Genomic DNA, 71,148 nt, shown 5'->3' with positions numbered 1-71,148 from the left:
CCGGTGAAGAGGGGAATTCGTCATCTTCAACGGCATTCGAAAGCATGAGATTATCCATAGGGCAAGCGTAGTTATGGCAGTTGTCTATAAGCACGTTCCTCTCTTGTTGATTAGCAATAGAACGGCTAGCTTCTTCCTTTCTTTTTTTGTCACAACTTCACATGGACATGCCAAAATAAATTATCCAATTATTATTCTAGTCCCAGGAAAGTTCTTATATCTTGAACAAATTCAACTTTTCCCCCCCACAATCTTTCTGAAAGTTTGTTGCGGAGCTCGGTAAAAAAAAGCCTCTGTTCAAGCCGCCATCTTGGCCTCCCGCCTTAAGTGGACACTTCTGATGACGTATCATGACGTCTGACATACACTTTCAGGGCAAGGGAGGAAGGAATGATTTTTAAATGGACCACCCTTGGCCGGAAATGTGTCTCGTTCATGCCGCGATGATTGAGTTTTCAACCACCGGTAGCATATTGGTGCTTTATATGCACTACAGTCAATAATAAGTGCATGTCTACTTATATAATTGTTAATATACGCCTACTGTATGATAGCTAGCATATTAATTAGCTAACTAACGTTAGCCTGCCTAGCTTGAACTTCCGAAGAAGGAAAATATTTTATTTCTACAATTTCCAAAAGATAACAACAACAAAAAACATGGAGACGTTTGTGCCACCATGTGCATTAGTAGCACAATTTCGAACTTATTTGCATTCGTTTTTCCTTACAGTTGTATGGTGACTTCTCCATTGATGTTGTTTTTACGTTTTCGGGGACTTTTCTTAGTGGATGTACAATCGTCACAAATGTAATTATGGGGAGTTCAGGCCCGAAGTGAACATAATCGTACACTCGCAAAGCAAACTAAAAATTTGAGGACTGAGGGGCTTACGTTGCAAACTTCCCTTGCTTGGCTAATCATTTGGACCGCCCTCCAAGATGGTGAAGGGGATCCCCCAAAGGCATAAGGCAAGGGTAAGTGGGCGAGGGTGTGTCTTTCACATTTTTGGACCGCAGCCACAGACCAAAGACTGATACCACTACATGTTCTAATTAGCCATCTGCGTCTCTGAACATCTGTTTGTGTAATCGGAAGACTAATTCCACAAACCTGTTGTCACTAAAAAAAACTGTCGGCTGCAACTGTGTTAAAACTAGTTAACAGTAAGTGGATATTTAGCATTTGTGAAATTATTTTGATGTGATATGAAAGTAAAGGGCTTTATGTTTTTAGAACTGTACCGCAATTGAGAATACATTCACGTTTAGATGGTATTTATTAATTTTGGCTGACAAAGCCCAATCGCCTCGAAGCAGAACACATAAGGTCCTTGGACTATAAGGAGTAACATTAGGCTCATGTAGTCCATTATTGGGTTAGCCTGTGGAGGCTGCTGAGGGGAGGTCGGCTCATAATAATGGCTGGAATATAGCAAATGGAATGGCACCAACATGCGTTAGGTGTTTTGATACCATTCCACTCTAGCCATTTCCACGAGCCCGTCCTCCCCAATTAAGGTGCAACCAACCTCCTGTGGCTAGCCTTGAGGTAGGCCTAGTCCCAATTGTGATGACGCCCTCCATTGCCTGTGCAGCATAGTCACGCACGTTTACATAGAACGTCCCTTGTATGTCACGAATGTTGAATAAAAATGGAACTTACTCTGACCATTGTCCTTGGGGTTGGTCCTTCAACTGGTTGAAATTTAGAACAAAATAACGACAGGAAATAATTATTCAACCGACTTCAAAACGCAGGACTCTGTGTGGCAATCAAGAATTTGTTTGGTCATGACCCAGAGAAAGTGCACAAGACGGAAGTCATACCTGTCTTGCAAGTCTTGCAGGTGTTTACATGGTTTTGCACATGTGCCAGGTGATAAACTTTAATGGCAGTACCAGCGCTCTAAAAAGTCAGCAAAATAATACTTTCCTGTGGATATTATATATATATATATTTTGTTTTATTACTTCTACCCCTTTTTCTCCCCAATATTCGTGACAGCCAATTGGTAGTCAGTCTTGTCCCATCGCTGCAACTCCCCTACGGACTAGGGAGAGGCGAAGGTCGAGAGTCATGCGTCCTCCGAAACACGACCCTGCCAAGCCGCACTGCTTCTTGACACGCTGCTCGCTTAACCTGGAAGCCATCCACACCAATGTGTCGTAAGAAAAAACATTCAACTGGAGACTGAGGTCATCTTGCAGGCGTCAGGCCCGCCACAAGGAGTCGCTAGAGCTCGATGGGACACGGAAATCCCCACCGGCCAAACCCTCCCCTAACCCAGACGATGCTGGGATAATTGTGCACCGCCTCATTGGTCTACCAGTTACGGTCGGCTTTGACACAGCCTGGGATCGAACCCAGGGCTGTAGTTAGACTACTGCGCCACTCGGGAGGCCCTCCTATGAATATTTTGTCTCCAATTTCGACCATCTGAAGGACCAACCGCAAAGACAACTGGTCGAGTAAGGTCAAATGCAATTGTATTCAACATTCTGGATAAGAATTTTTTGCAGTGCTTTGTTTCAGATAGTAACGTTATACCAATAATTGTCAATCCTTATCCCAGTCTGCTGTTCCCACATGCTTCAAGAGGGCCACCATTGTTCCTGTTCCCAAGAAAGCTAAGGTAACTGAACTAAATGACTATCGGCCCGTAGCACTCACTTCCGTCATCATGAAGTGCTTTGAGAGACTAGTCAAGGACCATATCACCTCCACCCTACCTGACACCCTAGACCCACTCCAATTTGCTTACCGGCCCAATAGGTCCACAGACGACGCAATCGCAACCACACTGCACACTGCCCTAACCCATCTGGACAAGAGGAATACCTATGTGAGAATGCTGTTCATCGACTACAGCTCAGCATTTAACACCATAGTACCCTCCAAACTCGTCATCAAGCTCGACCCCGCCCTGTGCAACTGGGTACTGGACTTCCTGACGGGCCGCCCCCAGGTGGTGAGGGTAGGTAACAACATCTCCACCCCGCTGATCCTCAACACCGGGGCCCCACAAGGGTGCGTTCTGAGCCCTCTCCTGTACTCCCTGTTCAACCACGACTGCGTGGCCATGCACGCCTCCAACTCAATCATCAAGTTTGCGGACTACACTACAGTGGTAGGCTTGATTACCAACAACGACGAGACGGCCTACAGGGAGGAGGTGAGGGCCCTCGGAGTGTGGTGTCAGGAAAATAACCTCACACTCAACGTCAACAAAACAAAGGAGATGATTGTGGACTTCAGGAAACAGCAGAGGGAGCACCGTCCACATCGACGGGACAGTAGTGGAGAGGGTAGTAAGTTTTAAGTTTCTCGGCGTACACATCACGGACAAACTGAATTGGTCCACCCACACAGACAGAGTTGTGAAGACAACCTCAGGAGGCTGAAGAAATTCGGCTTGTCACCAAAAGCACTCACAAACTTCTACAGATGCACAATCGAGAGCATCCTGTCGGGCTGTATCACCGCCTGGTACGGCAACTGCTCCACCCACAACCGTAAGGCTCTCCAGAGGGTAGTGAGGTCTGCACAATGCATCACCGGGGGCAAACTACCTGCCCTCCAGGACACCTACACCACCCGATGTCACAGGAAGGCTATAAAGATCATCAAGGACAACAACCACCCGAGCCACTGCCTGTTCACCCCGCTATCATCCAGAAGGCGAGGTCAGTACAGGTGCATCAAAGCAGGGTCCAAGAGACTGAAAAACAGCTTCTATCTCAAGGCCATCAGACTGTTAAACAGCCACCACTAACATTTAGTGGCCGCTGCCAACATACTGACTCAACTCCAGCCACTTTAATAATGGGAATTGATGGAAATTTATGTAAAAATGTATCACTAGCCACTTTAAACAATGCCACTTAATAGAATATAATGTTTACATAACCTACATTACTCATCTCATATGTATATACTGTACTCTATATCATCTACTGCATCTTGCCATCGTTATGTAACACATGTATCACTAGCCACTTTAAACTATGCCACTTTATGTTTATATACCCTACATTACTCATCTCATATGTATATACTGTACTCTATACCATCTACTGCATCTTGCCTATGCCGTTCTGTACCATCACTCATTCATATATCTTTATGTACATATTCTTTATCCCTTTACACTTGTGTGTATAAGGTAGTAGTTGTGGAATTGTTAGGTTAGATTACTCGTGGGTTATTACTGCATTGTCGGAACTAGAAGCACAAGCATTTCGCTACACTCGCATTAACATCTGCTAACCATGTGTATGTGACAAATAAAATTTGTTTTGATATCACAGTCAGATCCGAGTGGCGCAGCGGTCTAAGGCACTGCATCTCGGCGTATAATTGGCCCAGCGTCGTCCGCGTTTGGCCGGTGTAGGGCGTCATTGTAAATAATAATTTGTTCTTAACTGACTTGCCAAGTTAAATAAAGGTTAAATAAAATGTTTTAACGACAACGAACATTGGACTTGGACTGAAGTCTAATGACACACACGATGCTAACAAAAAAAATGATATACTGGTACACTAAACAGCTAGCTAGGTACCTAGCTAGATAGGGAGACACTATGCTAGCTAAGCAAGTTAGTTAGCTAACGGTATGGATAGCTAACTAGTAATGTTAGTCGTTTGCTAACAACGACAAGTTACAACACATCGAGCCTCCCACAGTAACATAACTAACAACTATCTACATTACAAGTGGCCTGCGTTCAACAACGCTGAATAAAACTAGTAGCTAACCTGGCCTACCACTATTAAATAGTAATTTGTAAATATTTCTCACGTTGCTAACTAGCGAAACGGCGGTAGGTTTGATGACAACAAAGGAGTTGGAGGTTGATGTGTTGTCGTTAGCGCGCACCGGCTTAGCATGTTGTCTTAAACACATTATTAGCATGTATGGCCAACAATTTGTATATTCTGTTACGATATATTTGCCAAGTTTACCTTTATAGACTGCGCTCCCGGGGTTGCAGGGTTGCTATCGCAAGGTCTGGGTGGGAGAACTGTAGCCATGTTCAGCGGCTACTAGCTAGCTAGTTTCAGAGATGCACACTAGGAGAATAATGTTACCGACTGGAAACAGGCACGGAACACATTTCCACAAACAAATGTTCCTCGAGTAATGTCCAACTCTAACCACTGATAATGCAACGGGTTGGTTGTTTAGCAACAAAACCGAAGCGTGCGCAACTATGGGGCGAAGCAGACGTGATTGGTTTACATTGTTGACAACATGTTAACTGTATTTCGTCTTCAACGTTTACTAAAAACATAAATATTTGCACAATTAGCACTTGTCTCTCGTTGGTTAGCTAGCTAACATTAGTGCATTTTAGCATTCACCAGAAATCAGTCATAACACCTCAACAAGACATGATGCAAGAACAAGATTAAACTAGCTGAAAGGAGTCACTTGAAATTACCCACATGAAAGTTATTGTCATTTGGTAGCTGTCTGGCCATCCAGAATTACAACAACTCACGGACCTCTTCCCCCGAAGCTTGCGCATCGTTTTTGTGACATTGTCAGCTAACACATCTACAGTCGTGGCCAAAAGTTTTGAGAATGACACAAATATTAATTTCCACAAAGTTTGCTGCTTCCGTGTCTTTAGATATTTTTGTCAGATGTTACTATGGAATACTGAAGTATAATTACAAGCATTTCATAAGTGTCAAAGGCTTTTATTGACAATTACATGAAGTTGATGCAAAGAGTCAATATTGGCAGTGTTGACCCTTCTTTTTCAAGACCTCTGCAATCCGCTCTGGCATGCTGTCAATTAACTTCTGGGCCACATCCTGACTGATGGCAGCCCATTCTTGCATAATCAATGCTTGTTGTTTGTCAGAATTTGTGGGTTTTTGTTTGTCCACCCGCCTCTCTTCTCAATGGGATTAAGGTCTGGGGAGTTTCCTGGCCATGGACCCAAAATATCAATGTTTTGTTCCCCGAGCCACATGCTGGAAAAAGGCATTGTTTATCACCAAACTGTTCCTGGGTAGTTGGGAGAAGTTGCTCTCAGAGGATGTGTTGGTACCATTCTTTATTCATGGCTGTGTTCTTGGGCAAAATTGTGAGTAAGCACACTCCCTTGGCTGAGGAGCAACCCCACACATGAATGGTCTCAGGATGCTTTACTGTTGGCATGACACAGGACTGATGGTAGTGCTCACCTTGTCTTCTCCGGACAAGCTTTTTTCTTGATGTCCCAAACAATCGGAAAGGGGATTCATCAGAGAAAATGACTTTACCCCAGTCCTCAGCAGTCCAATCCCTGTACCTTTTGCAGAATATCAGTCTGTCCCTGATGTTTTTCCTGGAGAGAAGTGGCTTCTTTGCTGCCCTTCCTGACACCAGGCCATCCTCCAAAAACCTTCGCCTCACTGTGCGTGCAGATGCACTCACACCTGCCTGCTGCCATTCCTGAGCAAGCTCTGTACTGGTGGTGCCCCGATCCCGCAGCTGAATCAACTTTAGGAGACGGTCCTGGCGCTTGCTGGACATTCTTGGGCACCCTGAAGCCTTCTTCACAACAATTGAACCGCTCTCCTTTAAGTTCTTGATGATGTGATAAATGGTTTATTTAGGTGCAATCTTACTGGCAGCAATATCCTTGCCTGTGAAGCCCTTTTTGTGCAAAGCAATGATGACGGCACGTGTTTCCTTGCAGGTAACCATGGTTGACAGAGGAAGAACAATGATTCCAAGCATGATTCCACCCTCCTTTTGAAGCTTCCAGTCTGTTATTCAAACTCAATCAGCATGACAGAGTGATCTCCAGCCTTGTCCTCATCAACACTCACACCTGTGTTAACGAGAGAATCACTGACATGTCAACTGGTCCTTTTGTGGCAGGGCTGAAATGCAGTGGAAAAGTTTTTGGGGGATTCAGTTCATTTGCATGGCAAAGAGGGACTTTGCAATTAATTGCAATTCATCTGATCACTCTTCATAACATTCTGGAGTATATGCAAATTGCCATTATACAAACTGAGGCAGCAGACTTTGTGAAAATTTATATTTGTGTCATTCTCAAAACTTTTGGCCACGACTGTACATGGATGGGGATACATTTGTAAATACATTTTTGAAACCAAACCAATCAAATCCAAAATAAATGTTTTGATCTCGTAAATAGATACATTGATGTTAAAGCAGGTGCAGCGAAATGCTTGTTTCTAGCATCTGTAATGATCAAGTGCTTTGAAAGGCTGGTTATGGCGCACACCTCTATCACCCCAGACACCCTAGACTTTGGGTCTCCAAAAGGTCAATCGCGAGCTACCAGTAGCATTATAAACTCAGCAAAAAAAGAAACGTTCTCTCACTGTCAACTGTGTTTATTTTCAGCAAACTTAACATGTGTAAATATTTGTATGAACATAAGATTCAACAACTGAGAAATAAACTGAACAAGTTCCACAGACATGTGACTAACAGAAATGGAATAATGTGTCCCTGAACAAAGGGGGATCAAAATCAAAAGTAACAGTCAGAATCTGGCGGGGCCACCAGCTGCATTAAGTACTGCAGTGCATCTCCTCCTCATGGACTGCACCAGATTTGCCAGTTCTTGCTGTAAGATGTTACCCCACTCTTCCACCAAGGCACCTGCAAGTTCCCGCACATTTCTTTGGGGAATGGCCCTGGCCCTAGCCCTCATCCTCCGATCCAACAGGTCCCAGACGTGCTCAATGGGATTGAGATCCGGGCTCTTCGCTGGCCATGGCAGAACACTGACATTCCTGTCTTGCAGGAAATCATGCACAGAATGAGCAGTATGGCTGGTGGCATTGTCATGCTGGAGGGTCATGTCAGGATGAGCCTGCAGGAAGGGTACCACATGAGGGAGGAGGATGTCTTCCCTGTAATGCACAGGGTTGAGATTGCCTGCAATGACAACAAGCTCAGTCCGATGATGCTGTGACACACCGCCCCAGACCATGACGGACCCTCCACCTCCAAATCGATCCCGCTCCAGAGTACATGCCTCGGTGTAACGCTCATTCCTTCGACGGTATACGCGAATCCGACCATCACCCCTGGTGAGACAAAACCGCGACTCGTCAGTGAAGAGCACTTTTTGACAGTCATGTCTGGTCCAGCGACGGTGGGTTTGTGCCCATAGGCAACGTTGTTGCCGGTGATGTCTGGTGAGGACCTGCCTTACAACAACTACAAGCCCTCAGTCCAGCCTCTCTCAGCCTATTGTGGACAGTCTGAGCACTGATGGAGGGATTGTGCGTTCCTGGTGTAACTCGGGCAGTTGTTGTTGCCATCCTGTACCTGTCCCGCAGGTGTGATGTTTGGATGTACCGATCCTGTGCGTGTTGTTACACGTGGTCTGCCACTGCGAGGACGATCAGCTGTCCATCCTGTCTCCCTGTTTTAGACGTCTCACAGTGCGGACATTGCAATTTATTGCCCTGGCCACATCTGCGATCCTCATGCCTTAGGCACGTTCACGCAGGGACCCTGGGCATCTTGCTTTTGATGTTTTTCCAGAGTCAGTAGAAAGGCCCTTTTAGTGTCCTAAGTTTTTATAACTGTAACTGACCTTAATTGCCTACCGTCTGTAAGCTGTTAGTGTCTTAACAACCGTTCCACAGGTGCATGTTCATTAATTGTTTATGGTTAATTGAACAAGCATGGGAACCAGTGTTTAAACCCTTTACAATGAAGATCTGTGAAGTTATTTGGATTTTTACAAATTATCTTTGAAAGACAGGGTCCTGAAAAAGGGGCGTTTCTTTTTTTGCTGAGTTTATATTCTACCATGGTAACACACAATTATGATAAATGGTACCAAAAAATATCATATAGTACCATCTTTATTAATTGTTCATTACCATAGTACAATGGCAGTATATTGCATTAAATCAATAAACCCCCCAACGTCAAAAGAGGTTGGTTGGTATTATATTGATTAATTTATATACCAGTTTGGGTATATTTTTTGATAAAGTCAGAGGCAGGCTACGATTGTTGGTCATAGTTTGTATCAAAGAAAAAGGAAATAGTTGCTGTGAAAAAGGGGTAAAACTTTCTGTATTAATAGTACAATTTTTTGCTCATGTTTTGGTTCCCTGTGTTGCCAACCTGAAATGTGAGAGTATGTGAGATTATATGGGGTATCCTAATCATTTACAGTATTTATCGTCAAGGGGTGTTGTGCTCGTCTCAGCACGCAGTGGGAGCCGCTCGCACTCTACAGCTTCACGAGCTAGCCTGCCTAGTAGTCAGAGAATGAGAGAGCCAAGCCAACAGAAAACTGAAGAGAGAAGCACTAGATAAACAAAATATTTTAAACGTTATAATCACGGTGAGCAAGAGTTATTAAGCATAGGATATGAAACACCAAGTTACGCAGAGTGTAATGATATTTTATAATTTTGTAAGGTTTCGATTTTTTATTGTTAAAAGTCCGTTTGCGAACATTGGCTAAAGTTAGCTCTAGTCAAGCTAGCCTTTCATAGTCTTTTAAAAGCATTTTTTTATGAGATATGATAATTAATACATTTTTACAAATGTTTTAGTATGTTGCTATTTAGAATTATAAGTGTAGCCAAGTCAGTTGATTGAGAGACAACTGAAAACTGTATTGAAGAGAGAAGCACCAGAAACTTTTTTCATTTTCAAGTTTTCTTAATTCTTCTCACCATGCCCAATCCAGGTACCAAGGTTGAAGAGAGTAGACTACCCTACTAGACCATGTGTGTTGTGGTTTTTCACTATGAGCTAAAAGGGTTTAAGAGGGTACTGTTGCAGAGCGAGTAGTCAATGTTGCATCATGCGAGTACCATAAATTACTACATTTTTGGTCTCTTTACCCGAAAAATGGTGGGACACAGACCATCATAATACATTGTAAACGAATACCATGCTTTCACTACATGCTGCTAGTTTTTTTTTTTTACATTGTACTACCATGGTTGATTTTAGTAGCATGGTAGCAAGTACAATGAAAAAGTAATTTTTTTGTCACTACCATGGCAGAAAAATACCATGGCATTTTTTCATTGTACTACCATGGCACATTTTTTGTAAGGGATTTACATTATCCCACCTCTGCTTATCTCCCTCCTCTCTCTCTCCCACCCTCTCAATTCATTTCAAAGGGCTTTGTTGGCACGGGAAACAAATGTTTACATTGCCAAAGCAAGTGAAATAGATAAACAAAAGTGAAAAACAGTAAACATTACACTCACAAAAGTTCCAAAGGAACATTTCAAATGTCATATTATGGCTATACACCATGTTGTAACATTGTGCAAATAGTTACAGTGAAAAAGGGAAAATAAATAAACATAAATATTTAAAATGGTGTTTGTTCTTCACTGGTTGCCCTTTTCTTGTGGCAACAGGTCACAAATCTTGCTGCTGTGATGGCATACTGGTATTTCACCCAATATATAAGAGTTTATCAAAATTGGATTTGTTTTCAAATTCTTTGTGGGTCTGTGTAATCTGAGGGAAATTTGGGTCTCTAATATGGTCTTACATTTGGCAGGTTAGCAAGTGCAGCTCAGTTTCCATCTCATTTTTTCTTCTCTTGAGAGCCATGTCTGCCTACGGCGGCCTCTATGCTCACTGAGTCTGTACATAGTCAGAGCTTTCCTTAATTTGTGGTCAGTCACAGTGGTCAGGTATTTATACTCTCTGTATAGGGCCAAATAGCATTCTAATTTGCCCAGTTTTTTTGTTAATTATTTCCAATGTGTCAAGTAATTAACTTTTTGTGTAATCATGATTTGGTTGGGCCTAATTGTGTTGCTGTTCTGTTTGTGAACAGAGCCCCAGGACCAGCTTGCTTAGGGGACTCTTCTCCAGGTTCATCTCTCTGTAGGTGATGACTTTGGTTACGGAAGGTTTGGGAATTGCTTCCTTTTAGGTGGTTGTAGAATTGAATGGCTCTTTTCTGGATTTTGATCATTAGCGGGTATCTGCTTAATTCTGCTCTGCATGTATTATTTGGTGTTTTACATTACATGCAGAATTCTGCAAAAATATCCTTTGTGTACAGTCTCCATTTTGTGAATTCTTGGTTGGTGAGCGGACCCCAGATCTCACAACCATAAAGGGCAATGGGTTCTATAACTGATTCAAGTATTTTTAGCCAGATCCTATCTATCTGTCTCTTTCTCCCTCCCATCTTCCTCCTTCACGACCAGGGAGGTTTTGCAATGCCTTGCAAAGAAGGGCACCTATTGGGTAGATGGGTATAAAAAAGTATTTAAAAAAAGCAGACATTGAATATCCCTTTGAGCATGGTGAAGTTATTAATTACACTTTGGATGTTGTAGCAATACAGCCAGTCATTACAAAGATACAGGTGTCCTTCCCAACTCAGTTGCCGGAGAGGAAAGAAACTGCTCAAGGATTTCACCATCGGGCCAATGGTAACTTTAAAACAGTTAGTTTAATGGCTGTGATAGGATAAGACTGAGGATGGATCAACAACATTGTAGTTTCTCCACAATACTAACCTAATTGACAGAGTGAAAATAAGAAAGATTGTACAGAATACAAATATTCCAAAACATGCATCCGATTTGCAACAAGGCTAAAGTAATACTGCAAGAAATGTGGCAAATCAATTCACTTTTTGTCCTGAATACAAAGTGTTGTGTTGGATTTGCCAAAAACATAACACATTACTGAATACCACTCTCCATATTTTCAAGCATAGTGATGGCTGCATCATGTTATGGTCATGCTTGTAATCGTTTAGGACTGGGGAGTTTTACAGGATAAAAAAGAAAGAAACTAATGGTGCTAAGCACAGGCAAAATCAGAGGAAAACCTGGTTCAGTCTGTTTTCACCAGATACTGGGAGATTAATTCACCTTTCAGCAGGACAATAACCTAAAAAAGAAGGCCAAATCTACACTGGAGTTGATAACCAAGAAGACAGTGAATGTTGTTTAGTGGTCAAGTTACAGTGTTGACTTAAATCTACTTGAAAATCTATGGCAAGACCTGAAAATGGTTGTCTAGAATTTAACAACCAATTTGACAGGGCTTGATGAATTTTGAAAATAATAAAATGGGCAAATTTTGCACAATCCAGGTGTGGAAAGCTCTTTCAAGACTCACAGTTGTAATCACATACGAGCCTTTCCCAATGATGCAGATAATAATAATACAAATAAATTAGTAACACATGGAATAAAATACACAAGAATGGAGTTCTACAGGGACTACCAGTATAAGATCAATGTGCAGGGGTACAAGGTAATTGAGGTGGACATGTACATGAAAGCAGGGTAAAGTGGCTAGGCATCAGGATAAATTATAATAAAAGTAAAATAAGGAACAGTTGCAGCAGCATATGATGTATGTGTTGTGTCGGTATGCTTTGTGTACGTATGTAGTGTGTTTACAGTATATACTGTAGTTTTGCGAGTCAGTGCAGATAGTTAATTAAATGGTTACCCGGACTATTTAGCAGTCTTAGAGAAAGGAAAGGGAAAGGGGATATCTAGTCAGCTGCACAATAATGCATTAAACCGAAACTGGTCTTTCGCATTTAACCCAACCCCTCTGAATCAGACTGGTGCTGGGGGCTTGCTTAATCGACGTCCACGTCATCAGCTCCCGGGGAGCAGTTGTTGTTGGGGGTTAACTACCTTTGCTCAAGGGCAGAACAGCTAATTTTTCCACCTTTCCGGCTTGGGAATTCGAACCATTGACCTTTCGGTTACTGGTACAACTCTATTAAATGAAACCTGCCGCCCCTCTAGGCTTATGGTTTTTTAGCAGTCTTATGGCTTGGGGGTGGAAGCTGTCTCGGAGCATGTTGGTCCAAGAGCCGATGCTCCAGTACTGTTTACCGGACAGTAGCAGAGTGAACAGTCTATGGCTTGGGTGGCAGTAGTCTTGGGCAATTTTTCGGGCCTTCCTCTGACACCACCTGATATAGAGGTCCTGGATGGTGGGGAGTTCGGCCTCAGTGATGTACTGGGCTGTCCGCACCACCCTCTGTAGCGCTTTGCCATCGAGGGCGGTGCATTTGCCATACCAAGCAGCGATGCAGCCAGTCAAGATGCTCTCGGTGGTGCAGCTGTAGAACTTTTTGAGGATGCTAAATCTTTTCAGTATCCTGAGGGGGAAGAGGCGATGTCGTGCCCTATTCACGACTGTGCAGGTGAGTGTGGACCATATTAAGTCCTTAATGATGTGGACGCCAAAGAACTTGAAGCTCTCGACCTGCTCCACTACAGCTTTGTCATTGTGGATGGGGGCGTGCTCTCCCCTCTTTCTCCTGTAGTCCACGATCAGCTCCTTGATCTTACTGACGTTGAGGTAGAGGTTGTTGTCCTGGCTAATTCTCTGACCTCCTTGAAGGCTGTCTCGTCACCATCTGTGATCAGGCCTACCACCGTTGTGTCGTCGTCAGCAAACTTGATAGTGTTGTAGTCGTGCGTAGCCACGCAGTCGTGGGTGAGCAGGGAGTACAGGAGGGGGCTAAGCACACACCCGTGGGGCTCCGAGTTGAGGGTCAGCGTGGCGTAGGTGTTGTTGCCTATCCTCACCACCTGGGGCCGGCCGGCCCGTCAGGAAGACCAGGATCCAGTTGCATTGGGGACTATGGTGTTTTTAACGCAGAGCAGTGTGAAGTGCAATTTAGATTGTGTCATCTGTGGATCTGTTGGGGCGGAATACGAATTCGAGTGGGTCCAGGGTGTCTGGGATGATTGTGTGTCATGACCATTCTTTCAAAGCACTTCATAAATACAGATGTGTGTTCTACAGGGCGATTGTTATTTATTTAGGTTACCTTGGGAGTTCTAGTGAAGAGGAACAATGGTGGTCAGCAAGAAACATGTTGGGATTGCAGACTGGGACAAGAAGAGATTGAAAATGTCAGTGAAAACACTTGTCAGCTGGTCTATGCATGCTTTGAGATTGGAACAAATGGGCTTTCACGCAAGACTCAATGTTGTATTCCTTGAAGTGAGCATAAAATGCATTTGGCTCGTTTGGGAGTTCTGCATCACTGGGCATCTCACGGCTTGGTTTCCCTTTGTAATCAGTTAATAGGATTCCACCTTCCTCCTATAGTCCTTTTGCATGTTTGTCTCAGAGGCCGTAGCGCGCTTTCATGTATGCATCTGGCCATCCCGGGATCACCCGGACCACGGCACTACTGACATGCAAGTTCTGGTGGTCATCCCTAACAGCATTCGTCCGAGATTACGTTCTTTCCTGTCCCGTCTGTGCATGGGCAAAGAGCCCTCGCCAACTACCTACCGGTAAGTTCGAGCCTTTACCTACACCACACAGACCATGGTCCCACATTGCCATGGATTTCCTCAGTGATCTGCCAGACTCTTCGGGCTTCACTATTTTAGTTGTAGTGGACCGGTTCTCCAAGATGTGCCAACTCATCCCCCTTCCACATCTACCTAATGCCATAGAAATGGCCGAGTGCATGTTCCAACAGGTGTTTCGTCTGTATGGGATCCCGGAAGACATCGTTTCGTAGACCCCAGTTCGTCTCCAGGGTGTGGCGAGCCTTCTGCGACCGACTGGGGGTCTCCATCAGCCTATCCTCCGGATACCATCCCCAAACAAACGGGCAGACGGAACGCCTGAATCAGGAAATGGGGAAGTACCTTCGCCAACACTGCACCCACCAACCACACGAGTGGAGTTGCTATCTAGCCTGGGCCGAATACACACAGAACTCCCTGGTGCATTCCTCACTCCATAGAACTCCTTTTCAGTGTGTCCTCCGATACCAACCCCCTGTGTTCCCATGGGAGACAGAGCACAGAACTGTGCCTGCCATCGATGAGTGGTTTCGATGGAGCGAACAGGTTTGGGAGACCGCAAATCGGGCACCTACTTCGAGCTTCCCTCTCCCAGAAACAGTTCGCTGACCGGCGTCACCGATCTACTCCACTCTTCCACCCTGGGCAACGTGTGTGGCTCTCTACACGGGACATCCTGCTTCATGACCCCTGCTCATTGGTCCCTTCAAAATAACACACAGTATCAATCCTGTCACCTACCGTCTCCATTTGCACCGCCATTACCGGATCTCATCCTTCCGTGTGTCCCTTCTCAAGCCTGTGAGGTAGAGCCCTCTCCATCTTCCAGTGGCGCAGCCCCTCCGTTTGACGTCAGCGGTGCACCTGCTTATTCCGTCCTAGCCCGCCTTGACTCCAAGCGCCTGGGTGGTCGCATCCACTACCTGATGGATTGGGAGGGGTACGGACTGTCCTGGATCCCCACCCATGACATCCTCGACCCAGCCACGATAGAGATATATATATCTATTCAGCTCTACATACTCTGAATCGAAAATGCTAATTAGCATCTAAGTAGACATCATGCAAAATACAAATCCCTGCAAGCTCCAAAAGGTAATCTCTAGCTGACACCTTTGCTAACAGGTATTGTCCATTTAAAACTTGCACAAGACAGTTTCACAGAATTGTCCATTGTTGTTGCAAATGTTGCAAATTTATTCATTGCTACATTTAGCTAACATTTGCCTTGTCTATATGCTCATGGCATTTGTAGTTATTTATAATTAGTCACCTTGTCCTAGAGAGATTTACATGGTTATCAAAACGTTACGCCAGGATAAGCCTACACAAAACACAGCCCTTATTTTAAGTGCTACTAAAATCCAGTGGAGGCTGCTGAGGGGAGAACAGCTCATTATGGGAGAGCAAATGTTGCAATTGTATAACAAAGTTTGCCATGACTTATGACATGTTCATGATATGAGTGAGAATGCTCAACAAAATTAATGGGGGCCCCCTGGAGTTCAGGGCTCCTGGGCACATGCCCTGCATGGCCAGTCAGTATTCGGCCATGATTACTCAAGTTTAGATAGCTGGCTAGACTAACTTACCAATCTAAAATGTGTTAGCTGACATGGCTAATTGAGTGACTGTCAGTGACTGATATAACAAGAGAAAGACTGCTGATGCACAACATTTCAAAATTACACTTAACTCACCAGTAATTGGCATGAGTTCACATCTAGGACAATAATTCCCCTTTTTTTCATCCTAGCATTTGCTTTTCAACAGCAGAGATTTGTATACACCTTGTCGTCTGCTTCTGACCTTTGCAGGGAATTAATGGCGCCGGAGAAGGCTGCCATTTTACAGTCCCCGAAACAATTGTGCTCTTGTATTTTTTCATGTTATTTGAAAATTATTTTGGACATAATGCTTCTGCCACCATCTGTTATGAACAAAAACAGTTTCTAGATATCAGGACAGCGATTATTCACCCCGTACTGGAAGATTTTATCTTTAACGAGTTGGACAGGAAAGGATTTACTTCAGACACCCGACAAGGCGCTCATCCCCGTCATTCGTAGAAGAAAGAGATATCGGGGACATAGGACTTGGTGTCCTGTAAGGAGCCGACGGCGAGTGGGTAATCTGCCTTTATCATTGGTCCTATTAGCCAACGTACAATCATTGGATACGAGCACGTACAGTTGAAGTCGGAAGTTTACATACACCTAAGCCAAATACATTTAAACTCAGTTTCACTATTCCTGACATTTAATCCTCGTAAAAATTCCCTGTCTTAGGTCAGTTAGGATCACCACTTTATTTTAAGAATGTGAAATGTCAGAATAATAGTAGAGAGAATGATTTATTTCATCACATTCCCAGTGCAGAAGTTTACATACACTAAGTTATTATTTGGTAGCATTGCCTTGAAATTGTTTAACTTGGGTCAAATGTTTCAGGTAGCCTTCCACAAGCTTCCCACAATAAATTGGGTGGATTTTGGCCCATTCCTCCTGACAGAGCTGGTGTAACTGAGTCAGGTTTGTAGGCCTCCTTGCTCACACACGCTTTTTCAGTTCTGCCCACACATTTTCTATAGGATTGAGGTCAGGGCTTTGTGATGGCCACTCCAATACCTTGACTTTGTTGTCCTTAAGCCATTTTGCCACAACTTTGGAAGTATGCTTGGGATCATTGTCCATTTGGAAGACCCATTTGCGACCAAGCTTTAACTTCCTGACTGATGTCTTGAGATGTTGCTTCAATATATCCACATAATGTTCCCTCATCATGATGTCATCTATTTTGTGAAGTGCACCTCCAGCATCTTCACAAGGTCCTTCGCTGTTGTCCTGGGATTGATTTGCACTTTTCGCACCAAAGTACGTTCATCTCTAGGAGACAGAACGCGTCTCCTTCCTGAGCGGTATGACGGCTGTGTGGTCCCATGGTGTTTATACTTGCGTACTATTGTTTGTACAGATGAACGTGATACCTTCAGGTGTTTGAACCAGACTTGTGGAGGTCTACAATTTTTTTTCTGATCTTGGATGATTTCCCCATGATGTCAAGCAGAGGCACTGAGATTGAAGGTAGGCCTTGAAATACATCCACATGTACACCTCCAATTGACTCAAATGATGTTAATTAGCCTATCAGAAGCTTCTAAAGCCATGACATCATTTTGGAATTTCCCAAGCTGTTTAAAGGCACCGTCAACTTAGTGTATGTAAACTTCTGACCCACTGGAATTGTGATACAGTGAATTATGTGAAATAATCTGTCTGTAAACAATTGTTGGAAAAATTACTTGTTTCATGCACAAAGTAGATGTCCTAACCGACTTGCCAAAACTATAGTTTATTAACAAGAAATTTGTGCAGTGGTTTAAAAACGAGTTTTAATGACTCCAACATAAGTGTATGTAAACTTCCGACTTCAACTGTATATCCTACCCAACGGGCCATTATAAACTGTAATATCTCATGTTTCACCCAGTCATGGCTGAACAGCGACATGAACAACCTATAGCTGGCGGGTTTTACGCATTTTCGGCAGGATTGAACAGGCGCATCAAGTAAGACAAGGGGTGGCGCTCTATGTATATTTGTAAACAGTTGGTGCATTAAAATCTAATATTAGATTGCTGTCTATTTACCACCACAAACCGATGCTGGCACTAAGACTGCACTCAATGAGCTGTATACGGTCATAAGAAAACAGAAAAAACTCATCCAGGAGGTGGCGCTCCTAGTAGCCGGGGACTTTAATGCAGGGAAACAAATCCATTTTACCCAATTTCTACCAGCATGTTAAACGTGCAACCAGAGGGGAGAGGGGGGGAAAGAAACTCTAGCCCACCTATACTTCACACACAGAGATGCGTACAAAGCTCTCCCTCGCCCTCCATTTGACAAATCTGACCATAATTCCATCCTCCTGATTCCTGCTTACAAGCAAAAACTAAAGCAGGAAGCACCAGTGACTCGGTCAATAAATAAGTGGTCAGACGATGCAGATGCTAAGCTACAGGACTGTTTTGCTAGCAGACTGGAATATGTTCGGTATTCTTCCAATGGCATTGAGGAGTACACAACATCAGTCAGCGGCTTCATCAATAAGTGCATCGATGATGTCGTCCCCACAGTGACTGTACATACATACCCCAACCAGAAGCCATGGATTACAGGCAACATCCTCACTGAGCTAAAGGGTAGAGTTGCCACTTTCAAAGAGCGGGACTCTAACCCGGAAGCTTATAAGAAATCCCGCTATGCCCTCCGACAAACCATCAAACAGGCCAAGCGTCAATACAGGACTAAGATTGAATCCTACTACACCGGCTCCGACGCTCATCGAAGGGCTTGCAAACTATTACAGACTACAAAGGGAAGCACAGCCGCGAGCTGCCAAGTGACACGAGCCTACCAGACAAGTTAAATTTCTTCTATGCTTGCTTCGAGGCAAGTAACACTGAAACATGCATGAGAGCATCAGCTGTTCCGGACAATTGTGCGATCACACTCTCCGTAGCAGATGTGAGTAAAACCTATAAACAGGACAACATTCACAAGGCCGCAGGGCCAGACGGATTTACAGGACGTGCACTGCGAGCATGCGTTGACCAACTGGCAAGTGTCTTCACTGACATTTTCAACCTGTCCCTGACTAAGTCTAATACCAACATGTTTCAAGCAGACCACCATAGTCTCTGTGCCCAAGAACACTAAGGTAACCTGCCTAAATGACTTCCGACCCGTAGCACTCACTTCTGTCGCCATGAAGTGCTTTGAAAGGCTGGTCATGGCTCACATCAATAACATTATCCCAGAAACCCTAGAACCACTCCAATTTGCATACCTCCCAAACAGATCCACAGTTGATGCAATCTCTATTGCACCCCACATTGCCCTTTCCCACCTGGACAAAAGGAACACCTATGTGAGAATGCTATTCATTGACTACAGCTCAGCGTTCAACACCATAGTGCCCTCAAAGCTCATCACTAAGCTAAGGACCCTGCGACTTAACACCTCCCTCTGCAACTGGATCCTGGAGTTCCTGATGGGCCGCCCCCAGGTATTAAGGGTGGGTAACAACATCCGCCATGCTGATCCTCAACACGGGGGACACATAGGGGTGCTTGCTCAGTCCCCTACTGTACTCCCTGAGCTTCCTGCCATCCAGGACCTCTATACAAGGCAGTGTCAAAATGCCCTAAAAATTGTCAAAGACTCCAGCCACCCTAGTCATAGACTGTTCTCTCTGCTCCCGCACAGCAAGAGGTACCGGAGCACCAAGTCTAGGTATCCAAAAGGCTTCTTAAACAACTTCTTCAGGATCGGTGAGTCCCCTGCGGGACGGTTGAGCTAACATAGGCTAATGCGATTAGCATGAGGTTGTAAGTAACAGGAACATTTCCCAGGACATAGACATATGATAAGCAAAAGGCTTAAATTCTTGTTAACCTAACTGCACTGTTCAATTTACAGTAGCTATTACAGTGAAAGAATACCATGCTATTGTTTGAGAAGAGTACACAGTTTGTTTTGAACATGAAGTTATTAATAAACCAAATTAGGCACATTTGGGCAGTCCTGATACAAACATTTTCACATAAATGCAATGGTTCATTGGATCAGTCTAAAACTGTGCATATACACTGCTTCCATCTAGTGGCCAAAATGTAAATTGCGCATGGGCTGGAATAATACATTTACATTTACATTTAAGTCATTTAGCAGACGCTCTTATCCAGAGCGACTTACAAGTTGGCCTTTCTCTTGCATTTCAAAGATGGTACAAAAAAAATAAGTTGTTTTTTCTTTGTATTGTCTTTTACCAGATCTAATGTGTTATGTTCTCCTACATTCCTTTCACATTTCCACAAACGTCAAAGTGTTTCCTTTCAAAATAGTACCAATAAAATGCATATCCTTGCTTCAGGGCCTGAGCTACAGGCAGTTAGATTTGAGTATGACATTTTAGGCAAAAATGGGGGAAAAAGGGGCCGATCCTTAAGCCATAAGACTCCTGAACTGCTAATCAAATGGCTACCCAGACTATTTGCACTGCCCTCCTCCCCTTTTACACTACTGCTACTCTGTTTCATTATCTATGCATAATCACTTTAACTCTACCTACATGTACATATTACCTCTTACCTTGACTAACCGGTGCCCGCGCACATTGACTCTGTACCAGTACCCCCTGTGTATATAGCTTCGCTATTGTTATTTTACTGCTTCTCTTAATTACTTGTTACTTTTATTTTTTACATTTATTTTTCTTAAAACGGCATTGTTGGTTTAAGGCTTGTAAGTAAACATTTCCTGCGCATGTGACAAATACAATTTTGATTTGCTATCTCCACCAAATCATAGAAACTGTCCAAACGAGACAGACAGCAAGTAGGTCTGGTTTTCATAGTAGCTAGCTAAAGTGCGAGGATAACAAATTGATTCAAATCAAATTTGGTCTAGTATAGCTATTTAGCTTAGACAGCTAAGCTAGCTTGGCATTGAACATATAGAACTTACGACCGGTTTGGCTGGCAACGATGCCAATAGAATGAACAACAAGCGACCCTAGATTTGTGTTTGGGACTATATCTCGAGAAAGGATGGAAATTATATTAATAAATTCATCAAAATAACATTGAATTAAAATAATGATTTACATATTTTCATAGGTTGGTAACCATTGTATTAAAGTGATAATGCCCTCAAAGCTAGAGTTTGGATTACATATTGGCACGGTTTGCTGGCCCGAGACGAATGCCAATATGTCCTCCAAACCACGGCTTTTTGGGCATTATCACTTAAATAAACCCCTCTCCCCAAGTCCATCATGGCACAGGTGCCACCACACTCCTGTCTCGTCTCCTTCTCCCTCCTTCCCGATATGCTGCCAGCTGCAACCACTTTTTCATGACAGACTCCACATCGCTCTCGGATGCTTTAGATGTTAACGGATTCTTCCGGACAACAGCTAATGAACAAGAACACAGGTGGTCGCAAAAATGTGAAATTTTAGTTGCAACAGGGTGAATTGAATACTTTAAAATGTCATGGTAATTGCATTGCAGGAAGCAATTCGTGTCATGAGACATTTGCAATTATGAGAAATCCTTACCAATCAAAACCTCTCTCAGTCGAAGAGATCCAAGAGAGATTTTCCTATTCACTCCTCTCCAATTCATGTTCTTTGCCAGCGCATTGGAAATTGTGTGCCTCATTAAACGCCACATGACATCCTTCACATCGCATCCCCCAATGAGGCTCAAGTGGTTAATCTAAAGGAAAAAAAACATTTGAATGTATCAATTGACAAACTTTAAGCCACAAGTGACTGCCGCTTTTCCCTAGGCGAGGGAAGCATATATGGTTAAGAAACTTGTATGCTAATTCTGATGAAGGTCTTTGGAGGTTGAAACGTCATGCTTTTATCCTACATAAAGTTGAAAAGTTTACTGGGGAGTGAGAGACACCCATTTTCCATTTCATAAAGTTTGTGGACATAAATCCTATTTTTCTTCCCCCTTCTTGCATATCTGAAAAATGATTTGAATCCCATGAACTCCCACTGAATCACTCTAAAAGAGCAGTAGATAAAGTGGAATGAAACTCACCAGTTTAAGTTTGAAGTCAGCCCCCTGAAGATCGGTTTCCAGCCTCTGGAGACTTTGTTGATCCTTCAATGGCAGAAGGCCTCCTTCGATCGCATATTCGGCTCCATTCTGCTGTGCTGTTTGTAAGAGTCGTAGGATGAGTGTCTGTTGTTCCAGTATCATCTCTTGCTTGGTAAGCATTTCCCGAATTAGCACTGAAAGAAATTTTAAAAGGGGCATTTCACTATAACCCAATGAGGTGGACAAGAGTGCCCTTTTGCCCTCAGAACAGACTCAATTCATCGGGGCATGGACTCTACAAGTTGTCGAATGCGTTCCACATGGATGCTGGCCCATGTGGACTCCAATGGTTATCACAGTTATGTCAAGTTGGCTGGTGAACCATTCTTCATATAAACGGAACTGTCGACTGTGATAAACCCAGCAGCGTTGCAGTTCTTGACACAAACCGGTGCGCCTGGCAGCTACCACCATACTCCGTTCAAAGGCACTTCCATTTTGTCTTGACCATTCAAACTTTGAAAGGCACACATACACAACATATGTCTCAAATTGTCTCAAGGCTGAAAAATCTTCTTTTTTTTACCCTTCATCTACACTGATTGAAGTGGATTTAACAAGTGACATCAATAAGGGATCATAGCTTTCACCTGGTCAGTCTGTCATGGAAACAGCACATTCTTAATGTTTTGTATGCTCAGTGTATATTATCATATACATTACCAGTCAAAAGTTGACACAGCTACTCATTCCAGGGTTTTTATTTATTTTTACATTCTAGAATAGTGAAGTAACACATGAAATGTGTTACTATGAAATAACACATAAGGAATCATGTAGTAACCAAAAAAAAGTGTTAAACAAATCAAAATATATTTTATACTTGAGATTCTTCAAAGTAGCCACCTTTTGCCTTGACAGCTTTGTACACTCTTGGCATTCTCTCAATCAGCTTCATGAGGTAGTCACCCAGAACGCATTTCAATTTACAAGTGTTTCAAGAACTTTGAAAGTTTCTTCAAGTGCAGTTGCAAAAATTATCAAGCGCTATGATGAAACTGGCTCTCATGAGGACCGCCTTAGGAAAGGAAGATCCAGAGTTACCTTAGCTGCAGAAGATAAGTTCATTAGTTACCAGCCTCAAATTGCAGCCCAAATAAATGCTTCACAGCATTCAAGTAACAGACATCTTAACATCAACTCTTCAGAGGAGACTGCGTGAATCAGGCCTTCATGGTCGATTGCTGCAAAGAAACCACTACTAAAGGACACCAATAAGAATAAGTCTTGCTTGGGTCAAGAAACACAAGCAATGGACATTAGACCGGTGGAAATCTCTCCTTTGGTCTGGGTCCAAATTTGACATTTTTGGTTCCAACCGCCGTGTCTTTGTGAGAGGCAAAGTAGGTGAACGGATCTCCGCGTGTGTATTTCCCACCGTGAAGCATGGAGGAAGAGATGTGATGGTGCTTTGCTGGTGACACTGAGTGATTTATTTAGAATTCAAGGCACACTTTACCAGCATGGCTACCACAGCATTCTGCAGCGATACGCCATCTCACCTGGTTTGCGCTTAGTGGGACAATAATTTGTTTTTCAACAGGACAATGACCCAACACACTGCCAGGCTGTGTAAGGGCTATTTGACCAAAAAGGAGAGCGATGAAGTGCTGCATCAGATGACCTGGCCTCCAATCACCCAACCTCAACCCAATTGAGATGGTTTGGGACGAGATGGACCGCAGAGGGAAGGAAAAGCAGCCAACAAGTGCTCAGCATATGTGGGAACTCAAGACTGTTGGAAAAGCATTCCAGGTGAAGCTGGTTGAGAGAATGCCAAGAGTGTGCAAAGCTGTCAACAAGGCAATTGGTGGCTACTTTGAAGAAACTCTAACATATTTTGATTTGTTTAACACGTTTTTGGTTACTACATGATTCCTTATGTGTTATTTCATAGTGTTGATGTCTTCACTATTATTCTATTATGTAAAAATAAAGAAAAACCCTTGAATGAGTAGGTGTGTCCAATCTTTTGACTGGTACTGTATATATTACTTATTGCTGCTCACCAGAAGGAGGAGAGACAGGGTGGATGTGTTTATCCTCTGCAAACACCCAATTGTCCTGGTCAAGGCACTGACTCTTGAGATTGGAGTGAGCTGTAATACCCTTCTCAGGAGATGTATGCTTTCTAAGTTGATGTTTCCTTAGGTTTTTTTTGTTAAGCCACAAACTGCAGTTGCAACATTTGATTTTCCGCTTGACTGCAGGTTTCACAGCTGGACACGCTGAACCTGGATCTCTCGCCGTTGCACTGGTTACATCTGGGGCTCTCGCCGATGCACTGGTTACATCTGGGGCTCTCGCCGATGCACTGGTTACATCTGGGGCTCTCGCCGATGCACTGGTTACATCTGGGGCTCTCGCCGATGCACTGGTTACATCTGGGGCTCTCGCCGATGCACTGGTTACATCTGGGGCTCTCGCCGATGCACTGGTTACATCTGGGGCTCTCGCTGTTGAACCTGGGGCTCGATAACATACTGACTCACATTGTGGAATGTGTTTGGTAAAATCACTCCTATTTACATAGGTCTTGGGGCAATATGGGCAGTGGAAATGCTTTGCTTCTCTGCACTCCAGATGGCATATGAATATTGTGAACTCTGAAATGAATAAAACAAGCAAATCAACATCCAGGACACAAACTACCTTGGTTTATATAATCATGTGATGATGACCGGTACTTAACTAGTCTAATTAATGAAAGCCTTTATGCGGCTAGTATGTGTAGCTATGTGTAACAACACTGTACATGTGCTAACCTCTATGCAGCACAGCCTTCAATCTGTGCGACTCAATGTGTGTCAACACACTGGCATAGTCTCGGGGCTTGAAAATTGAGGGCTGGCAGAAGGGGCAATGATACAAGTGGTCCTTCTGGCACTGGGATAAAACCAAACGGCGATCTGCTGCTTTTCGCACTGTGATATGCTGTCAAACACAAACATAAATTATAAATAGTTTAGCAAGTCAGCGAACGTTATGTGCGTTGATAGCGAACAGTCGGTCAAGGCAAACTGACTTTTCGGTGATGATTACAGTATAACGTTAGTAGCTAGTTAAGCTATAATGCTAGCAAAGTGCTATGTTAGCTAGCTAGCTTGGTAAATAGCCACGTTAATGTTAGACAGCAATAACATGATATATAGTATACACATATCTAGCTAAGAAAAACTTAGATACCGGAAGCTACACAAAAGGCGTAACTCAAAGTGAAACGAAAAATGCTACCCTAACGTTAATTGAAATGCCTTACCATAATCCCTAACCGCGACGAAGGCACGTTCTAGCGGATCACGTCTGTCAAGGCCGTCATCTTCTTCTTCTTCTTCTTTGGTATCGTCTGTTCGCACATTTTGTTTGTACATGCCGCCACCTACTGTGCGGGAGTGTGTGGTCAATCACGTTAGATTTTGTGCCCCAAATTTTAAATGGGGAAAGGGGAGAAAAAAATGCACCACCAACTAACCCTACACCTATATCCCACTATGTCATAACAATTATAATAAATAACACCACTACACCAGGCCGATGGGCTGGGAGGAAATGACTCTTTCGTTCAACATACCTTGTAATTCCTCTGCAGTAAAATCTCATACACCGAAGTACTGCTCTGCAGCTGACACCACAACATCTATTTCTGTGATTTACGTTCCGTTTCTGAGGTACAGTTGATAACCATGGCAATGAATGCTAAGAAGCCAACCTTACTGAAGCACAAATTGTATCACTCTGTATTGGCCTAGAACCGAAGGCCTACTACTCACCCTTGACTCATCATCCTCTACTCTCTTCACTGCCTCAGCATACAACACCTTCTGTTCTACTCAGAATCTCCCTCCTACACACTGCTGCAAAATGACCATGAGCTTGGTATCTGAAACACCTTAGAGGGTTCGGCACAAAAGCTCTCACAGCATAACTGACATATCCTAACATGACTTTGTTAGGTAAAGACTCCGCTTTAAAACGCAAAAGGCAGACAGTGTCTTCTAAGTTTTACCACACTCACCACCGTGTCTGCGTCGCACCCAACGGCGGGTGTCACAGACACAGGGAATCTTCCATTTCAGTTGCTCCACCTCAACACTTAATGCCACCCCAGTAATCACTCCTTTCCAAGGCGCCCTGCTCCAGAGAGCAAAGCAACACACATCTTCCCTCTGCCTTCGGCACCTCTCCTTCTTCCTCACTGTCTATAACCACGTCTATACATTAACCACGCTCATGCCACACCTTCATCCACTGTTTTGTTTGCAGAACACGCACTGATGGCCTTTCTCCAATACCCAACTTCTGTTCCTTAGCCCAAATTACTAGTCTGGCTATCTCTGGCCTCTCCATCCTCGCAAAACGTGGGCTACTCTGCATCTGAGAACTGCCTTTCAAATTGTGTTGCATTATGGGGATAAAACATTTCCGAATTGTGCCTTCAAGTCAACTGCAGATTTCTCCAGTTCCTCTTCACCAACTTCATCCTGCAGCCATCGCCTGCATGTGGGGGGTTCAATTGTCAACAAATCATTAGGGTGTTTTTGTTTGACTCACGCAAACGTGAGAGGCGAAGGTTGAGAGCCATGCGTCCTCCAAAACACAACCGACCCAACCCAACCCAACCAAGCCACACTGCTTCTTGACACAATGCCCATCCAACCCGGAAGTCAGCCGCACCAATGTGTCGGAGGAAACACTGTACATCTGGCGACTTGGTCAGCGTGCACTGCGCCCAGCCCGCCACAGGAGTCACTAGTGCGCGATGAGACAAGGATACCCCTGCCGGCCAAACTCTCCCTAACCCGGACGATGCTGGGCCGTTTGTGCGCCGCCCCATGGGCCTCCCGGTAGCGGCCTGCTGCGACAGAGCCTGGACTCGAACCCAGAATCTCTGGTGGCACAGCTAGCACTGCAATGCAGTGCCTTAGACCACTGCGCCACCCGGGAGGCCCGAAAAGAGCCTTGTTGACAACATGACCGAGCTGCGCAAATGACTGTTAATCATGTAGCATCATGTTGTGGGGGTGCTTTGCTGCAGGAGGGACTGGTGCACTTCACAAAATAGATGGCATCATGATGAAGGAACATTAGGTGGATATATTGAAGCAACATCCATCACAAAGCCATCACAAAGCCCTGACCTCATTCCATAGAAAATATGTGGGCAGAACTGAAAAAGCGTGTGAGAGCAAGGAGGCCTACAAACCTGACTCAGTTACACCAGCTCTGTCAGGAGGAATGGGCCACCTGCTGGGTGAATGGAGAAAAATAAGAAAGTCTGTCATCCTGTTGTTTTTTGATAAAGAGCACTTACCTACGCATGTGAAGCTTGGTTATGTAAGATACGCTGTAAGAGCTTTCGTCCCCAAACCACTGCAGTGTAAAAATTGTAAAGGATTTGTCCATGTTTCAAGTGTGTGCAGACGGACGGAGTATACTGAAGAACAATGTACAGAAAGACAACAGTGTTTCAATTGTGATGGGAGTCATGAGTTCCTGGAGTGCCCTGTAAGGGTGAAGGAGATTGAGGTGGCAAAAGTTAGAGCGGTAAATCGAATCTCCTATGCGGAGGCGATTTAAACAAGTGACGCTCGTGAAAATATGGTCATGGATGGACCACAGCCTGAAGAAATGTTTGCTGGCAGTCAAAATAAAAGAAATTGTTATTGGTCACATACACATATTTAGCAGATGTTATTGCGGGTGTCGTAAAATGCTTGTGTTCCTAGCTCCAACAGTGCAGTAGTATCTAACAATTCACAACAATACAAAAATCTAAAAGTAAAAGAATGGAATTAAGAAATATATAAATATTAGGACGAGCAATGTCAGAGTGGCATTGACTTAATACAGTAGAATAGAATACATGATATACATATGAGATGAGTAAAGCAGTATGTAAACATTATTAAAGTGACTAGTGTTCCATTATTAAAGTGGCCAGTGATTCCATGTCTTTGTATATGGGGCAGCAGCCTCTAGGTGCAGGGTTGAGTTGCCGGGTGGTAGCTGGCTAGTGATGGGTGTTTAACAGTCTGATGGCCTTGAGATAGAAGTTGTTTTTCAGTCTCTCGGTCCCAGCTTTGATGCCCCTGTACTGACCTCGCCTTCTGGATGATAGCGGGGTGAACAGGCCGGGGCTCGGGTGGTTGATGTCCTTGATGATCTTTTTGGCCTTCCTGTGACATCGGGTGCTGTTGGTGTTCTGGAGGGCAGGCAGTGTGCCCCGGTGATGCGTTGGGCAGACCGTACCACCCTCTGGAGAGCCCTGTGGTTGCAGGTGGTGCAGTTGCCGTACCAGGCGGTGATACAGCCCGACATGATGCTCTCAATTCTGCATCTGTAAAAGTTTCTGAGGGTCTTCGGGGCCAAGCCGAATTTCTTCAGCCGCTGTTGAGCCTTCTTCACCACACTGTCTGTGTGGGTGGACCATTTCAGATTGTCAGTGATGTGTACGCCGAGGAACTTGAGGCTTTCCACCTTCTCCACTGCGGTCCCTCTGCTGTTTCCTGAAATCCACGATCAGCTCCTTCATTTTGTTGTCGTTGAGGGAGAGGTTATTTTCCTGGCACCACTCCGCCAGGGCCTTCACTTCCTCCCTGTAGGCTGTCTCGTCATTGTTGGTAATCAGACCTACTACTGTTGTGTCGTCTGCAAACTTGATGATTGAGTTGGAGGTGTGAGTGGCAACGCAGTCATGGGTGAACAGGGAGTACAGGAGGGGGCTGAGCAAGCAGCCTTATGGGGCCCCAGTGTTGAGGATCAACGAAGCGGAGGTGTTGTTTCCTACCTTCCTCACTGGGGGCGGCCCATCAGGAAGTCCAGCACCCAGTTGCACAGGGTGGCGTTCAGACCCAGGTTCCCGAGCTTAATGATGAGCTTGGAGGGTACTATTGTGTTGAAGACTGAGCTATAATCAATGAACAGCATTCTGATGTTGGTATTCCTCTTGTCCCGATGGAATAGGGCAGTGTGCAGTGCGATGGCGATTGCATTGTGTGTGGATCTATTGGAGTGATAAGCAAATTGAAGTTGGTCTAAGGTGTCAGGTAAGGTAGAGGTAATATGATCTTTAACTAGCCTCTCAAGCACTTCATGATGACAGAAGTGAGTGCTACAGGGCGATAGTCATGTAGTTCAGTTACGTGTGCTTTCTTTGGTACAGGAACAATGGTGGACATCTTGAAGCAAGTAGGGACAGCAGACTGGGATAGGGAGAGATTGATAGGGAGAGATTTTGGGACTTAAGGATTTTACATCTGAAGACTTGCGAGGGGTACTGGCACCAGAAGACGGCCTGCCGTCCCAGGCTCCCCTTGAGCTTGTGTAGGGATCAGCTCTGTTTTATTTTTAACAGAAACGTTTTTTGATTAAATTATATTTCGATTTTTTGGGTAGTAGTTGAGTCGTTTTTTTTAGTTTGATACGTTTTTTATGAATTCTGTTTTCATGCCGCACACTAAATTGTGTTAACGACAATATACAGAAGAAGAAGAATGTTGAGTTGACACCCATGTTCGGATAGCCAGTTGAGTTGCATTTACCCATGACTCCAGCCAGAAGGTGGTAGAAAAGACACATTTTTGTTTTGCAGGTTGTTGAAGAAGAAGAAGCATATCCGTTCGCCATATTGCAGTGATACAGCGATATTTCTCACTTGTCTTTGGGAAGCTGAAGACTTTGTGTTTCCTCGTTAACCGGCACAATGTTTGCGACACAAGTTTATGGAGATAATGGGAAAATGAAGGAATATCACTATACTGGACCAGTAGAGCACCGATTCTCTCCATATTCCTTTAACGGAGGGTAAGCATCAATATCCAACTAGCAAATGTTAGCAAGTTAACGTTACCTAGCTAATGCTGTTGTGCAGTCAGAACGGACTGTGACTGAATGTAAGTTAGTGTCTAACTAAGTTAGTGTCCATGAAGCAAATAACTAACACAACTAATCGAGATCACTTTTAGCTAGTTACGTGAACAACAGACTTCGCTAGCTAAGTTACATGTTTGGTTTCGATTTCAGTTACCTAATTAGCATACGTTAGCTATTATCTGACGCTAACAGTAGTTAGACTAGTTTCTTTATAGCTAGCTACTTATGTCACGGAGCTGATTTAATGTTTTGCCAAAACGAACTTGTTTGTCAGGGAGCCTCAAAGTCTTAACAGTTTTTATTGTGCTTCCAGGACTGTGCTTGCTGTTGCCGGTGAAGACTTTGCCATTGTGGCCTCTGACACCCGTCTGAGTGAAGGCTATTCAATCCACAGCCGTGACTCTCCAAAATGCTACAAGTTGTAAGTCAAGCACACACTACGGTATTTCCAAGGATGAGCGAAGGCACATTGTCAGATGGTGTGGTTTAACTCCACTAACTCGCTCACTATTTCTACGTTTAAACAGGCAGTCAAATTCTCCACAAAAAAATATATACAAATTGGTCTTTTGACCTATCAGATCAGCTCTGAAAGAGCTTGCTGTGTAAAATCTGATGTGATTGGCCAAAAAACAATTAAAGGGGAAAATATCATAATTGGGCTGCCTGTCTAAACACAGCCTAAGTGACTCATCAATGTGTGATGTATTGACACAGATGACACATCTAAATGCATTCTTGGTAAAACGAAATAATTTGAAATGGTGGTAAGTGGAAATGGATACTGCTTGTGAACATCCATAATACATTGGATGTAAATCAATATTCAACCACTAAATGCTGTTACTAATAGTTTTTCATTTATCACAGGACAGATACAACTGTCATAGGATGCAGTGGATTCCATGGAGATTGCTTGACTCTTACTAAAATCATTGATGCAAGATTAAAGGTGAGATCATCTTGGGCTTGAGACACAGTTTCACTTTCATTCATAAATGTTACTTTAAAAATAGTTTGCTAAGCTGAAAGTTATGGAATACTGCTGTACACTAAGTTAGCATTTGTAAATGTTTCATTTTCAAACAAATATTTGTAGATGTACAAACACTCCAACAACAAGTGCATGACAAGTGGAGCAATTGCAGCCATGCTGTCTACAATCCTGTACGGTAGAAGATTCTTCCCCTACTACGTTTACAACATCATCGGTGGCTTGGATGAGGAGGGTATGTCTCCTGCTCTATTTCTGTTATTACTATAATCATAATGCTTGGTTAATTTTCCATGTAAGTTATTCACTGCATGTTTTTTTTTTTTTTTTTTTCACTTCTAGTCCAATATGTATTACTCTCCTGATTTGGGTTGTTTTTGCTTTTCAGGTAAAGGAGCTGTTTATAGTTTTGACCCAGTGGGATCCTATCAGAGAGACACATACAAAGCTGGAGGCTCAGCGAGTGCTATGCTGCAACCTCTGCTTGACAACCAGGTAAAGAAACAAAGGGCATAAGTTCAGCATCACTATCTTTTAGGGCTTTGTTCCCCCTGAAGCACCTCTGTCCAATGGATTGTACTGCAATCCGACAGCACAATATGACTTGAATGTTTGTGTGTTTAAAAAAAAAAAAAAAGTGATGTATTATTTGGTGGTTTCAAGGCAACTCTAGACATTCTAGTGGCCTAATCGATACTGTATTGGTTCGGAACAAACCAGTTCTTGGTTTCTGTATAGCCCCTTATCGTCTTTGTCTTTATTCTTAATTTACAATCAGATTGGATTCAAGAACATGGAGGGTGTGCAGCACCTGCCCCTGAGCCAGGAGAAGGCTGTGCAGCTGGTCAAAGATGTCTTCATCTCCGCTGCTGAGAGAGATGTGTACACCGGGGACGCCCTCAGGATCTGCATCATCACCAAGGATGGCATCAAAGAAGAGACAGTCCCTCTCAGGAAGGACTGAACAACCTATTCCCTGCCGCTGTCAACCTCCCACTTTTGTCTATTTTTCATATTTTGGACCCATCTCCTGCTTTTCTTTTTACATTCTTGCTGAAGAAAAATGTTCCCTGTAGTTAATTTTGTCAGTGACCATTTTTATTAAAAATTAAATGTTTGAAAATGTATTTGATTACAATGGAGTATGAACTGTTTAGAAAAACCAACAAACACAGTGTATAAAACATTAGGAACACCTTTCTAATATTGAGTTGCACCCTGTTTTGCCCTCAGAACAGGCTCAATTTGTTGAGGCATGAACTCTACAGGGTGTTGAAAGCGGTCCACAGGGATGCTGGCCCATGTTGACTCAATGTTTCCCACAGTTGTGTCAAGTTGGCTGGATGTCCTTTGGGTGGTGGACCATTCTTGATATGGATAGGAAACTGTTGAGCGTGGAAACCCTGCAGCGCTGTAGTTCTTGACACACTCAAACCGGTGCACATGGCACCTACAATACCCCAGTTCAAAGGCACTTAATATTTTGTCTTGCCCATTCACCCTCTTAATGGGGCACAATTCATGTCTCAAAGCTTACAAATCCTTTATTAACCTATCTCCTCCCCTTCATCTACACCAGGGCTGCCCAACCCTCTTCCTGGAGATCTACTGTCCTGTGGGTTTTCAGTCCAACCCCAATTTAACACACCTGATTCTACTAAGTCACTGCTCAACAAGACCTTAACTAGCTGAATCAGATATGCTACATTAGGGTTGGACTGAAACTACAGGACAGTAGATTTCCAGGAAGAGGGTTGGGCAGCCCTGATCTACACTGAAGTGGATGTAACAGTTGACATCATAGCTTTCACTTGGTCAGTCTGTCATGGAAAGAGCAGGTGTTCCTAATGTTTTGTACACAGTGTATATGACATAGGTCCAATGATTGGAAGTGTCTCCTTTAGAAGAGAGTTGGTTAAGGCTCGCAATAATACTTTTTGCCAAATAGGGGTGTTTACAACTGTAGAGATTGAGTTTGGACATTCAGAACTGGATCCACAACCCCACTGCCATAACTGTCCAGACCATTTTATGGTAGTAAGGTAGTATTCTTTCATATGTAACTCCTCTCAAAGAGGTGTACTTCACACTAAAACCCCTATGCAGCCAGGGGAATGCTTCTGACAAAGAACAGAAACCAGGGATTATCCTTCTGCTGCCACCAATGTAATTATTGAGGGGCAACTGCAGAAGCAGGGGTTCAGTGACCCTGTGGATCAAGGCATGTGCACTACAACCTGTGCCATAAAAGCAAAAATCCTATCTAAGCATGCTCAGGCCAGGAAGACTACACATGGGTCAGGATAAAGATGAGTCTGACAGGAGTGAAGTTTTTGGAAAAAGTGGACCCTTGCCTTTTGACTGATCCATTTGTGGTTTCAGGGTGGGTGAAAACAGTTGGCTGCTGTGGAATCAGTGAGGGGAACCAGAAGTGATCTTGTGATGTTTGTGTTTCTGCTGGTCAGAGGGAGCAGGTGCTCTGTGTTAAACGAATTGGGGCAAGAGACGTGAATTGTTTTGCTCTCAAGAAAAGGGCGCCATTAAAAGGAGTGATTACTGGGGTAGCGGTAAATGTGAAAGCTGACCAACCGAATGGGAAGATTCCCGGTGTTTGTGATGCTCGTCGTTTGGTGTGACGCAGACCGGGTGGTGTGAGTGGAGAAAGAGTAATTGTCTGTTCTTTTGAGTTTTGATGTTGAGTCTTTGCCTGACAAAGTGATGTTATGATATATGTTATCCTGTACAAGCTTTTGTACCAAATACATTACGCTGTTACAGGTGTCAAGCTTATGGGCATGTGGCAGCAGTGTGAAGGAGGAGGTTCCTAGGTGTGCAGAAGGGCATGAGACAAAGGAATGTGTAGCATTGGGGAAAGTAGTGGTGAGTGTTAATTGTAGGGGTGCCTATGGGGCTGAGGATCAGAAATGTCCCGTGCGAGAGGCAGGTTGAGGTTTCCAGGGTTAGAATAGTGCAGAAGTTGTCATATACTGAGGCAGTGAAGAAAGTAGAGGAAGATCAAGGGGGAGGGAGAGGAGTGGTGTGAGTATTAGATCTGTACCAGTACAGAGGGATAAACCAACAAGTGATATATGTTTCAGTAAGATTGGATTTTTGGTATTTATAGCAATGGTTATCAACTGTACTGCAGGGATGGAATGTAAGTCGCAGAAAATAGGTTGTGGTGGCAGCTGCAAAGAGTATGTAGGTGTGCGAGACTTGATATCAGAAGATTTACATGATGTTTTAAGTGGTGGTGTCCCATTCTTTCTGGCTGTTGGCCTCAAGTAGGGCTAAATAGATAGAAATAGTGGAGTATTTTTATAAAAAATAAAACAAATATGAGTGTAGTGTTAGACGGTAGGGTATTTATTTCTTATTTTTATTTTGTTATTTTTAAGGGAAGTGTAAGTGAGTTATACGCCAGTCTAGTACGTGGCGGTAATGCAAAATGTATTGGATGCCAACCGCTGTTAAACTTAATCGAAGAAGACTACACACGCTCAGGGCAAGAAAAGATATAATGCCAACCCCTTTTATTTTTTCTTGAACAGCACTTTCTGTTTTTGATTTGGGGGAACTGTTGCCCTTGTACCTTGTCAGAGAAAATAATCAAGAATGTAATAGGAACTTTGATGGATGCCAACCGCGGTTAAACCTCATCGGAAAAGGCTTAGGAACTTTGACACCGGAAGTGGTCACTGATGTCGCTGTTTAGACCAAGTGCATGAATCTGTGGAACCATCAGCTAGCCAAAGCTCCTTTGAATGTTATAGAGACGGGGGTGAGTATTTGACATATTTACGGAGTCCCTTCTCAACACAACAGCATCACTTAGTGAGCAAAACACTAACGACCACACGAGTGTTGCCATGGCAGTAGCTAGCTTGCTAACGTAACTAACGTTACGCTAACCTGGCCAACTGCAAGTCCGGTGCGAAATTTGCGCCAAACTGTTTTTTACGCTCACACGAAGTTGCATGGTTTCTGTAAACAAAAGCATACATTGCAAAGTTGGATTGAATTTCAATGCGTGGTGTTAAAGTGCTAGGTAGCTATGTTAAAAGTTCGCGCGCCACCGTAGCGGTAGCTAACTTAGTTAACGTTTGTTAGCTGACTGTCTGGCTGCAAAGGTTAACTAATTAGATAATTAGCTGTCTATCGTTAGTTAGGTACTGCTGCATTATGTGGTCTAGTTGAGTGATTGGTCAAGTTTCCATTGACAACAGTGTTTGCCACCGATTTCCCCGATCTCAATGCTTAGCCAACTTTCTGTATGTGATTTGTCTGTTCTTTCTGGTCAAAAGAAGCGATCTAAGGGGTTCGCTGCTACGCTCTGCTATTACGATTCATGACTGTTGTCGAAATTATCAAAACCAGAATTGCTCCTACTCCTCAGAGAATTTCAGGCCTTTGAGACGGCCAGTCAAGTGAACGCTTCATACTTTGAGGACATGGAGCAGAACAACAGTTTGCCACCTTTCCAGGGTCTTGCCTCCCCTCAGGTAACTAATTTGAGTGAGACGTTATTGTTGTCAACACAGGAACAACATTGCTCAAATGTTTTAGATTCAACTAGCCTAATTGAGGGATTGTTCTTCCATCTGTCAAAGGGGGCAATGACTCCTGGTATGCCCATTTTCAGCCCCATGATGCCCTATGGCAGTGGTCTGACTCCCCAACCTGTCACGAACACCAACAGCCTGTCTCTCCTGGAAGAGCAGCAGCGGCAACAACAGCAGCAGGCTTCGGCCCAGCAGGCTGGGGTGCCAGGGGGTTTGGGACAGACACCACAGCTTTATCACTCCCAAACGGTCACCACCACCACACTGCCAGGAAACACCCCCCTCTACACCGCTACACCGCTAACCCCCATGACACCCATCACACCTGCCACTCCTGCCTCTGAGAGTTCTGGGATTGTCCCTCAGTTACAGTAAGTGTTCCTGAACAATTCATTAGTTCATTAGTCTCAACCCCTATGTACTCCTATAAAGCGGAAACACAAGAAGCTAATAGATGAAGGTGAATAGTGATGTGACCATATCAACAGCGAGAATCTCCCATCCTGATGGCATGGTTTATTTCCTTCCCTTTTTTAGGAACATCGTATCCACTGTGAACTTGGGCTGCAAACTTGACTTGAAAACAATAGCACTGCGAGCTAGAAATGCTGAGTACAACCCCAAGGTAAGCATAAATTGTTATTCTTCATTTGCACAAATCATTGTCAGGGCCCAGGGAAAGGTGAAATAGGACCAGGCTAAAATGTAACTAGAATGGGCCCACAAGGCATGTTGCTTCGGGTCTGAGAATGTCCCACCAAGACACTGTTCTATTGACAAAATGTATAACTTTCTCAACTGTTCTTGTCTTACAGCGATTTGCTGCTGTAATCATGAGAATACGAGAGCCAAGAACAACTGCACTTATCTTCAGTTCTGGGAAAATGGTTTGCACAGGAGCCAAAAGGTTAATATCATCTTTTTTTTAAAGAACACAAAACATGTCAAAACAACATCTGTTTAAAGACCTCCTCATGCTCCCTCCTACCCCTCTAGTGAAGAGCAGTCCCGCCTGGCGGCTAGGAAATACGCCAGAGTCGTGCAGAAGTTGGGCTTCCCAGCCAAATTTCTTGATTTCAAGATTCAGAACATGGTGGGCAGCTGTGATGTCAAATTCCCCATTCGGTTAGAGGGACTTGTACTAACTCACCAACAGTTCAGCAGGTTTGTCATTCACTACTGCAAAATTAAAGCCTGTAATATCTGATGGGATGCATTCTTATACTTATAATTCTGCCATATTTTGTACATTGTTTATAATACTAAGATTGGTATTCTAAAGTGATTTAGTACTGGGAGCAAAGATAAGAAGTAGGCCTCATTTTCCCCCTTATTTTTTCCAGTTATGAACCTGAGTTGTTCCCTGGGCTAATCTACAGAATGATCAAACCCAGAATTGTTCTGCTGATATTCGTTTCAGGCAAAGTTGTATTAACAGGTGAGGTTTTTCTCCCTTTCCTAATAACATAGAGTAAGGGCATTTGTTGTCAAATGTAACTTTACTATCCTTTTTGCTGCTTATTTCAAGGTGCAAAGGTCAGAGGAGAAATTTATGAAGCATTTGAAAACATCTACCCCATCTTGAAAGGATTCAGGAAGACGACGTAAATATTTATGCCTGCAATCTTTTTTATTTTATTTTTTTAATAGTCCCAGGGGAACTTGCTCTGTTGTGACCCGTTACATTGGGACTCTGATTGGACCTGTACATTTTAATCGGCAAGTCGGGGACCCCTCCTAATCGCCTTAATGGTGATTTGATACTAGGGGAAATGCTGTATTTTAGCAGTTTTATTTGTTTTTAAATGACTCTTGCTTGATATTAAATGAGGCAGTCTGACTGACAATTTCTTTTCATTGAAGCATTTAATTTTTCTAATGTAGGTTTTAAGATGTTATCCTATCGTTTCTCAGTGCATGTTTGTCCACACACCCTACAAGCAGACATTCAAGATTCCTAACATTATTCTTTAAATGGTTTTTACAGTCAATTTACTGTTATATGAATAATCTACAGATTGAATGTTACTTAGGATTGTGTTGCAAGGCTTACCAATTTGTCATTATTGCGACAATATTTTTGTACATATTCCATTTTGATAACTCTTTGCTGCTGAAGTCAAGAAAATGGTGTAACGTGGAGTGGAACATTCATCATGCAACCTTGTGCATCTGAGTGTTATTAGTAACTATGTACCTCGGATGTCTTATTTTTCTCATTCAGTTTTTGGTCATTTTAAGTGCTATTTAAGAACAGTCATGTTTTAATGCTAAAATAGACAAACTAATTCACCATGGATTTTGTTTCAATAGTTGATACGTACTGTATATTTGGTCTACAACTAAGCACACGAAAGCAGTCAGTCATTATGTTCTTGTTTTAAATGTTGTTTTGCTCCATTGTGCACAATTAAATATTCACTTACCAATTGTGATCTCCCTCGTTAGTTAACAAAGCTTTTTTCAGGGTATGGCAAGATTTTGAACTAGTCATTTCACTGGATTAATCAAATGTTATTGGACATACGTGTTTAGCTTAATGCTTGTTTCTAGCTCCAACAGTGCTGTAATATCTAACTATACACACTTCTAAGTAGAGGAATGGAATTAAGAATATATAAATATTTGGACAAGCAATGTCAGCATGGCATAGACTAAGATGCAGTACAATAGAATGCAGTATATACATGAGATGGGTATGCAAAATATGTAAACATTATTAGTGACTAGTGATCCATTATTAAAGTGGCCAGTGATTTCAAGTCTATGCATAAAGGCCAGTAGCCTTAAATGTGCTAGTGATAGCTATTTAACAGGCTGATGGCCTTGAAATAGAAGCTGTTTTTCCAGTTTCTCGGTCCCAGCTTTGATGAACCTGTACTGACCTCGCCTTCTGGATGATAGTGGGGTGAACAGGCAGTGGCTCGGGGGTTGTTGTCCTTCATCTTTTTGGCCTGTAGAATGTTTGTCCCACTCTTCATTTTAACAGGAATACCGCGGACATAGCAACACTGCTTGAATCTAGCAGGCAACAACTACATGGACGGAACAGTGACTCACACATCACGAGAGGATTTGTTGTAAAGAAAACCAATGCACTCGGAGACTTTCAACCAGCGGTTTTCAGTTGCGGCTGAACAGTTTGTGTGTTTAACTCTGCCTGTAAACACGCTGGATGATTCAGAATCCATTGAAGAGCTTGAACGATTCATTGACGAGAGATACTTACGAACTCAAAGAAACATGTCGCTGGTTTCGGAGGATTCAAGCATTGTTAAGGACAACCAACCCAATCAACAAAACAAACCAAAACCAGGTTGGCCAATAGGTATCAACGATGGAACCAAACCATCCCCTAGTAAGAGGGTGCGAGTGGGGAGAGGTTTAGTGATATGGATGTTGACTTGTTAAAATCCATCAATGAAAGGTTTGCCAAACTTGATATCTTGGATATATTACGAGAGGACATCAATGCATTATGTGCTAGTATAGAATTCAGCGAACGTCAGATTGATGATCTAAGGAAAGAGAACACGGCGCTGAAAGGTACTGTAGACTCTATTCATAGCAAGGTGGAGGTGGTGCAAAGGGGGAACAAACAACTTAAAGAAAACTTGCTTGATGTACAGTGTCGATCAATGCGGAACAATCTAATATTTTCAGGGATACCGGAGAATGACAACAGCAGAGGCTGTGAGGACACAGTCCGAGACTTTATGTCAACTCAACTAAAACTGCCCACTGATGTTGTGCGTAATGCCACTTTCTCCAGAGTTCATAGAATATGTAAGGCCTCTGGAAATAGGCCACGGGCTATTATTGCATGTTTTGACAAACTTAAGCAAAGGGAAATGACGAAGAACATGGGAGAGAACTCAGAAACACTGATTTTGGAATGAATGATCACTTCCCCACCGAGATCAATGAAAGGAGAAAAAAACTATATCCCACCATGAAGGAAAAGCGTTGCCTGAATCAACGAGTCTCCATGGCGATGGATAAACTCTATATCAACGGGCAATTGTATCAGGACTCTAGAGTAACTCCCTGGCTATTTTAATTTAATGTTCAAATCTGAGTTTGTGTGTTGTAGTGTATCATGACAACTTCAACTATAACGAATACATGCTCTATTGATCTCCACTTGATAAGGAAAGGGCTGCATATAGCCCAGGTTAATGTATGTAGCCTTCCTAACAAAATACATTAGGTTTTTAACTTGGTCAACATAAATAATATTCATATTTTGGCTTTGACTGAAACGCATTTAGATGCATCTGTAAATGATGGGCAAATTAACATTCAAGGATATAGTCTATTGAAAAGGGACAGGAATTGGAATGGTGGGGGTGTAGCACTGTATATTCAGAATCATATACCTTTTAAGAGGAGGGATGACCTTAATGTATGTCAAATAGAGGCACTATGGGCTCAAGTACATCTGCCTTACCAGGCACCCATATTGGTAGGATGTGTGTATAGACCTCCTAGCTCTAAGGTGTCCTATCTGGATGACTTATGTACTGAGTTTGACCAGGCCACAGATAGCAACAGAGATGTATTTATCTTGGGTGATTTTAATATAAATTGGAAGGATCAAAATAATTTGAATAGAACAAAATTGATGAGATATGCCAAGAACTGTGGTTAGAAACAAATGGTTAATCATACTACTAGATCTTCAATTAAGTTGGGTCATCGTTCAGACATGCATTGATCTGATTTTCTGTAATATACCATTGCAATGCTTAAAAGCCAGATCAATGCCAGTGGGCTGGACAGACCATAATATTGTGACCATAACCATGAACACCAAGGTTCCAAAGAAACCCCCTAGGATTGTGGTCAAAATACATTTTAAAACATTTAATCATGAGCTATCTCTAAATGATTTGGCTGCTGTACCCTGGGAGCTGATTTATCTAGAGGATGATTTAAATCACGCTACAGAATGTTTTATTGATTTGCTGACTGAGGTAATGGGCCATCATGCCCCTATAAGAAAGAGTACAGTTGGTGCCTGTCCATCTCCATGGATTGATGATGAACTGGGTGAGGCTTTTTCTCAAAGAAATATGGCAAAAGTCTTAGCAGCCAAGTCAAAATTAGAAATTGATGAACAGAACTATAGAACATTACGTAATTATGCAGTTAAATTGAATTGAAAGGAAAAAAAAGTTATTTTACAACAATGCTTTTATTGATTGTAAAAATGATTCTAAAAAGGTATGGAACACAGTAAAGGGCTTAGGTACATCTATCTCATCATGCCCATCTAGTGTGGAGGTTGATGGGAGAATAATAACAAAACCAGTTAATTTTGCCAATCATTTTGCAGGTTGTTTTACAAAGGAAATTAAATTACTGAGCAACAATGTAAACATACATTCTTCCAAACAAGCTATTGTCCAATGGATTGATGATCATATTATGAGCAACAAGATCTGCTCTTTTAGTCTGCAAACGGTGTCAGTGGAGGAGGTGTTAAACCTATTGAAGTCATTACCTGATGATAAATCTACAGGTTATGGTCTTATGGACAATTTTTTGCTTCGCTGTGCTGCTCCCCAGATTGCAGTTCCACTGAGATACATATTTAATTGGTCACTGGAAAAGGGGATGTTTGCAAATGTATGGAAGCATGCGAAACTCTGTCCTATTCCGAAAGACTGCAAAGAACCCATTACTCCTGCCAATAGTCGACCAATTAGTCTACTCCCTACACTCAGTAAGATATTGGAGGGTATTGTGAGTAGACAAATGTGGGAGTACATGGAAAATAATGATCTGATTACAGCCAATCAGCATGCTTATCGCAAAAAACATTCCACTATCACTGCATTGGTTGACATGACTGACCAGTGGCTCAATGCTATGGATAATGGCAAGTTTGTGGGTGTACTATTTTTAGATTTCAGTGCAGCATTTGATTTAGTGGATCATGAAATAATTTTGACAAAAGTAATGCATTCTGATTTTAAGGAGGTAGCATTGAATTGGGTACAGTCATATCTAACTGACAGGAAACAGTCCACCTATATCAATGGTTCATTTTCTTCCCCTCATGTGTTAAACTGTGGAATACCGCAGGGCAGCTGCCTTGGGCCACTTATTTATTTAATATATACCAACGACCTTCCCTATGCCTAAGCTGAAACTCAAGCTACTATATTTGCAGATGATACTACAATTTATGCAGCAAGACAATCGGTTCAACAGGTACAGTAGGCTTTACAAGGAGATTTGGAGAATATCAGGGAGTGGGTTTGCCAAAACAAACTTGTTTTTAAAGACCAAGAAAACCAAAGTTATGTTGGTCTGTTCAACTAGGAAAAGGCCAAAACAGCATGGGATACAATTAAGTATGGGAGGAGTACAAATTGAAGAAGTGGCAGAAACCAAACTGTTGGGAGTGCAGCTAGACAACAACTTATCATGGTCATCTCAAATAACTAATCTATGTAAAACAAAATATTAAAACAGCATGCATAATCAGAAGGATAGCTAAATATTTACCAGGAAAAATTATTCAGCAAATAACACAAGCATTAATTGAGAGTCAGGTGAACTACTGTTCTGTGGTCTGTGGAAATGCATCATCAAGTGAAGTTAGGAGGCTGCAGAATGCACAGAACAAAGCAGCAAGGATTGTTTTAAGGTGGAGGTATGGTTCTTCTGTTGCAGTCATGCGCAGTGTTCTTGGTTGGTCATCAATCGACAAGATAATTGAAAAAACATGCTTATTTTATTTCATAATATACATCATTTAAAACGGCCAAGTTCTATTCACAACGGTATTCAGTTGGTAAGAGACAGACATTCCATAAATACTAGGAATAGATTGTCCACCATCTATGCGTTATCCACACAGAAAAGAGAAATAGGCAAAAGAACACTTCGATTTAGAGCAATAAAGAAATTGAATAAATTAACTGAGCAAACTAGAAACCTTTGAATATATACATTTAAACATTATTTTAAAATGATTTAAATATAATACATAGAAATGTTGTGGGACTATAGTAGATGAAGAATCAATATTTTTTAGATTGAGTATTTATTGGGTCATTATGTTAGTATATTATGTATGTTTGTAATAGTGTGTTATATGTGAAAATGTGTTCGTATTATAAATTGTATTTTAATGTTTATAGACTCTTGGAAGATTAGTCCAAATGGGGACTAAAAGAGATCCAAATAAAATCTAAAATAAAATCAAAAGCCAAATTTCTTCAGCCTCCTGACGAAGAGGCACTGTTGCTTCTTCGTCACCACACTGTGTGTGTGGGTGGACCATTTCAGTTTATCAGTGACGTGTACGCAGAGGAACTGGAAGCTTTCCACTGCAATCCTGTCAATGTGGATAGGGGCGTGTTCCCTCAAGTTCACGATAGGCTCCTTTGTTTTGTTGACATTGAGAGGTTATTTTCATTGCACCACATACCCAGGGCCCTCACCTCCTCCCTGTGGTGCTGTCTCGTCATTGTTGGTAATCAGGCCTACTACTGTTGTCGTCTGCAAACTTGTTGATTGAGTTGGAGGTGTGTGGGAACAGGGAGTACAGGAGGGGGCTGAGCACACACACCCTTGTGGAGCCCCAGTGTTGAGGACCAGCGAAGTGGAGGTGTTGTTTCCTATCTTCACCACCTTGGGAGTGGCCTGTCAGGAAGTCCAGGACCCAGTTGCACAGGGCGGGGTTCAGACCGAGGGCCTCAAGCTTAATGATGAGCTTAGAGGGTACTATGGCGTTGAATGCTGAGCTATAGTCAATAAACAGCATTCTTACATAGGTATTCCTCTTGTCCAGATGGGATAGGGCAGTGCGTCAGTGGATCTATTGGGCAGTAAGCAAATTGAAGTGGGTCTAGGGTGTCCGGTAAGGCAGGGGTGATATGATCTTTAACTAGCCTCTCAAAGCACTTCATGATGACAGAAGTGAGTGCTACGGGGCGATAGTCATTTAATTAAGTTACCTTTGCTTTCTTGGGTAGGGGAACAATGGTGGCCATCTTGAAGCATGTGTGGACAGCAGACTGCGATAGGGAGAGATTAAATATGTCCGTAAACACTCCAGCCTATGAACATGGATTTGCGATAACTTTGACCTCAGTTTAAAGAATGGACACACTAAACAATTGTGGAAGTTGCATCATGACATTTTAACATGCAAATTGCATTTATTGATATGTAATGCTCAATAAATGACATTCCATTACAGCAACCTTTTTAAACCGGATTTGAAGCAAACAAACAATGGACTAATATTAGGTCTTTTGCTTTTTGGTTATGATAAAGCAAGTTCTGTCTCAAATCTGTTGAAAAAGATTCATACTTTCATACAACAGAAATGGCAATAATGTATAGACTAATATTTAGACTGTGTCCAATGCCAAATATTATCTCCCTTCCCTCTGCTTTTGATGACCCGCCTTAATGAAAGCACTAGATAAGTAAATACAACGCAGTCTAATAACTTTTACCATCAACTAAGGAGGTGCATTCCATGCTATTCTGTGCGTACCCCACTGTTTCACTTCACTCTTCTTTTTGATGTTCCTCAGGCACTGTGACTAGTTCTGACTTGGGGAACAGGAATGAGGAAGGCACTGCACTGGACGGCACTAAAGATTAATTTAACATTTATCTTTCAAGGAGGGGGGACACACAATTTCAAATAGTTTGACAGTCCAGGGTAGGGGTTTCCCAAACTCGGTCCCCCCCCCCCTCCCTGGGTGCACCAAAACGTGCACCCAGGGGGACCCCAGGACAGAGTTTGTGAAACCCTGGTCTAAAGGAGCACCATAATCACCTTGCTTGCAACACTCTTTCTTGTGACAGTGTTTCCAGTCTATGGTCTGGTGTTCTTTGCTGCAATAGGACCCTGCATGGCATTTAGAGCAGGCTTTCTGACCAGGACAGCCACAGAGCTTGCATAGTTTAACCCCTGAACTGAGGGAGCAGGGGTCAAGCTCAGTCCCATTTGGTCCTTTATCAGATGGAGGATCGTAGGGATAAAAGTTGTTTGTCCTTGCCAACTGGCTCTGAAATACTGGAAAAGAGTAATCACAATGTCAGCTTGAGCTGAAATCATAGCAGAGTAACATCATTAATATCATCACCAATGTTGCACATCATAACTACACTCAAGGCTCTGATGGACACAGGGAGCTCACTATGGATCCCAGCATATTTTTGCTACTACCCAACAGCAGACCACATCCTCTTACCAAGGGATCTGGACCTTTGGTAGTGTGCTTGTCCTGTAACAGGTTTGCAAGTTCAAGCCCCTCTCCAACTGTTACGCAACAGTAGTTACACTGGTGGCAGCAGTGGGATGATCCCAGATGTTTAGTGTGCTCCTTTCATACCCATCACTGATTAATCAAATGCACGTAGGACACTAGGGACATGTCGGCCATGAACACAAACTTAGAGGAATTGATAGGCCTGTTCCGTGTATTCAGCAGCTGAGGTGGGAGCTCTGGCTTGTTTTTTCATACTGTTCCTACCATCGTCAGCTTCCTCTTGAGTTGCTCCTGTCCCAGATTGTGCGAAGTAAAAAAGTTATCACATGTGATGTTGTGGCCACGGAGTCCCTGTGTCACGTCCAGGACAATCCGCATCCCTTGGTTCTTCTCAGGGGCTCCTCCACCTGGCTTCCCCATATACACTTGCAAGTTCACAAGCAGCATCACAGGCAGCCCAGATCTTGATTCCATATTTTGCTGGTTTAGACGGTATGTACTGCCTGAAGGGGCAGCGGCCCCTAAATGGCATAAGCTGCTCTACAACAGTAATGTTGGGCCCAGGGTTGTAAAACAAGGGAAGGCGGTCCACCCACTTGTCCCACAATGACCTGACTGCAGCTAGCTTGTCTCTCTGCCGCAGAGCTGGTCTGGTGTCTCGGTTATCGAAGCGGATATTCCTGGAAATAATGTGGAACAGAAAAGTTGTATGGAAAAGTTCTCTGCCAGTTTCTGCATCCCACGGGGATTCTGTGGATTCCCCATTGGATCTGAAAACACCAGCAAGGAGAAGATCCCCAAAGTATGCATGTAAATTAGTTTGATCCATCTCCTTCCCACCAAATTATTATTTTTACAATATATCAAAAATAATGTATTGTAATAACATTGTGCGGTTCCTGCAAGACATTTTGTAGTTTCACACACTACTAAGAGTGCGAGAAAAGCGGGAGCCAGGCAGGTTCTTGGTGCTATGTTGAAACAGCAGGCCCAGGGAGGAGGAAGACAGAGTGAAGGCACACAGCAAACCTTTTTGTTTAATTTTTACTTATTTTCACCCACACACACGGTAGACCTGAACACCTCATATGTAATTTAAATGTGTAGAGGGGTGCAGTGTGGACTCAATGAAAATGTGTTATTTTACAAGGCCAATTCATTGCATAATTTTATTTTAGTAAACATTGAAAATGGGTCCCACAGACCTGAACACCACACAAGGGTTACCTACTTATTGAACTGCATTGTTGGTTAATTTAATTTAAAAAATTATTTCACCTTTATTTAACCAGGTAGGCTAGTTGAGAACAAGTTCTCATTTACAACTGCGACCTGGCCAAGATAAAGCAAAGCAGTTCGACACATACAACAACATAGAGTTACACATGGAATAAACAAACATACAGTCAATAATAGAGTAGAAAAAAGGTATATATACATTGTGTGCAAATGAGGTAAGATAAGGGAGGTAAGGCAATAAATAGGCCATGGTGGCAAAGTAATTACAATATAGCAATTAAACACTGGAGTGATAGATGTGCAGAAGATGAATGTGCAAGTAGAGATACTGGGGTGCAAAGGAGCAAGATAAATAAATAAATACAGTATGGGGATGAGGTAGTTGGATAGGCTATTTACAGATGAGCTATGTACAGGTGCAGTGATCTGTGAGCTGCTCTGACAGCTGGTGCTAAAGTTAGTGAGGGAGATATGAGTCTCCAGCTTCAGTGATTTTTGCAGTTTGGTCCAGTCATTGGCAGCAGAGAACTGTAAGGAAAGGCGGCCAAAGGAGGAATTGGCATTGGGGGTGACCAGTGAAATATACCTGCTGGAGCGTGTGCTACGGGTGGGTGCTGCTATGGTGACCAGGGAGCTGAGATAAGGCAGGGCTTTACCTAGCAAAGACTTGTAGATGACCTGGAGCCAGTGGGTTTGGCGACGAGTATGAAGCGAGGGCCAGCCAACGAGAGCGTACAGGTCGCAGTGGTGGGTAGTATATGGGGCTTTGGTGACAAAACGGATGGCACTGTGATAGACTGCATCCAATTTGTTGAGTAGAGTGTTGGAGGCTATTTTGTAAATGACATCGCCGAAGTCGAGGATCGGTAGGATGGTCAGTTTTACAAGGGTATGTTTGGCAGCATGAGTGAAGGATGCGTTGTTGCAAAATAGAAAGCCGATTCTAGATTTAATTTTGGATTGGAGATGCTTAATGTGAGTCTGGAAGGAGAGTTTACAGTCTAACCAGACACCTAGGTATTTGTAGTTGTCCACATATTCTAAGTCAGAACCGTCCAGAGTAGTGATGCTAGACGGGCGGGCGGGTGCGGGCAGCAATCGGTTGAAGGGCATGCATTTAGTTTTACTTGTATTTAAGAGCAATTGGAGGCCACGGAAGGAGAGTTGTATGGCATTGAAGCTCGCCTGGAGGGTTGTTAACACAGTGTCAAAAGAAGGGCCAGAAGTATACAGAATAGTGTCGTCTGCGTAGAGGTGGATCAGAGAATCACCAGCAGCAAGAGCGACATCATTGATGTATACAGAGAAGAGAGTCGGTCCAAGAATTGAACCCTGTGGCACCCCCATAGAGACTGCCAGAGGCCCGGACAACAGACCCTCCGATTTGACACACTGAACTCGATCAGAGAAGTAGTTGGTGAACCAGGCGAGGCAATCATTAGAGAAACCAAGGCTGTCGAGTCTGCCGATGAGGATGTGGTGATTGACAGAGTCAAAAGCCTTGGCCAGGTCAATGAATACGGCTGCACAGTATTGTTTCCTATCGATGGCGGTTAAGATATCGTTTATGACCTTGAGCGTGGCTGAGGTGCACCCATGACCAGCTCTGAAACCAGATTGCATAGCGGAGAAGGTATGGTGGGATTCGAAATGGTCGGTAATCTGTTTGTTGACTTGGCTTTCGAAGACCTTAGAAAGGCAGGGTAGGATAGATATAGGTCTGTAGCTGTTAGGGTCAAGAGTGTCCCCCCCTTTGAAGAGGTGGATAACCGCAGCTGCTTTCCAATCTTTGGGAATCTCAGACGACACGAAAGAGAGGTTGAAAAGGCTAGTAATAGGGGTGGCAACAATTTCAGCAGATAGTTTTAGAAAGAAAGGGTCCAGATTATCTAGCCCGGCTGATTTGTAAGGGTCCAGATTTTGCAGCTCTTTCAGAACATCAGCTGACTGTATTTGGGAGAAAGAGAAATGGGGAAGGCTTGGGCGAGTAGCAGAGGGGAGGGCAGTGCTGTTGACCGGGGTAGGGGTAGCCAGGTGGAAAGCATGGCCAGCCGTAGAAAAATGCTTATTGAAATTCTCAATTATAGTGGATTTGTCGGTGGTGACAGTGTTTCCTATCTTCAGTGCAGTTGGAAGCTGGGAGGAGGTGTTCTTATTCTCCATGGACTTTACAGTGTCCCAGAACTTTTTTGAATTTGTGTTGCAGGAAGCAAATTTCTGCTTGAAAAAGCTAGCCTTAGCTTTTCTAACTGCCTGTGTATATTGGTTTCTAGCTTCCCTGAAAAGTTGCATATCACGGGGGCTGTTCGATGCTAATGCAGAACGCCACAGGATGTTTTTCTGTTGTTTAAGGGCAGTCAGGTCAGGAGAGAACCAAGGGCTATATCTGTTCCTGGTTCTAAATTTCTTGAATGGGGCATGCTTATTCAAGATGGTGAGGAAGGCATTTAAAAAAAATATCCAGGCATCCTCTACTGACGGGATGAGATCAATATCCTTCCAGGATACCTCGGCCAGGTCGATTAGAAAGGCCTGCTCGCTGAAGTGTTTCAGGGAGCGTTTGACAGTGATGAGTGGAGGTTGTTTGACCGCTGACCCATTACGGATGCAGGCAATGAGGCAGTGATCGCTGAGATCTTGGTTGAAAACAGCAGAGGTGTATTTGGAGGGCAAGTTGGTTAGGATGATATCTATGAGGGTACCCGTGTTTACGGAATTGGGGTGGTACCTGGTAGGTTCATTGATAATTTGTGTGAGATTGAGGGCATCAAGCTTAGATTGTAGGATGGCTGGGGTGTTAAGCATGTTCAAATTTAGGTCGCCTAGCAGCACGAGCTCTGAAGATAGATGGGGGGCAATCAGTTCACATATGGTGTCCAGAGCACAGCTGGGGGCAGAGGGTGGTCTATAGCAGGCGGCAACGGTGAGAGACTTGTTTTTAGAGAGGTGGATTTTTAAAAGTAGAAGTTCAAATTGTTTGGGAACAGACCTGGATAGTAAAACAGAACTCTGCAGGCAATCTTTGCAGTAGATTGCAACACCGCCCCCTTTGGCCGTTCTATCTTGTCTGAAAATCTTGTAGTTGGGGATGAAAATGTCAGAATTTTTGGTGGTCTTTCTAAGCCAGGATTCAGACACGGCTAAAACATCCTGGTTGGCAGAGTGTGCTAAAGCAGTGAACAAAACAAACTTAGGGAGGAGGCTTCTAATGTTAACATGCATGAAACCAAGGCTATTACGGTTACAGAAGTCATCAAAAGAGAGCACCTGGGGAAAAGGAGTGGAGCTAGGTACTGCAGGGCCTGGATTCACCTCTACATCACCAGAGGAACAGAGGAGGAGTAGGATAAGGGTACGGCTAAAAGCTATGAGAATTGGTCGTCTAGAACAGAGAGTAAAAGGTCGTTTCTGGGGGCGATAAAATAGCTTCAAGGAATAATGTACAGACAAAGGTATGGTAGGATGTGAATACAGTGGAGGTAAACCTAGGTATTGAGTGATGATGAGAGAGATATTGTCTCTAGAAACATCATTGAAACCAGGTGATGTCATCGCATATGTGGGTGGTGGAACTGAAAGGTTGGATATGGTATAGTGAGCAGGGCTAGAGGCTCTACAGTGAAATAAGCCAATAAACACTAACCAGAACAGCAATGGACAAGGCATATTTACATTAAGGAGAGGCATGCTTAATCGAGTGATCAATAAGGGTCCAGTGAGTAGAGGTTGGTTGGGGTCACGGCGATCCAGACAGCTGGCCGGGTAGATGGCTATCGGTAGCAAGATAGCATAGGATGGAGGTCTATTTTTAGACACCTCGTGCGTTTCCGTCGGTAGATTAGTGGGGTTCCGTGTGGTAGAGGGGATCAATCCAATTGGCAAAATAGATATAGTGACCCAAGAAAAAAATTGTCCGATATACTTATTCAGATAGCAGCCGATAAGACAGCTAACGATTAGCGGGCCCCAGATGAGCGTTCAGGTAACGTCGCGACGGAGGTGCCAGTTGGATAACTCCCTCGGGCAGATAACGTCGGCAGTCCGTCGTGAAGGCCCGGTGGGGCTCCGTATCTGCAGCAAAAAAAATAAAAAAATATATACAAAAACGGGTCCGGATAGGTGACTGTAGCCCAGGAATGGCTGATGGAACTCCTCAGCTGGCTAGCTCCGGAATTATTTAAGTTTGCTCCGGGATCGACGTAAGCCAATAGTCACACGGTTTGCAGCTAGCTAGCTGCGAAATCAAGGTGCAAATGTCCAGAGCCTGCGGCTGAAATCCGGGGAAACTGAGAGAAAAAAAGGCCCGGTATGCTCCGGTCCGAGTCGCGTTGCACAAAAGTGCCGGTAGATTATCGAGCTAAAGGAATAGCTGATGACCACAAAACGTGGGCAGCTGAAACACCAACGCTAGCCAGCAAACCGGCTAACTTCTGGGCAGCTTCAGATTAGCTTCTGGCTAGCTTTTGGCTAGCTTCTGGTTAGCTTTCTGGCTAGCTTCTGATTAGCCCCTGGCTAGCTTCCACTGTGGATTTTCAGATTTGAGGTAAATAATAGGTTTTTTTGTAATTGGTGAGGCGGGTTGCAGGAAAGCTTTTGCAGGAAAGCTTTTGTAGTTCAGTTCTTGGATAATAAAATATATAAAAGATATGCGAAGAAAGGTGTAAATATATATATATATAGGACACGACAATACGAGGACAAAAATGACGTCTGAACTGCTAAGCCATCTTGGAACGAAAAGAATGCCGGAAGTCATGCGTAAACAAGGCATCCGCAGTCTGTAGGGCCGTAGGGAGACCTGGCAGAGGGAGGAGACGATAGGACTTAGAGAAACGATCCACAACGACCAGGATCGCGGTGTTACCCTGTGAGAGTGGAAGATTGGTCAGAAAATCCACCGACAGGTGCGACCAAGGCCATTGTGGAACGGGTAAGGGGTGTAGCTTACCTCTGGGCAGGTGCCTAGGAGCCTTACACTGGGCGCACACCGAACAGGAGGAAACATAAACCCTCACGTCCTTAGCCAAGGTCGGCCACCAGTACCTCCCGCTCAAACAGCGCACTGTCCGACCGATCCCAGGATGACCAGAGGAGGGTGACGTGTGGGCCCAATAGATCAACCAGTCACGAACAGCAGGAGGGACGTACAGACGCCCAGCGGGACACTGGGCGGGAGCGGGCTCTGCACGTAACGCCTGCTCAATGTCCGTATCCATGGGCCGAGACAATGCGTCTGCCTTCACGTTCTGGGAGCCTGGTCTGTAGGAAAGGGTAAACACAAAATTTTATCCCTGATGTCCTTATACAGCTCTCTGGTCTTGGCCATTGTGGAGAGGTTGGAGTCTGTTTGATTGAGTGTGTGGACAGGTGTTTTTTATACAGGTAACGAGTTCAAACAGGTGCAGTTAATACAGGTAATGAGTGGAGAACAGGAGGGCTTCTTAAAGAAAAACTAACAGGTCTGTGAGAGCCGGAATTCTTACTGGTTGGTAGGTGATCAAATACTTATGTCATGCAATAAAATGCAAATTAATTACTTAAAAATCATACAATGTGATTTTCTGGATTTTTGTTTTAGATTCCGTCTCTCATAGTTGAAGTGTACCCATGATAGAAATTACAGACCTCTACATGCTTTGTAAGTAGGAAAACCTGCAAAATCGGCAGTGTATCAAATACTTGTTCTCCCCACTGTAGATACTTTTGTACCTGTTTCCTCCAGCATCTTCACAAGGTTCTTTGCTGTTGTTCTGGGATTGATTTGCACTTTTCGCACCAAAGTACGTTCATCTCTAGGAGACAGAAATCGTCTCCTTCCTGAGCGGTATGACGGCTGTGTGATCCCATGGTGTTTATACTTGCGTACTATTGTTTGTACAGATGAACGTGGTACCTTCATGTGTTTGGAAATTGCTCCCAAGGATGAACCAGATTTGCGGAGGTCTAAAAACTTTTTCTGAGGTCTTGGCTGATTTCTTTTGATTTTCCCATGATGTCAAGCAAAGAGACACTGAGTTTGAAGGTAGTCCTTGAAATGCATCCACAGATACACCTCCAATTGACTCAAATTATGTCAATTAGCCTATCAGAATCTTCTAAAGCCATGACATCATTTTCTGGAATTTTCAAAGCTGTTTAAAGGCACAGTCAACTTAGTGTATGTAAACTTCTGACCCACTGGAATTGTGATACAGTGAATTAAGTGAAATAATATGTCTGTAAACAATTGTTGGAAAAATTACTTGTGTCATGCACAAAGTAGATGTCCTAACCAACTTGCCAAAACTATAGTTTGTTAACAAGAAATTTGTGGAGTGGTTGAAAAACAAGTTTTAATGACTCCATCCTAAGTGTATGTAAACTTCCGACTTCATTTGTACATATTCTTATTCATTCCTTTACATTTGTGTGTGTGTATAAGGTAGTTGTTGTGAAATTGTTAGATTACTTGTTAAATATTTCTGCATGTTCGGAACGAGAAGCACAAGCATTTCGCTACACGTGCATTAACATCTGCTAACCATGTGTATGTGACCAATAAAATTTTATTTGACTTGACTGCCCTTGACCAGCACAAAAACACCCTGTGGCGTACTGCACAAGCATCGAATTGTCCCCTCGATATTTAACTTTCATTGAAGTCAGGAACCAATACACACAGTCAGTTAGGAAAGCAAAAGGCTAGTTTTTTCAAACAGAAATGTTCATCCTGCAGCACTAATTCCAAAATGTTTTGGAACACTGTAAAGTCCATGGAGAATAAGAGTACCTCCTCCCAGCTGCCCACTGCACTGAGACTAGGAAACACTGTCACTACTGATAAATACACACTAATCGAGAATTTCAATAAGCATTTCTCTACGGCTGGCCATGCTTTCCACCTGGCCACCCCAACAGCTCTGCAAGCCCCGCAGCAACTGGCCCAAGCCCCCCGTCCCCCCCCGTCCCCGCTTCTCCCTCACCCAAATCCAGACAGCTGATGTTCTGAAAGAGCTACAATATCTGGATCCCAAAAATCTGCTGGGCTAGACAATCTGGAACCTCTCTTCCTAATATTTTCCGCCGCCATTGTTGCAACCCTAGTCTGTTCAACCTCTCTTTCGCATCGTCTGAGATTCCTAAAGATTGGAAAGTGGCCGTGGTCATCCCCCTCTTCAACGGGGGAAGACACTCTAGACCCAAACTGTTACAGACCTATATCCATCCTGCCCTGCCTTTCTAAAGTCTTCGAAAGCCAAGTGAACAAACAGATCACCGACCATTTCGAATCCCACCGTACCTTCTCTGCTATGCAATCTGGTTTCCGAGCTGGTCACGGGTGCACCTCAGCCACGCTCAAGGTCCTAAACGATATCATAACCGCCATCGATAAAAGACTTTACTGTGCAGCCGTCTTCATCGACCTGGCCAAGGCTTTCGACTCTGTGAATCGTCAGACTCAACAGCCTTGGTTTCTCAAATGACTGTCTCGCCTGGTTCACTAACTACTTCTCAGATAGAGTTCAGTGTGTCAAATCGGAGGGCCTGTTGTCCAGACCTCTGGCAGTCTCTATGGGGGTGCCACAGGGTTCAATTCTCGGGCCGACTCTTTTCTCTGTATTTATCAATGATGTCGCTCTTGCTGTGGGTGATTCTTTGATCCACCTCTACGCAGACGACACCATTCTGTATACATCTGACCCTCCTTTGGACACTGTGTTAACAAACCTCCAAACGAGCTTCAACGCAATACAACGCTCCTTCTGTGGCCTCCAACTGCTCTTAAATGCTAGTAAAACTAAGTGCATGCTCTTCAATCGATCGCTGCCTGCACCCGCCCACCCGACCAGCATCACTACTCTGGACGGTTCTGACTTAGAATATGTAGACAACTATAAATACCTAGGTGTCTGGCTAGACTGTAAACTCTCCTTCCAGACTCACATTAAGCACCTCCAATCCAAAGTTAAATCGAGAATCAGCTTCCTATTTCGCAAAAAAGCCTCCTTCACTCATGCTGCCAAACATACCCTTGTAAAACTGACTATCCTACCGATCCTTGACTTCGGCGATGTCATTTACAAAATAGCCTCTAATACCCTCCTCAACAAATTGGATGTGGTATATCACAGTGCCATCCATTTTGTCACCAAAGCCCCATATACTACCCACCACTGCGATCCGTATGCTCTCATTGGCTGGTCCTCGCTACATATTCGTCGCCAAACCCACTGGCTCCAGGTCATCTGTAAGTCTTTGCTAGGTAAAGCTCCACCTTATCTCTGCTCACTGGTCACCATAGCAGCACCCACCCATAGCACGCGCTCCAACAGGTATATTTCACTGGTCATCCCCAAAGCCAACACCTCCTGTGGCCGTCTTTCCTTCCAGTTCTCTGCTGCCAATGACTGGAACGAATTGCAAAAGTCACTGAAGTTGGAGACTCATATCTCCCTCACTAGCTTTAAGCACCAGCTGTCAGAGCAGCTTACTGATCACTACACCTGTAAACAGCCCATCTGTAAATAGCCCACCCAACTACCTCATCCCCATATTGTTATTTTTTTGTTGTTGCTCTTTTGCACCCCAGTATCTCTACTTTCACATCATCATCTGCACATCTATCACTCCAGTGTTAATGCTAAATTGTAATTATTTCGCCACTATGGCCTATTTATTGCCTTACCTCCCTAATCTTACTACATTTGCACACACTGTATATAGATTTTTCTATTGTGTTTTTGACTGTACATTTGTTTATCCCATGTGTAACTCTGTGTTGTTGTTTTTGTCGCACTGCTTTGCTTTATCTTGGCCAGGTCTCAGTTGTAAATGAGAACTTGTTCTCAACTGGCCTACCTGGTTAAATAGGTGAAATAAAAATAATAGTTGGAGCTTAAGTAAATTAATCTAAAGATTTTAATATTCTACAGACCCTATTGCTCTAGCACTTCAATCTACATGGTGTTACTTCTTGGATGACTTTGGTCTAAATACCCAGTAGCCCTTTCTACTCAACCCATTCCATTGGTCCTATTGCAATACACTGGTATGCCTATAAATTACATTTTGGCTTATAGAGAAAAAATATCTAAAATAATACAAAGTGTTGCTGGCCGTTGTATACATTCTACATACCCTACTGAGTATTCCCTACAGTACTTTTACTGCAGTACCCAGAATAGTTTTTGCTTTATAAGCCAATATTTATTCCATGTACTGAGATTCGCATTGTGGGCAATGGAGTGGGTGGAGTAAAAGGCCATCAACACTCCGTATTATTCAGAGCCCCATGAAATGACACCATATATTCTACAGACCCTACTGAGTTTTCCTTAAAATACTTTTACTGTGGTGAACAGAATAGTTTTTGCTCAATAAGACAATATGTAATTTATATGCCTACAGTGTATTGCATTTGGAACAATGGAATGGGTGGAGTAGAAAGGGCTACTGGGTATTTACACGACAGTCATCCAAGAAATAACATCATATATAGACTTTAGTGCTAGATTAATAGGATCTGTCGAATATGATGTTCTTTACATTCATTTATTTAAGCTTTAACTATTCTCAATATTCTCCACCTTATATTATTTATCTTATATAAAGCACTAATTGTCTTTAGTTTAGAATTTTCCCCGGTGTAGTTACAAAATTATAACATTTTAACATTATGCGCTATGCAAAGCTGCAAAAATTATTGATTTATTAACAACACATAGCGTTTTAACGCATACTTTTATTTGGAAGGCAAAATCTGCAAACCGGAAGTCTTAATTTTGCTGACAGAACACTAATGCTGCTGACATGACGCTACATCTTTGTCTCTAACGTCGTCAATCAATATATAATATTTCCTGTCAAAGTCCACCAGGTAGCAGATTTGAGCTACTGTGTCGCGCAGCCGTATCATCGGAGAGAAGTGGTAGGTTGTAGCCACATGTTTTTGTTGTAACTCCTTGGTGAGATCAAACAGGCTGAGGGATACAAATGTAACAATTGTTTCCAACACATGTAACAATTTCGCCTGTTAAAACTTAACCATGAATAGAAGAGTATTATAAACCATTTAACAGACGAAGTCTTACAAATTATGTATTTGCTGTATGTTTCCAGCGTATTTATTTATTTTAGTTTGGGGTGGGAGCAAGCTTGCTTATTGCTATTGGTCAATGGTGCACATTTTTTTCTAACTCAGTGGTGTTTCCTGATGTCATGCTGCTCACGAGTAGGAGGCTGTGCTTTTTTTGAGGAGGTTGAGTGCGAAATACAACTCTGGAAAAGATTCAGGAAAGGAACTTCAAATCATACGGGTTGGAAACATTTTATCTAATAGGATTTATTGCTTGGGGAATTCATTTATGCACAGTGGGGGATTGACATCAAGTTGTCTGCTTCGTCTTTATAGAAAGGCTACACTTTTTCCAGCCATGGAAACACTACAGAAGATAAGGGACAGTTCTTGTGAAATTCCAGTTGATGTCAGATTTAGGAAACGAATAGTTTGGCAAAATTTGGATTAACTGGTCGCTGGACGGTTCCATTGGCGATACCACAAGGCGATGCCTCCCCAGGGCGATGGAGAATATAAACCTGTAGCAGTGTCGGCGGCGGTCCCACCGGTTCCCCCTCGGAGGGTTCGGAACAGAGAGTCGTTTTCGGGCTCCAAGTGTCGGTCCGGTGGCGTAGAGCGCAAAGTGAAGTGTGTGCTTGTCGGTGACGGGGCAGTTGGGAAAACGAGCTTGATTGTCAGCTACACCACAAATGGATATCCAACTGAATATGTCCCAACTGCTTTTGATAATTTTGCAGGTAACTTGACAAATATGTGCCTTTTTTTATTAATCGGCTATTAGGACTTATTATTGGTATTTTTGGGCTATGCAAGTTCTTGTTTTTATCGTGCGGTTTTAACGGCCCATTTATGTGAATTCATGAGTAGCCTACACTGAGTGTACAAAACATTAGGAACACCTTCCCAATATTGAGTTGCAACGACTTTTGCCCTCAGAACAGCGTTCCACAGGGATGCTGGCCCATGTTGACTCCAATGCTTCCCACAGTTGTGTCAAGTTGGCTGGATGTCTTTCTGGTGGTAGACTATTCTTATACACACAAAGACAGTTGAGCGTGAAAAACCCAGCAGCAACTTGCAGTTCTTGACACACTCAAACCGGTGTGCCTGGCACATACTACCATACCCAGTTCAAAGGCACTTAAATATTTTGTCTTTCTCATTCAGCCTTTGAATGGCAATACATACACAATGTTTCAAGGCTTAAAAATCCTTATTTAACCTGTTTCCTCCTCTTCATCTACACTGATTGAAGTGGATTTAACAGGTGAAATCAATAAGGGATCATAGCTTTCACCCGGATTCACCTGGTCAGTATTTCTTGAAGGAGGTGTTCCTAATATTTTGTACACTCAGTGTATATTTTGAACTGAGACTGACAAAACATTTCTATTCAGCTTTAGTAAAAATGTTGCCAATTGTCTTCTGCCATACATTGGCGGCAACAGGAAGACTATGGTAATTATTATACTCAATAGTTTGTCCATTACAACACTATTCAGTCCGTAACAGTATATAATGGCATTTTGGTTGCTAATTTCTTTGTTATATTGGCTGATTAAATGTATAATTGTTTTTTTTTCAGCGGTCGTGGCAGTTGATGGCAAGCCAGTAAAACTGCAGCTTTGTGACACAGCTGGCCAGGTTTGTAATTAAAATACACATATACGACAGTTTGATATTATCTCAACTATCCTGGAAGTCTGAAGGATTGGCTAAAAACAAACAAGTTGGCCTTTTTGCTGTTCCTAGAATTTCTCAAACTTGTTCTAACCCCTATGCATTACCAGACTAGTAGATGTACAGAATGAGGTCAAATGTAGTCTACTAATGTAGGGGAGGGAAGTGATCTGTCTAAATTGCTGTGCTCCAGCAGTGTTTTTGTCCAGTCGTGATTCTGCACCAAAAATGAGGTTACTCAGATAAACTGCTGTCTCCCCCACATGGGAGGGGGTAACCGGCTTGGGGGGATTACAGATAGGAAACCTTATAATTGTAATGAATTGAATCTGAGCCTGGAAAGGAAACGTAAGCTTCGGCACAGCTGGGGCTGGTCAGAGGAAACGCGAGATGGGTCTGTTTCTGAGGAGCAGAGCAGGCTGGAGAGAGTCAACAGTGGAAAACAGCCCTGGAAAGCAGACCAAGAGAGATCTAGAGCGGTTCTGTCTAGACACAGGCTGTGCTCTGTGAGTTCATCGGGTTCTGCTTCGTCTCTTTGGAAAGCGAGCAGAGAGGCTCTGAGAGGATAGGCTTTTCATTAGACATCAAGACAATGCAAGCAATATCGTTTGCAAGGTGTTTGGAGCTTTATACAAGACAATGCAAACAATATAGTAGTTATAACTTAGTTAGGCCTATTACATAGTTAAACTTAGCATACATTGACAAATAATGAAGATGACATTTGCGCTTGCATGCCATGAATAATTAGCTTTCATGTGACAGCCCAAAATAATAATTGCGAAAGCACATGCTTCAGATGCACCAGTGCCCCCCCCCCCCCCCCCCCCCCCCATGCAAATGTGAGAAAGTGGTTGAGCCAATTAATGAAGATAATATATATTAGCTGTCGATTAGCTGTCGATGTCATCCAGCTCCCCTCTTCATAACAGAGTCCATGTATTTAGCATACTAAACATGCAGAAGATTTCCTGAATACCAACTACAGTGTCCCTCACTGTTTATGTTGTTGACCTCATTGGGTTCCTGAGGATGGAAATACAGTTTTAAAATCTCTTCCAGGAAGCAATGGGTACACATAAGCTGGGTGTATCAGAGGAACAGATGAAAGAGTGAGAGAGCGGGGAACGCATGCTTTGACAATAAACAGCTAAATATAATCTCAGTGGAATGCCATGGTTATCTTTCCTCCAGTTGAAATCACAGTAGAACTAGATGTTTTGGAGATATGCAAATGTAATCTGAATGTTGCGTAATATGTTTGCCAGATAAAAGGACTAAACACACATTAGCGAAGATAAGCACCCATATTGGCGTCAGTGCAATGGCCCATGGGTTAGATGCTTACCGCTGTAAATCCCCTGCAATGCTGTGCTGCCACTAATACATGATAGAAATGATGTCACTGCTCCACTCCATCTCTTTAGCTGGTGAAAATTACATATCTTTATACTTAGAGTTTGGCAGCGGGGTAGTGGTTGGCTGTGCCAACTGCAAATCATAAATGTTTTGCTCCTGTACCCTCTCAACAGCCTCATCACACTTTGTCTCTTTCACATGATTTAGCTGCATGATCGTCATCACAAATTCCTTTTGGGAGTCAAAAGTGTGGACTATGGTGCATGTCATTATTTTAATCTATAATAGACATGTTATAGCAATTTAACAATGCTCCCTCTCTTCTCCAATTTAGCTTTTGGCAGTTTTTTTGATTTAACATTCAAGATATGCTGGTCGGAAAAACAGTGCCTTCAACAATACATTACGCAATGGCATGTCAGTCACCAACATTGGAGGAGATTAAAATCAACTATAGGCTATGCTGAAAGTGCTGTCCCCAGTCAGAAGCACTATGGCATGTAAACAGAACACTTTCACTCTAACAGAAACTGATAGAAGTGTCATGTGTTGTCAGGCTGTGGACACGGATTGTGTTTTCCTGCCTGCCAGAGAGACTACGTCATGAGGCAGAGGCGCCACTAGTTACAGCCATGCACATGGTGACATCTTAGCCAATAAGAGCAGGATTTTCCTTCTCTTAGTTATGGCTATGCCCTTTCCATTCCTGCACTCATACCTTTTCACAAGGAGGAATATTGTGTTGAGCATGGCCCTTCTTGGTTCTACTAGTTATCAGGTCGTGTCATGAACTCTCCTCTCCTCTTCCCGCAGGATGAGTTTGACAAACTGCGTCCGCTCTGCTACACCAACGCAGACATCTTCCTGCTGTGCTTCAGTGTTGTCAGCCCCTCTTCTTTCCAGAATGTCACAGAGAAATGGGTGCCGGAGATTCGCCGGCACTGCCCCCAGGCGCCGGTGGTTCTGGTGGGCACCCAGTCGGACCTGCGGGAGGACGTCAAGGTTCTGATCGAGCTGGCAAAGTACAAAGAAAGGCCAGTGGAGCCCCAGGAGGCCCAGCAGTGTGCCGAGGACATGAGGGCCGTGTCATACATGGAGTGCTCCTCACTCACCCAGAAGAATCTCAAAGAGGTGTTTGACGCAGCCATCGTGGCCAGCATCCAGCACTCCGACAGTCAGCAGCAGCATCGACTGAAAAAACGGACTCCAGAGAAGATGAAGAAGATTTCTAGGTCATGCTGGAAGAAGTACTGTTGTGTGGCCTAGCCTCTGTCTACACGTGCGACAGTAGGGACGCATGGGTGCCAATTTTGGTTCCATGTCAGCATGTTAAAAGACTTCAGGGCAGTAAGGAAAACAGCGACTGGAATATGGGCGAAGGTCTGGTCTGGAGTATCTGAGATATGTGAAGGTTAGGCCTCACTGACCTTGTGCTATTTTTGCTTTACCAACGTGAACTGCAATGGAGACAGATCTGACTTCCCTCAAAGTGCAGTTTGATAAGACTACTTATTGACTTTCCCCTGTGTTATATCCATGATCCTGAAGGACACACAGCTTCCGATAGACAACTGTGAAAGATCAAACCCTCTTGATAACTAGGAGGGTCTATGTTGTTGTTTTATTGACCTGGTTTACTCTGACCTTTCCCATGGTAAGTGTATGTAAACTCAGATTAATTTGGCGTATGACATTGAGTCAACTTCCCGACGTGGGATTTACCGTCCCTTTGATTTAGTAGTTCCTATGTTAAAAGAAAAATGCAGTGCTGTAATCAGATAATTCGAGGAGAGTACTGTGTAACTTTCATTGTTTTCATTCTGGTTCTTGTTTAGCTTGTCGTCTAATGTACAAACCACTCAAATACTGTTTTTCAGAATTTCGAACTGGTATTTACATTAGGACATGGGTTCTGTCCAAGCTCACATGAGGATCAGTCTCTAGCTATGTGCTGGAATTGGACCTGTTGAGCTTTGGTTTACTTGAACAAAACACCACCCGGGGAGTCGTAAACAAATACCGCCATGGTAACATTTAAAGGGCTCCTTATGGGCTTCAAATGCATTTGTAACATGTCCACTGTTTGATTTATGTGTCGGAAGGTATGTTTAGGTCTACTGTGAGGAGGGGACAAATTACGTTTTTTAATGTCTATTCTAGGAGTTTAAAAGTGGAGGAGCAATATTTTATTTTAAATTACATACAGAATGTCAACCTAATACGACTAGTTTGTCTATCAATTGTTTACTGTCCACGTTGTACACAATATAAGTGAGTCAACATTTCTTTGTTAAATTCTTGGAAGTCTTTTTAACTTTTACCAAGAGTCACACAAATGATGTACTAATACTCTTTTGGGTTGTTTATTAGTTTTGAAGTGCAATGTTAAGCATTATATTATAGCAATGAATGATGATCTTCTCCAAAAATGAAATCAACTTTTTCAACATAACATTTCAATGCAATATATCTTTACTGTGAACCATGAGTTATATATATATATTCACTGCAATCTTTTATTTACTGTATGAATGTCCAACTGAGAACTGTACCGCAACCAGACCTGTGGACTATAGTGCATAATTAATTGTATATGAAGAGGCAGTTTGGATATTTAGATTACACTGAATAAAGAACAGGTCTAATGGACAACACATTTAATGTGTACCCCTGTTGTTATCAGTAGACTTTGCCCATCCCTCTATTCTGTACAGTTTCCATTACTCTGGGGTTTTACAATGTCTGTTGTAGTATCATGTTTGATTTAAATCATGATAGCAAAAATATGATATCTGATTGAATGGGCCTGATGGCCTATGTAATGCTAATTTTGTTTGGTTACGTGTGCATTGGAATCATGATAGAAGTGAAGGGTTAAATAGGAAAATAGGTCATGGATCAAACTATTAGACACTCCTGGTTACCAGATTCCCGGGAAGTTCAGACAATTTGGAGAGAATAGGGTGATGTTAGCAAAATAATACAAACCTGGGTATTTAGATTTCCTTAGATAAAACACCACAGGCAGAAACATCCCCAGATGACTAGGCCAAAATAATACAGAGATAATAGAGGGCTGACTGCAGCTGAGTCAATGTTAACTGATCTTAACTACCATACTCTGCTAGCTGTTATTAATGACTATGAGCCAATCAAGTCATTTAGTATCTTTCTGCAACCAATACCCTGGAAAGAGCGTGTTTACTATCCGGAGCAAGCTTAACAGCACCATCATCTTGGAACTGGTTGAAAAAGGTTGTCAATACCTATATTCCATATCACTGGGATGTGTATGGGATGTCTGTCTCTGTAAATACCGTGTTCTGATTTAGGTAGGCCCATAGATATGACATTATTTGAATTTCAAAATGTTAACCGTCATTTCTTTCAGTGATATTGTGTTTCAAGCCTCGTAATAGCTCTTCCAGTAGAATGCCAAACTAAACCTTGGGGTAAACGATAGTTACCTGCATGATCATGTTAACCTCCTTAGATGACCTGGATGTGTCACCTGTGGATGTGTGATGGACCTCTGAAAGTGAATTATGATGGAAGACAGAGAGAATGGAGAAGTTAATGTTTCACTGGATCACTTAGTAGACCATGTTGCAGTTAAATGCAGTTAAAAGTCAGTTAAATGTTTATCATCACATACACCATGAATATACATAAATAATAATGTACAGCAATTTATCTACTCGTTATGAAATACTAGTTATTTCTTGAAAAGGAAAATACAGGGAAATGGGTGAAATTGAAATGTGACATAAATGCTTTAAATAGGATGGGTCTTTGGATGTGATGTGGGTATGCGGTAAGTGTTAGTGGACAGTGGTGCACATACCTTTTTTTTCTAGGTCATTTTGAAGGTTGGCTTCTTCATCGCGTCATAGAATTTTCAAACTTCTTCCAATGACCAGTTTCTCAGTATTGTGTGGATTATTTTCTCAACACAAATGCATTTAACAATGATGCATTTCTTCAAATGAGTATCTTTGTTACAGTACACATCACATGGTGTACTATATATATACTCTTGAGTTTCCAAGCTATGACTTCCAGCAAACATGGAGGTTCCATGATCTATGTTCAGGGCTCTGTGGGGGATGGGGTTGTGATGAAATAACAGCTCGCATTCAGTGTAATGTCAGAACAAAGATCTGTTTGTCTGTAGTTTGATACCTTTGGAAAATAAAGAATATTTGGTATACAATCTGGGTTTTGTGTTTGTTACAAAACCCTAACAAATCCATTCCAATGTATCTGAAACTCTTTTCCTTTGTGATATTTGTAATTACATATTTATAACAAATTAATGCTTGATTGACTGAACAACTATGGCTCAATACTGGATAGTGTAATTATGTCAACGGTATTAACAGAACCCGAATACAGTCAATATTGTAAAAATGTACTTGAACAGGGAGAGTTTATGCAGTTGAAATTGAAATATGAAATTAAATGTTGATATAGAAAGCCCCTTATGCTTTCACTTGCAGTCACAGCTATGAGCCATTAGGCCAATCATCTGAAGTCTTTACCAGTCATTCAAACTTTCTGTTAGGCTGACAGCCTGCTCTATTCTCTCAGCCAGAAGCTGGCCCTGCTTAATGACTGACATTTTCAGGCCACTTTTCTGTGATTGTTTCATATTGCAGTGATGTGTGTGTTGGTGGTGCAATATGTAGAGCTCTTGCTCAACCATACAGTCCCACATGACAACTGAGACCAGAATAAATGTGAGAGATGTCTAGATGGTACAGATCAGGGCCGGCCCGCTCATTAGGCAGGATTAGGCGGCTGCCAATGGTGGCAGATTGACGAGGGCGGCATTTTCTAAGCTAAACTGACCAAGACGCACCTCCAACAAAACATAAAAACTCACATAATTCTGCCCCAAAACAATGACAATTTCTCTCAACCAGTGGCATATGGGCTTTTTAGGTGAGCGCTGATGCCGCCCTGTGATAAGAAGTGCCCACTTTGTGAAAGGCGGGGACGCAAAATATTTATCAAATCAGATTGTATTTGTCATATGCGTTGAATACAACAGGTGTGGACCTTACAGTGAGATGCTTACTTGCAAGCCATTAACTTCTTTGGGACTGGGGGGCAGTATTGAGTAGCTTGGATAAAAAGGTGCCCAGAGTAAACTGCCTGCTACTCAGGCCCAGAAGCTAAGATATGCACAGTATTAGTAGATTTGGATAGACAACACTCTGACGTTTCTACAAATGTTTGAATGATGTCTGTGAGTATAACAGAACTCATATGGCAGGCAAAAACCTGAGAAAAAAACCAACCAGGAAGTGGGAAATCTGAGGTTTGTAGTTTTTCAAGTCATTGCCTATCGAATATATAGTGTCTATGGGGTCATATTGCACTTCCCAAGGCTTCCATTAGACGTCAACAGTCTTTAGAACCTTGTTTGATGCTTCTACTGTGAAGGAGGGGGGAATGAGATCTGTTGGAGTCAGGGGTCTGGCAGAGTGCCATGAGCTGAGTCTCGCGCGCTCCCGTGAGAGTTAGCTGCGTTCCATTGCATTTCTACAGACAAAGGAATTCTCCGGTTGAAACATTATTGAAGATTTATGATAAAAACATCCTAAAGATTGATTCTATACTTTGTTTGACATGTTTCTACGAACTGTAATATGACTTTTCGTCTGAACTTTCGCCTGGACTTGCCCGCGCCTCCTGAGTTTGGATTTGTGTACTAAACGCGCAAACAAAAAAGAGGTATTTGGACATAAATGATGGACTTTATCGAACAAAACAAACATTTATTGTGGAACTGGGATTCCTGGGAGTGCATTCTGATGAAGATCATCAAAGGTAAGTGAATATTTATAATGCTATTTCTGACTTCTGTTGACTCCACAACATGGGGGGTATCTGTATGGCTTGTTTTTGTGTCTGAGCGCCGTACTCAGATTATTGCATGGTGTGCTTTTTCTGTAAAGTGTTTTTGAAATCTGACACAGCGGTTGCATTAAGGAGAAGTTTATCTAAAGTTCCATGCATAACACTTGTATCTTTTAGCAATGTTTATTATGAGTATTTTTGTAAATTGATGTGGCTCTCTGAAAAATCACCGGATGTTTTGGAACTCCTGAACATAACACGCCAATGTAAACTAAGATTTTTGGATATAAATATGAACTTTATCGAACAAAGCATACATATATTGTGTAACATGAAGTCTTATGAGTGTCATCTGATGAAGATCATCAAAGGTTAGTGATTCATTTAATCTCTTTCTGCTTTTTGTGACTCCTCTCTTTGGCTGGAAAAATGGCTGTGTTTTTCTGTGACTAGGTGCTGACCAAACATAATTGTTTTGTGTGCTTTCGTCGTAAAGCGTTTTTGAAATCGGACACTGTGGCTAGATTTACAACAAGTTTATCTTTAAAATGGTGTAAAATACTTGTATGTTTCAGGAATTTTAATTATGGGATTTCTGTTGTTTTGAATTTGGCGCCCTGCAATTTCACTGGCTGTTGGCGAGGTGGGACGCTACCATCCCGAATATCCCAGACAGGTTTGACCAACAATGCCGTTAAGAAAAATAATTGTTAAGAAAGTATTTACTCAAATAAACTGAAAAAAAAAAAAAGGAAAATAAATAATTCGAGAGCAACAATAAAATAACAGAGTCGGTACAGAGTCAATGTGCGGGGGCACCGGTTATTTGAGGTAATTGAGGTAATATGTACAGTACCAGTCAAAATTTTGTACACACCTACTCATTCAAGGGATTTTCTTTATTTTTACTATTTTCTACATTGTAGAATAATAGTGAAGAAATCAAAACTATAAAATAACACATATGGAATCATGTAGTAACCAAAAATGTGGGAAACAAATAAAATAAAAATATATATATTTGAGATTCTTCAAAGTAGCCACCCTTTGCTTTGATGACAGCTTTGCGCACTCTTGGCATTGAATTGTCCTGATTCGTGATTTCAAGTTTGTATACTTAGATTTTTTACAAATTGATCACAGCAAAAAATAAATTCTTATGCATTTCCCGCTGTGTAAACACATTGCAAATAGGCTCAGAATAACTCCTCCTGATAAAGTTGGGTAGCTGATATTCAGAGCTTAAATATCCAAATTGATTACTCACAGGAATCAGGACTAATAAAGCCAATGCTACAACCTATTTTACAAACGGTGGCCCTACCACATGGATGGGCATTCATCAAATTCCATTATGGGGGGTGACATAGTAGGCTACAACCCAGTAAGCACGGGCCAACGTATTTCTGACATATTTTTGGGGTCATGTCCGGACCGGAGGTATTTTTTGGGTGTTTTACAAATGGTAGGCCTACCATGTATAGTACTAGTTAAAAGTTTGGACACACCCACTCATTCAAAGGTTTTTCTTTATTTTTACTCGTTTCTACATTGTAGAATAGTAGTGAAGACATCAACACTATGAAATAACACATATGGAATCATGTTGTAACCCAAAAAGTGTTAAACAAATCAAAATATATTTTATATTTTAGAATCTTCAAAGTAGCCACCCTTTGCCTTGATGACAGCTTTGCACACGCTTGGCATTCTCTCAACCAGCTTCACCTGGAATGCTTTTCCAAAAGTCTTGAAGGAGTTCCCACATATGCTGAGCACTTGTTAGCTGCTTTTCCTTCACTCTGCAGTCCAACTCATCCCACACACCCTCTCAATTAGGTTGAGTTTGGGTGATTGTGGAGGCCAGGTCATCTAATGCAGCACTCCATCACTCTCCTTCTTGGTCAAATAGCCCTTACACAGCCTGGAGGTGTGTTGGGTCATTGTCCTGTTGAAAAACAAATGATAGTCCCACTAAGCCCAAACCAGATGGGATGGCGTATCGCTGCAGAATGCTGTCGTAGCCATGCTGGTTAAGTGTGCATTGAATTCATTGCATTGTGTGCATTGAATAAATCGCTGACAGTGTCACCAGCAAAGAAACCCCACACCATCACACCATGCTCCACACCAAGCTCCTCCATGCTTCACGGTGGGAACCACACATACGGAGATCATCCGTTCACCACCTCTGCGTCTCACAAAGACACGGCGGTTGGAACCAAAAATCGAAACTTTTCAACTTTCCTTCAGAATCGAACATGAACCGGTTTCAACGTCTGGAAAGACGTCTTTTCACCTTTCATTCAGAACCTAACGTGAACCTAACTTCAACATCTGGAAAAATATTTATTATAATTTTGCTTACTGGGACTATTCTTGTAGGGGAGGCAATTTGTTGGTCTTGCCTCGGGTGGCAGAATGGCCAGGACCGGCCCTGGTACAGTTTTGACATATGCATACCGATGCCCACATCTATGAAGAAGGCCTTGCAAGACAAATTGGATAACTCTTCCTAAAGGGAGGGGGAGAGCAATGGTGGAAAAAGTACTCAATTGTCATACTTGTGTAAAACTAAAGATACTTTAATAGAAATTGACTCAAGTAAAAGTGAAAGTCACCCAGTAAAATACCATTTGAGTAAAAATCTAAAAGTATCTGGTTTTAAATGTACTTAAGTAAATGGAATTTCTTGTTTAAAAAAAATATATATTTACAGATAGCCAGAGGCACACTCCAACACTCAGACATAATTTAAAGACAACGCATTTGTGTTTAGTGAGTCTGCCAGATCAGAGGCAGTAGGAATGACCAGGGACGTTCTCTTGAAAAGTGTGTGAATTGGACCATTTTCCTGTCAAAATGTAACGATTACTTTTGGGTGTCAAGAACATTGTATGGAGTAAAAAGTACATTATTGTCTTTAGGAATGTAGTGAAGTCAAAGTAAAAAGTAAAAAAGTAAAAGCAAAGTAAAAGTAAAAGCAAAAAGATGAATAGTAAATACAGATACCCCAAAAATGACTGTGTGTAGTACTTTAAAGTATTTCTACTTAAGTACTTTACACCACTGGGGGAGATATACCAGTGGCCTGAGGGATTTGCCAATGTAGATGTACAACAGCTGCAGAAAAGCCAAATGTTATCACAGAGTTGCAAACGTGGGGCATGGAGCTGTAAGCAGAACAGAGGTACTTGGCAGATCAAGTAAAGCTGTGATTTCTAAGAGGCTCAAGCCTGGATGGATGTTGAAAAGTAATTTTTCTGGGTTGCTGCCCAGGTCATCACTGGCAGGAAATTATGGTCCACTTGTTACTCCATGTGCTGACAGAGAAAAGCAACAATGATGACCTAGTCTGAATCCCCCAACCTACTAATGCTCTTCTTTGGATACAATGTACAGATGTACGATCTTAGTTAGATCATGCTGTTGCAGGAAAATGTAGAACATGTAGTGTATTTGAGGTTTTAAAAGGTTTCTGAAGTTTGTAATTTCCATTTTGAAATTTCAGACTCGATTTTCCCTTCCCTAAAAATGTATCAACCCCTACAAATATGTAAATTCATTATTATCCACATAATAATTCACATTTCCTGTTACAGCAGGATTAATTTCCTGCTGTAGCAAACTGGCTCAAATTAATATCCTACATCTGTATACACACAAGATGGGTGAAATGAGGACAACATATCTCTTGAGTCCACTGTCAGATCACTCTGGTGAAAATCTCTATAAAGAACAAACAAGACACCTCATGAAGTTTTTGAATGGGTCCACACCAGACATTGATTATGTCTTCCCATCCTCAAAACCCTACCCTGAAATTCAGTGTGTGCTGTTCAAAAGACTTGGCCCATAGTTTGTTACAAACAATGTCAGTAGATGAGACTGTTTCTTGGGAGGCAGCACAACGAGTTATTGGATTTGGCAGGCAATGTTTGGGTTAGAAAAGTTAATAGCAGTTAGAGTAACCACAAAACAGGTTGTGTGTGTGCACTCCTTTAATCAATTCCAAATGTTGGATGAGAAAGAGGCCCTGTTTATAATTTTCTGGAGGAGCAAAGTAACAGAGTGAGATGGCTGAACTTCCCCATCTGCGAGCCTCATATCCATACTGTATGTGCTGCTGATAAATAATGGATCCCTTTTGTTTTGTCTTTGCACTGATTATAGTTTATTCGATTGGCTCAGTAGAAAACACGTCCTTCAGTGCATTCGGAAAGTATTCAGGCCCCTTCCCTTCTTACACATTTTCTGACGTTAAAGCCTTATTCTAAAATTGATTAAATTAATGTTTTTACTCATCAATCTACACACAATATCCCATAATGACAAAGTAAAAACAGTTTATTTCTTATTTTTGCTCATTTAAAAATAAATAAAAACTGAAATATCATATTTAAATAAGTATTCAGACCCTCTACTCAGTACTTTGCTGAAGCACCTTTGGCAGCGATTACAGCCTTGAGTCTTCTTGGGTATGACGCTACAAGCTTGGCACACCTGTATTTGGGGAGTTTCTCCCATTCTTCTCCGTAGATCCTCTCAAGCTCTGTCAGGTTGGCTGGGGAGCGTTGCTGCACAGCTATTTTCAGGTCTCTCCAGAGATGTTCGACCGGGTGCAAGTTCGGGCTCTGGCTGGACCCCTCAAGGGCATTCAGAGACTTGTCCCGAAGCCACTCCTGCGTTGTCTTGGCTATGTGCTTAGGGTCATTGTCCTTTTGGAAGGTGAACCTTTGCCCCAGTCTGAGGTCCTGAGCACTGGAGCAGGTTTTCATCAAGGCTTTCTCTGTACTTTGCCCTGTTCGTCTTTCCCTTGATCCTAACTAGTAAAAACATCCTCACAGCATGATGCTGTCACCACCATTCTTCACCGTAGCGATGGTGCCAGGTTTCCTCCAGACGTGACGTTTGGCATTCAGGCCAAATACTTCAATCTTGGTTTCATCAGACCAGAGAATCTTGTTTCTCATGGCAAACTCCAAGCGGGTTGTCATGTGCCTTTTACTGAGGAGTGGCCTCCGTCTAGCCACTCTACCATCAAGGCCTGATTGGTGGAGTGCTGCGGAGATGGTTGTCCTCCTGGAAGGTTCTCCCATCTCTACAGAGGAACTCTGGAGCTTTGTCATCAGTTTCTTGGTCACTTCCCAGACCAAGGCCCTTCTCCCTGATTGCTCTAGAGAGAGTCTTGGTGGTTCCAAACTTCTTCCATTTAGGAATGATGGAGGACACTGTGTTCTTGGGGACCTTCAATGCTGCAGAAATGTTTTGGCACCCTTCCCCAGATCTGTTCCTCTACTTAATCCTGTCTCAGATCTCTACGGACAATTCCTTCGACCTCATGGCTTGGTCTTGCTCTGACTTGCACTGTCAACTGTGGGATGTTATATAGACAGGTGTGTGCCTTTTCAAATCATGTCCAATCAATTGAATTAACCCCAGGAGGTCTCCAGTCATGTTGTAGAAACATCTCAAGGATGATCAATGGAAACAGAATGCACCTGAGCTCCATTTCGAGTCTCATAGAAAAGGGTCTGAATACTTACGTAAATATGGTATTTCTGTTTTTTATTTTTTATACATTTTCTAAAATGTCTAAAAACCTGTTTTCACTTTGACATTGTTGGGTATTGTGTGTAGATTGGTGACAAAAATGCATTTAATATAAGGCTGTATTTTAGAATAAGGCTGTAACTTAACAAAATGTGAAAAAGTGAAGGGGTCTGAATACTTTCCAAATGCACTGTAGGTGTGTTTTGCCTCTAAACTAAGCCACAGTAACAAGTAGTCTAGATATAGACCCATTCCCATGTATAGAAAGGGTATTTTCAGAAAATCTCCAATAGCTCCCTTTCTCCGTGCGAGAATTATAGAATACATTTGCTCTGTACTCTGTAAACTGCAAAAACACAGCACGGCCAGGGAAACATGCGTTTTGACACAGGCCAAAAAGGAGGGCACTGCAGAGCACCATGGTTTCAGGCACATTTCAACTCAATAAGTCATATGATGTTATACAACCAAGGGAGGAACCAGAATTTTCACAGAAATTACTTTTAATGGCTGAGGAAGAAGTCTGATCTTTTTACTCAAAACAAACTATTACAGGTTTTTTTCAATCACTTTGGTGCAATTTTCACAATTATGTTGTACATTTTCACTAATTTAGCACACAAATCAAAACAGATAATCAAAATGGCTCATGTTTCAAAACTCTTAACCTCATTTTCAATTGACTGAGTACAACAAACAAATTCACAGTCACTTGTTCACTCTACCAAATCACTCTTTC

General features: G+C 42.6%; 5 protein-coding genes across 8 annotated transcripts in view; 3 read left to right on the top strand and 2 right to left on the bottom strand.

Annotated features, from left to right (window-relative positions):
* Window positions 1-5,552, bottom strand: part of LOC139580627 (PHD finger protein 10) — a 19,833-nt gene extending 14,281 nt beyond the window's left edge. The window contains exon 1 of one of the 3 annotated variants that reach the window (XM_071409493.1): window positions 5,450-5,552. In XM_071409493.1, the coding sequence (XP_071265594.1) occupies window positions 5,450-5,532 (83 nt within the window). In that variant the 5' untranslated portion in view covers window positions 5,533-5,552. Of the gene's footprint in view, window positions 1-4,966; window positions 5,135-5,449 lie in introns of those variants that run through there. The other 2 variants (XM_071409496.1, XM_071409495.1) reach the window with 2 other exon arrangements.
* Window positions 5,553-20,529: 14,977 nt separating this feature from the next.
* LOC139580626 (uncharacterized) lies at window positions 20,530-25,368 on the bottom strand. 2 transcript variants are annotated; one of them, XR_011676078.1, is made up of 6 exons: window positions 25,243-25,368; window positions 24,749-24,917; window positions 23,993-24,589; window positions 21,924-22,117; window positions 21,428-21,587; window positions 20,530-21,283 (listed from the first exon to the last, which is right to left on the bottom strand). XR_011676078.1 is itself a non-coding variant. In XM_071409492.1 (4 exons), the coding sequence occupies exons 1-4, from the start codon at window positions 25,352-25,354 to the stop codon at window positions 21,141-21,143; spliced, it is 609 nt and encodes a 202-aa protein (XP_071265593.1). In that variant the 5' UTR covers window positions 25,355-25,367; the 3' UTR covers window positions 20,530-21,140. The 2 variants fall into 2 exon arrangements, 1 of the variants encoding a protein (XP_071265593.1); XM_071409492.1 differs by lacking the exons at window positions 23,993-24,589; window positions 24,749-24,917 and having other exon boundaries at window positions 25,243-25,367.
* A 4,146-nt stretch (window positions 25,369-29,514) lies between these two features.
* Window positions 29,515-31,974, top strand: LOC139580625 (proteasome subunit beta type-1-like). The gene is made up of 6 exons (XM_071409491.1): window positions 29,515-29,786; window positions 30,169-30,276; window positions 30,726-30,807; window positions 30,955-31,084; window positions 31,238-31,344; window positions 31,628-31,974. The coding sequence occupies exons 1-6, from the start codon at window positions 29,686-29,688 to the stop codon at window positions 31,811-31,813; spliced, it is 714 nt and encodes a 237-aa protein (XP_071265592.1). The 5' UTR covers window positions 29,515-29,685; the 3' UTR covers window positions 31,814-31,974.
* A 2,420-nt stretch (window positions 31,975-34,394) lies between these two features.
* Window positions 34,395-37,840, top strand: LOC139580623 (TATA-box-binding protein-like). Its single transcript, XM_071409490.1, has 8 exons — window positions 34,395-34,630; window positions 35,246-35,351; window positions 35,460-35,782; window positions 35,949-36,036; window positions 36,227-36,318; window positions 36,408-36,575; window positions 36,755-36,849; window positions 36,940-37,840. The coding sequence occupies exons 2-8, from the start codon at window positions 35,301-35,303 to the stop codon at window positions 37,017-37,019; spliced, it is 897 nt and encodes a 298-aa protein (XP_071265591.1). The 5' UTR covers window positions 34,395-34,630; window positions 35,246-35,300; the 3' UTR covers window positions 37,020-37,840.
* A 17,820-nt stretch (window positions 37,841-55,660) lies between these two features.
* LOC139580622 (rho-related GTP-binding protein RhoU-like) lies at window positions 55,661-63,204 on the top strand. The gene is made up of 4 exons (XM_071409489.1): window positions 55,661-55,802; window positions 56,076-56,689; window positions 57,538-57,596; window positions 59,805-63,204. Exons 2-4 carry the CDS (start codon window positions 56,440-56,442, stop codon window positions 60,255-60,257), a joined length of 762 nt encoding a protein of 253 aa, XP_071265590.1. The 5' UTR covers window positions 55,661-55,802; window positions 56,076-56,439; the 3' UTR covers window positions 60,258-63,204.
* Window positions 63,205-71,148: the final 7,944 nt, after the last annotated feature.

Source organism: Salvelinus alpinus, chromosome 7, assembly GCF_045679555.1.
Source record: "Salvelinus alpinus chromosome 7, SLU_Salpinus.1, whole genome shotgun sequence".
NCBI lineage: Eukaryota > Metazoa > Chordata > Actinopteri > Salmoniformes > Salmonidae > Salvelinus > Salvelinus alpinus.
The sequence above is the reverse complement of the archived record's forward strand: the minus strand, read 5'-3'. Positions and strand labels throughout refer to the sequence as shown.

Excerpts from the sequence above, each read along its gene's own strand:
- LOC139580626 (XM_071409492.1), bottom strand. The coding sequence starts at position 25,354 with ATGTACAAACAAAATGTGCGAACAGACGATACCAAAGAAGAAGAAGAA. Across the intron at positions 21,588-21,923 it reads CTGACTTCAAACTTAAACTG|ATTAACCACTTGAGCCTCAT; the intron begins GTGAGTTTCATT and ends TTTTTCCTTTAG. Across the intron at positions 21,284-21,427 it reads ACTGAGAGAGGTTTTGATTG|CTGTTGTCCGGAAGAATCCG; the intron begins GTAAGGATTTCT and ends CTTGTTCATTAG.
- LOC139580625 (XM_071409491.1), top strand. The coding sequence starts at position 29,686 with ATGTTTGCGACACAAGTTTATGGAGATAATGGGAAAATGAAGGAATAT. Across the intron at positions 29,787-30,168 it reads CCATATTCCTTTAACGGAGG|GACTGTGCTTGCTGTTGCCG; the intron begins GTAAGCATCAAT and ends TTGTGCTTCCAG. Across the intron at positions 30,277-30,725 it reads TCTCCAAAATGCTACAAGTT|GACAGATACAACTGTCATAG; the intron begins GTAAGTCAAGCA and ends CATTTATCACAG.
- LOC139580623 (XM_071409490.1), top strand. The coding sequence starts at position 35,301 with ATGGAGCAGAACAACAGTTTGCCACCTTTCCAGGGTCTTGCCTCCCCT. Across the intron at positions 35,352-35,459 it reads AGGGTCTTGCCTCCCCTCAG|GGGGCAATGACTCCTGGTAT; the intron begins GTAACTAATTTG and ends CATCTGTCAAAG. Across the intron at positions 36,037-36,226 it reads ATGCTGAGTACAACCCCAAG|CGATTTGCTGCTGTAATCAT; the intron begins GTAAGCATAAAT and ends CTTGTCTTACAG.
- LOC139580622 (XM_071409489.1), top strand. The coding sequence starts at position 56,440 with ATGCCTCCCCAGGGCGATGGAGAATATAAACCTGTAGCAGTGTCGGCG. Across the intron at positions 56,690-57,537 it reads TGCTTTTGATAATTTTGCAG|CGGTCGTGGCAGTTGATGGC; the intron begins GTAACTTGACAA and ends TTTTTTTTTCAG. Across the intron at positions 57,597-59,804 it reads TTTGTGACACAGCTGGCCAG|GATGAGTTTGACAAACTGCG; the intron begins GTTTGTAATTAA and ends CTCTTCCCGCAG.